Below are 72,089 nucleotides of genomic sequence, written 5' to 3' on the forward strand. Positions count from 1 at the left end.
AGTATCACCGCCTGCTTGATCGCCTGAGAGTTTTTAATTTCATAGCCTTATAGCATTTCATAGCCTTATAGCATTTCAGATGGTTATCTTTAAAATTTCCCCTTCTATTTTCTTAGTTCGGAAAGTTCATGCAAATAAGCTTCAGCTAGGATCTCGCTTGTAAATTTCCTTGTCTTTCCTTTATAGATTACTCTTAGGCGTGCTGGATTCAGCAAAAAAACGGTTGCTCCAATTTTCTCGAATGGGGCAAAAAGTTGTCTCAGCCTCCATCGGCGTTCAACCGTTGCATGTGCAAAATCTGGACGGACAAAAAAGTTATTTCCTTGAAATTCCTTCCTGCTCGTTGGTCTAGCCAGGTCGTAGATTGCTTCTCTTAAAAGAAAGTTTCCGAAGCAAACCAGAATGGCTCTTGGGTACTGTTTTTCTTTAATAGGGCTTTTGGGGAGTGTCAGAGGGAAGCGATGAGCCCGTTGTACTTCTTGTTCTAATTCCCAATTTGATAATTCGGGCATGGAGGACTTCAAAAGATTTACAATATAGCCCTTGACATCCTTTCCTTCTGCCCCTTCTGCGATTCCCAAGAAGCGGAGGTTGTTTCTTCTTCCCCGATTTTCAAGGTCCTCCACCTTTATCATTAAGTCTTCGATAGTAGCTGATTGAGATTTTTCTTTAGCCTGGAGTTTGATGACATCTGCTTCCAGATTTTCGGTGCGGCTCTCCACCGAGGCCATCCTATCAACTATCTCCATACAGGTGCTTTCTACCTGCTGGATAGCGCCTTGGAGTTGTTGAATCGCGTCATGATTCCTTTGACTATCTGTTTTAACGTCCCAGTGAAAATCCTTTATGGTCTTCAGGACCTCACTCAATGATGGTTCTGGAGAGCTACCTTTGTCGATATCATGATATTGTTGCTTTCCCTTACTTTTACTCGATTCAACTGCCCCGATTTTGGGATTTTTAAGTTCTGTGTCTCCTGTCAGTGTAGGAGTCGGACTTTTTCGGAGGGGTCTATGTTTTCTCTTTGCTTGATCCTGGTTGCTCCCCTGGTCTGTTGTTTCATCATCTAGTGTTTTGTGTGGTTTTCTAAATTTGGATTTCTTCTTTTTTTAAAGGCTAAGTCTTGATCTGGTTCGTTATTATTGATCTTTAACTCGGTTATTTCCAGATTAGCGGTTGGTAAGTTTTCATTTTCGCTAGCCGCACTTGTGGCTTCAATATCACTTTCAATTTCGCTAGTAATCGAGACTCCAGTTTCATAGATTTCGGAGTCAGATTCCTCTGACAAATCTTCGCCCACAGCTTCCGTTTCTTTGCCCCCAGCTAGTATTTGTCCATTAGCATCCACATTAGCATCCACGTAGTCCCGTTCTTGATCTTGGTTGTTCGGATCTGTAACCATTTCCGCCTTTTCTTTGCTAGTTGGATTTATTCCATTTATTCCATCGCTGGAACTCTTATTAATCAAAACATTCATTAACTTCCCATTATCATTGAGAGTACTACTATTGAGAGTACTACAGCTGTCATCTCCCTTGCCTCCTTCCTTCCGGGTTTCATTTTCTTTTGAGAGTGGCGTAAATATGTTAGATATCCTTGGTTGAGATTCGTCGCCGTTTTGGTAACTTCTATGTATGCTGCTTAAAGCAGCACACATAGAAGTTGCAAAACTGCATTTTTGTAAAATAATTGTTTTTTCCTGCACATAAACAATCATAGGCAAGTTGCTGTTTCTATGTGTTTTCCCTGGTCTTAATTTTGGTTCTGCCTCCTATTTACGCTGCCCTTGTAAATAGGAGGCGTCGTCAAAATCAATGAGTGTTGTGGTGGAACGCCCGTTGCAAAACCCATTGCCCTCCCCTTTCACTCTAAGTATAGCGTGAAAGAGAGTCTTATTTACAAGGCAGTGTTAAGCCTCGTTAAGTGGCTTAACTCTGCCTTGTAAATAAGGCAAAGCCCCCATCGCTACCACAACGTCCTGAAAGGTGACAGTGCGGTGGCGATAGGGGCTTTTAAATATGCCCTTTAGTCTGGCTTTAGTCTGGCTTGCCCGCAGGGTGCCCGTGTGATACTATGTGACTGATTCAATGAAATGACAAGAAGACCAGGATATGCATTGCATGAAGGGCTGGAAATTGACAATCTGAGATCTGGGTCCCAGTCCTGGACCATTTCAAGGTCAAACGCGGGTTAGGCTATACCTCCACGCCACATGGATGTGCCACGCCTCATCATGACCTCCGCCTGACAATGAACTGTAGCTATGGTGGCAGGTCTTGGCATGCTCCCTACCTCCTGCTAAGATTCTCACTTCTGCTGGCGTCCCTTTCACCTCACTGGTTGTCATGGGGGACAATGGGCAGATTTAAGCTGCTAAGGGGCTCAGCTTTCAGCCATCAGCACACTTTCAACTAGCTATGTTTAGCTTTTTTCCAGGACACCATTGCAATGGTATTATTTACCCGCCTCCCTCTACATATTAGGCAACATTGTCTTCCATTACTTTGATGCCAAAAATGTATTATGTTATGATCAATTTCCCCACATACTCAGGCGCTTGCCTGGGATGTACGTTGTTACAACGCATGCTTTTACTACGCATGCCTTTACAACGCAGGTTTTTCAACGCAAGTCGTTACAACGACTTGCGTTGGGGGGTGCTGAATAGTGAATAGCTTATTTACTATTCCAATTCCAGTCCCCGTGGATAGTAGGGAAGGTGTTGGATAGTAAACTAAACTATTACCTATCCTAGAGCGTCCCCAGCGCAATTCGTTGTAATGACTTGCGTTGAAAAACCTGCGTTGTAAAGGCACTGCGTGGTAAAAGTTGCGTCGTAAAGGATGTTTCCCGCTTGCCTGTCTCTCTGCATGGCATCTTTTTAGGAAGTCACACCTGCTCTTAACTGGACTAAATTAAAACAGGAACGGATTCAAGAAAACATTTGGTTCTAGTTTGGCGAAGCAGCACACCTTACAACTAAGTTGCAAGTCTAAACTAAGTTGTGGTATTGTACTTTTATTTGACTTTACCGCTGTGCAAGCCAAATGGATGTTTCACTCTCGTACACATTACCGATGCACTAGAATGCCTCTGGTGTGTGAGAATACATGCACATTTGAGGAAAGTGAGCAGTATGAGTTAAAAAAAAAACAAAAAAAACCATTTGACATCTGTTTTCTAAAGTCTGATATCTTTCTGAAGAGCCTTAAAGGGAGAGGCGCTTGTATACTATGTGTACTTTCTTATAATAATAATTACTACACTTACATACCGCACTCTACCATTTGTGTAGCTTCTAAGCGCTGGTAACAGGTGTTAATTATATAGTGGTTCAGTGGAATTCATGATACCGACCTCCGAAGGATGAAAGGCTGAGTGGAGACTGGATTTCGACCCTGTGCTCTTTGGTTACACGCAGATCCCTATAATGCGTGCATTGCGTCTCCGAGTAGGATTTTTATTGTTCAAAAATGGTGCTCCGAGCCTCTTCATGATGTGAGTAGAAAATATACCTCCCACTGACACCTGGAGCTGGTATATTTTTGAACACAGCTGTCATGATCAAAATAGAAGAGGCGGATTGCCTTGTGAGATGTCTACATTTTTGTAAATAAAGATACCATCTATTTAATGTGCATTGTTGGTATTCTTTAAAAAGGTGACTTCCTAACGCACTGAGACTACTTTACTCGCCCCCTTGTGTGTGTTAAAATCTTTTCATAGGTAGACAAAGTTGTCATAGCTTTCCATTAACTGGATTTATTCACATAATGTGCCTCATAACTTATTTTCCTTGCCATGCAAGTTATCCAGTCGGCTTGCTGAGCAGAGCAGGGCTCAGTATCACTTTAGAAGTCTAATTTAGTTGCCTTATATATTTGCCAAATCACCAATCTGGGCGTGTGAGAAATTCCGGATTTAGGGACAGACTCACTGACAACCTAGTTGCCAAATCAGTCATACGTTGTGCGTCAACATTTTATGACCGGTATTTTAATTTGCGAACTGATCTACAGCTAATGGAGTCGGTTTGCAAAATAACGAATCACGGGGTTTGCAGACAGGGGCGGCTCAGCCGCTAAGGCGGAGGAGCTTAGCCCCGCTGCTTTGTGAGCAGGTCAAAAAGAAAAAAAGAAAATGATGGTAACGCATTGTTATTATCATTTAATTTTTCCGTCGTTGCTCAGCTGGTTAGGGGTGGGGCTGAAACAGAGGAGCAGGGGGAGGAGGGGTGACACTTTCTTAAGTGCGCATGACAGTATGGCCAGCCGTCTTGGGCCGGCCAAACATTCATGCGCGCTTTGCATGTTCACCACCACACTCTATTGTACAGCCTGGGTGGCGAACATGCGCAGCCTCCGAGTCCTCACTGAGCACTGAACCATGACGCTCAGACCAATCACAACACTGCAGTACGCAGTGTCATGATTGGCTAGGGGAGTCTGTGTGCTTCCTGTCCCTGGAAGTGGGAAAAAAGGACTGGAAGGTAACAGCTGGCATGTAGATAAGTGACTTAAACAAACAAAAAAATTGTTCCCCCACAACCCACCCCCTCACCACTAAGAAGTAGCAGCTGCCACTGGCTGCTGACTGACATGTCTAGTTAGTATTTGTTAAACAGGTCGCAATTTGCAGCCCCCGGTGTTTGGCTACAATCACAGGGACGGTGGCCTGCAGGGACCCCAAACCATGGAAAACAACCATTACAACCCATTCATTACAATGCACTACCTTTACAACCCAGTCATTACAACGCCACTGCATTTACATCGCATGCCATACAAAACATGTCACTACAACGCATGCCATTCCAACGCATACCATTACAACGCATGCCCTTACAACGCATTATATCCAACACTTACCTTACTGTTGCACTCATTGGAGTGGGAATAGTAATTTTTACCCCTACACTATCCAAACCTTACCCCACTGTTACCATAAAAGTATTATACATTGTAATTGTATGCGTTGTAAAGGTAGTTTCTAAAAATGTGTTGTAATGGCATGCGTTGTAAAATCATGCATTGTAAAGGTAGCTGCAATGTAAAAACCGCATTGTAAAGGCATGCGTTGTAATTGTTTGAATTGTAACGTCATATATTTGCAAACCACCATCCTTGTGATTATATTCCAAAACGGGCAACTGAAAGTGGTGTACTGAACCAATGTCTACTGCCCCTTCGCATGTGCAAATCAGTTACAGTACCAACTTGGGTGCCGTCAACTGACCAATGGTTTGTGACTGGAATTATGATTGCAAACCATTCATACATACATACATTACAAATTCTCAGCATGGAAGGAAAGCCTCTAACACACTCTTTCAAAATTGTGACTCAGTGATGACTTCTAAACAAATTTTGCAATTCAGAAAATCTTTTCCGAATCACAAATGCGGTTTGATCGTAAGAAAAAGTGGTTTAGAGGTCACTGATTATGTATTTTACCTCATTAGAGAGAATGTGACTACAAAACTCTTTGAATATCAGGCCCTTTCTGCAGTCTGTGGTTAAATCTTTCCCTCTTCCTCTTCTCCACTGTGTTTTGTTTTAGAATGCTGCAATCGAAGGTGTTTGCTACTGTGATGCTACAGATGGCAGCAGGGGCGGCCTTAGGCATGTGCAAGCTGTGCACCTGCACAGGGCCACCAAACCCCAGGGGCCTCCACGCCAATATATATCCTTAATATAATAATCCTCTGAGGATGGATACATATTTGCGTGGTGGCCCCTGGCAGGGATTTGGCGGCCTCCGGCTCTGTTCTACTTCCAAACACAGTGACCTCTCCCCCCCCCCTCTTCACTGGCCTCCGCGCTCAGCCCCGCCCAGACCCCCTCTTCCAGGGTCCCCTACCTATGCTCCCTGCCCAGGGCCGCCATGAGCCTAGAGCCGCCCCTGATGGCAGAGTGGCTTGGGATGGCTGGCAGGAAGATGCAGGAACTTGCCGACAGACTGGTAAAAATGTGTGGCTTTCTCCTCAGCAAATGACCACGTTCATCAAGCGTACTGCACAAGACCTTCCTTGAAAAAGGGACTGTTTACCTGAAGAATCTGGTCACACAACACTGACACAATACAGTATGAGAACTCTTAATGCTCCAACAATTGCTGGGCCTTTGGCTCTGGAAGGATGAAGAACCTACAATGAGTGTTAACTGAAACTCTCTTTTTTAAAGACACTCTCAGCACCCCACAGCATGCATGGGACTGAACCAAAAGTAGCCCTGGCAAATATGTTCAACCCGGCACACTCCCTTCTGCTCTTTGCTCCATCTCTCTCTTTCCTCCATCTCTCTCTTTCCATCCATCCTTTCTCCCCTCTCCAGTGCTTAATTTGTAAAAGAATAAGTTCTGGGGCCCTCATCAGGAGCCCACTGAAATTTGCACTGCCCATTGCCCCTGCTGTGATGTCAATGCCAGAACGAACATAACTACTAACCATCACACTCCCACAAGTGTGACAATTCAGACTACTTCAGGACCCCAAAGACATAAGAATGGCTTGGGTGGCAGGTATTAGCCATTTTTAATGTATATTGAATTAACAAACAACTGCAGCTGTGCTCATCTATAAATTAGACAGGCAGCGCCACCTCGTGGCAGACTGTCATAAGCACCACTGTTGACAATTAAGTGCTGGTGCTGAGCACCGGAAACCACTGGTTCAAATTAAGCACTGCTACTCTCCCACTCTGATTGCTTTCTCTCTACCTTCTCCTCTTTTTCTCTACCTCTCTGAGCCACCAGTGACATCTGCAATTTACCTCAAGGAGCAGTGAAAAGCGACAGAGGCACCTGGACCCTCCAATTTTGCTTAAATGGCCTCCACGATTCCAGCCCAACGGGGAGATATGGTGGAATAATAGGCATGTCCTGCCCTGGGGACTACTCCCCCGCCTCATAGACCAAACAATATTTTTCATTAACGCCTCTTTTGCTTAAGCTAGTTGAATGCCCTAGGTAGTCTCATTGGCATCTGGACTCTCGTCTTGTTTTATTCCACAAAATCACATTCTGTCTATCAATTCTTAGACCCGCAAAGTGACAATTCAGTGCTGTATAAAACTCCTCAAAGTTCATTAATAATATGTTCCTAACACATCCAATTGTTTTTTAACCTTACCCCATCCCTGTTTTATTAAAATGGTATTTCTTTTGTTATAGGAGGTAATATTAACTCACTCTTGCAGATCCCACCAGATTTCTGTATCCAGACCCTCTTCCTTCTGGTGGAGGTAAGACCCGATGATGAAACGATCCGCTACGAGTACATCAGTGATATCATATACAACTCGGATGGAAAGTAGTGAGTGGGGGTCTCTAAAACATTTTTGAAAGAGAATCTGGTTCACTCCCCATTGATTATTTGCTATATATTTGACCTTCAGTTAATGCAGTAATGGTTTATCCCATGTGTCATGGGGCATGTTGCATGAGCGGCCATCGCAATTGGACCAGCAGGTTGTACGCTACACAAGCAGACCCAGAGAGGTGGAACTAAGGAATAGAAAAGAGGGCAGACCTCCTTCTTCTGCCAGTACGGTATCCTTAGTTCCTCTATTACAGCGGCTGCTGTCACTGGCAGTTCACCCTTGTCTACCACACTCCGTGGCCACGAGATGCAGATTTTTCTTGTTACTAGATGATCACTTATGCTTTGTTGCTCTCATAAAGAGGGGGCGGGGTGCTCTGGTTATGCAGGGATGGACCTAGGAATGGAATCCACTGATGTCATAGGGAATGCTGGGGCTAGGGAGCTACAGGGCTTAATTTGAGCCTGTGGTTTCCGGTGCTCATCACAGGCACTTAACCCCTTCCATGCTGCCGTCGGCCATTGGCCGACGGCTGCACTACCTCGCTGGTGCTGCCGTCGGCCAATGGCCGACGCGGCCCCGCCGGTTTGCGGAAGTGCCGCGCTTCCGCAAAATCGGCGGCGCAGCCAAGGGGTTAATCATCAACACTGGCACTTTTCATGAGAACCAGTTAAGGACATATTCATTTATGGGGAGCTTAAGTGATTTGCCCAGAATCACAGGATGATGAGCCGATACTGAGAATCAAACCTGGTTCCCCAGCTCCGAAGTCAGCAGCTCTGGCCACTTTGTCACATCCTTTCCCCACTTTCGTGGTTAGTAGTTGGTTCTGTTTTAGGCGGCGCTAACAGGAGAAATGGGCTGGTGCAAGCTGTCTCCTGACGAGACCCCACACCACTGTTCCCAATAACCTGCGCGCCCGCGCGCGCGCAGTGAAGGCACCCCAAGCGCTCAGTGCTCATTATTTAGCGCGCACATTCTGAGACTGTTTGCGCCGCCGCTTTTAACATGCGAGCGGCGCGAAAACCCATCATTTTCTGTTCGCGTTCACGTGCAAATGGCCCTTGCACTTGCTCTATTCCTTTCCTGCCAGTGCACCGCTGCGGGGCTGATTGTGGGCCATTGAGTTAGTATTCATATTAATTGCAGTGCACACGGGCTGCAATTAATATGAATACTACCTCAATGGCCCTCAATCAGCCCCGCAGCGGTGCACTGTTAAGAAAAGAAAAACAGAGTTTCAAACACGGCGTGTGCTTTAGCACATGCGGTGTTTCACACTGTGCTCTTCTTAACAGTGCACAGATGCGGGGCTGATTGTGGGCCATTGAGTTAGTATTCATATTAATTGCAGCCCGTGTGCGCTGCAATTAATATGAATACAGACTCTGAAGAGAAAGGGAGGAGACGCCGGTCGGACAGAGGCTCGGAGCGGAAGAGGGCGGAGGATCCGAGCAGGGGAAGAGAGGCCGGAGCGGGAGGGGAGGTGCTGCAGAGGCCAGGATCAATCATAGCGAACTCGAGACTGCAGATTCTGGGCTTCGTGCTGGCGCAGCTGGGCTGGATCGGGCTGATCGTGCCCACCATCCTGCCCCAGTGGCAGATGAGCTCCTACGCTGGGAACAGCATCATCACGACCATCGCCTTCAACCAGGGGCTGTGGATGAGCTGCGCCATCCAGAGCACGGGCCAGATGCAGTGCAAGGTGTAAGACAGCATCCTGGCGCTGTCCGGTTCTCTACAGGCCACGCGAGCGCTGATGGTGGTTTCAGTGTGGTGTCCGCTGTGGGCATGAAATGTACCAAGTGTGATGACAGACGACAAGGTGAAGAAGGCGCGCATTGCCATGACCGGGGGCATCATCTTCCTGCTGGGAGGTCTGGCTGCTCTTGTTGCATGTTCATGGTACGGCAACACGATTGTGCAGGACTTCTACAACCCCTTCACCCCGGTCAACACCAAATATGAGTGTGGATCTGCAATCTTGATTGGCTGGGCAGGGTCGTTGGTGGTGACCCCCGGCGGTGCTCTGCTCGCTTGCTCTTGCCCAAGGAAGTCTGGGTCCACAGGCCGCAAGTACCCCAAATCGAAGGCAGCGAAGGCACAAGTGCTTTTGCAATCCCTTGTGTCTCATAATGCAGATGTTGCAGATAGTCATTGGGGGGCATATTACCAAGCAATGGTTAGAGACAAAAATTTACCGCTGAGCTGCGGAGATTTTTATCGCAGATAAACCTTGCTATTACCAAGGTTTATCGCAAATGCGATAAAAATCGGCCGCAACGCATGGATATCGCTGAAAAGTCAGCGATATTCATGCATTACCGAGCTAATGCTCTTAGCCATGTTATCCACCTCCCATTGGATAATGTGGCTAAGAACTGCTCAGGGCAGGTGTTAGCTTTTGGAGATATTCGCGCTTAGCGCGAATATCTCCAAAAGTTGGTAATAGGAGATAGCGATGTTAGCGACTGTTTCCAGTCGCTAACATCTTGGCACGCCCACTTTGCATGTCATTAGTGATAAATATCACTGACATGCAAAGTGGGGCCCAAGATGGACGATATCTCCTACTAGCTGTCGCTAACTGGTGTTAGCGACAGCTAGGTAATAGGGAGATCATTTTATCTCCGCTTTCTTGGTTTTTAAAGCCAAAAAAGCGGAGATAAACCCCCTTGATAATATGCCCCATGGTTGGATAATGCCTCCAGGATTGGGTTATATAAATGAAAATGCGAGACATCAGCTAAACATGCATTTGTGCTCCATACAGTCCATGAGCATCAGTACATTAATAGATTAATAAAGTGGAAATGCGTGTGACTATGAGGAAAATGTATCTGATTAAAAGCCCTGAAGTTACATTAGAGCTCATGGACTGAGGGATAGCCAAACATTAAGACTGCAAGAGAGAGGAGTGGGGAATAAAGGCTCAAGTGTAAACATGAGAGAGGGATGCATATAGAAACGAGATGTAATGAGAAACGTGTTAAGAAGACAGAGATGAGAAATAGAAAGGCAGAGATTCGAAAATATTAGGAGTAGTATGAAGGCCTGAGGGAGAAATTAGATAAAAAGTGAAGGATCAAGAGACACGAGAGGATAGGAATTGACATGTCCTTCAAAGGAATATAGAGATTCTGAAGAATAGTTGGTGACAGCGAGCGACATCAAGAAATTAACTTTGAGGACAAGACGGAAAACCATGCTCCATTCCATTTGTAGGTTTGCCCCACTCTCTATAGTTCGATCTCTTCTCCCCCCGTACATGCTCCAGGACTAGGCACTTTGTTACAGGGCGAAGGAGGGCTCTGGTGTCTCCTTGCTGACTTCTCCCTACAAATTGTGGTGTGTGAGTCCTTTATTTTGTGTGGGTCAAGCAGATTAATAAAGCATTTGCAATGCAATAGGTCTCGTATATCCGAGAGTTTCAGCTATGAGCATTGTAAAATGACAATGCCTTTTATATACTTTTTAAAGTCAACACATAAATAAAAGGCATTGTCATTTACAATACCAGTAGCTCAAACTCGTCGCAAATTTGTGACCTATTGCATTGCAAATTCTTGTTTTATAATATTTTTCCCATCCTGCTGGAGTCACGAGGGAGTCAATGCGGCCCCTGTACTCCTGTGGGCCTGAAAGTGTTTCAGAATTTGGCCCCAGGGGGGTCTCTCTGATATAAAATACTAAATATAATATCTGTTTTAATATTCAGAAATTTGCACACGTACAAGAAGTAATACTTTTAGAATGTCAGAGTTTTCTTTATGTGAAAGAAAGAGTATGCGGATATCTTGGAATAGCTGTGATGATGGGGCACAGAGGGCCTGGAACAATGTAGCCATGCATCACCCTGAAGTTAATTAAATGCTCACTGCCCACATCCACGTGCATTTGGAGTTTATATGATTGCATAATATTGCTTGCTATTTCCAGTCCTTATAAATGAGGAGTGGTATATGAAGGGCTATACAAAAAGACAATATTGTTCCTGTTATTATTATTAGCACACCAGAAGAGGTTGGGCATCAGAGAGAATTGTGGGACAGGTGACAATGAGACAGAAGCCAGGGCGGAGGCAGGCCAATTAGGCAATAAGTACCAAAAAGAGAACCGAGGGTGGAGGGTGAAGGTGGGACGAAGAGGAACTGCGCCGTTGTCGGAAGCAGCTGAGCTCTGGTGGCATGGTGCCACCCCTCCCACAGTATGCCTCCCAGCAGCTGGCAGGCCTTAGATATCTACCAACACCAGCTCCTTGTGCGCGGGCCAGTGACACTGTACCTCCTCTCTCTCGGCCTTCACTTCATGCGCCACCCACCGCCCTAGCCAACCACAGGCGGGGATTTCTCATCCCTGCTGCGGCGACAGCTGTTGTTTCAAAGGAGCGGTACAAAAGGGGTATGGTGCCAGAATGCCAGAAACCGGTCCTAGGAAGTTTGAATCCGGTCAAGGGAAGGCATGGCTTGGCAGTTCGGGCTGGACTGTTCCCATGAGGCACAGGGTCAGACTGATTTGCGTATGGCCATGTCTGAACTGGGGTGGCAGAGTGGGCTAAAGAACGGTGATGGATTAAACCCAGATCTGTTGACTGGGTGTGAGTGTTTGATTGGTTCAGATGCTCCGTCCATAACCACCCCCTTTTGTACCGCTTTGTTCGCCATAAGTTGGCAGGGTTTGCTCAGATGTGAGTCCCTTGCTCACTTTGCCACTGGATTCAAGAAAACCTGGCTGAAGACGGCTGTAATGCCAGAAACCCGTCCTAGGAAGCTTGAATCCGGTCTAGGGAAGGCATGGCTTGTCAGTTCGGGCTGGACTGTTCCCATGAGGCACAGGGTCAGACTGATTTGCATATGGCCATGTCTGAACTGGGGTGGCAGAGTGGGCTAAAGAACGGTGATGGATTAAACCCAGATCTGTTGACTGGGTGTGAGTGTTTGATTGGTTCAGATGCTCCGTCCAACACCACCCCCTTTTGTACTGCTTTGTTCGCCATAAATTGGCAGGGTATGCTCAGGCGTGAGTCCCTTGCTCACTTTGCCACTGGATTCAAGCAAGCCTGGCTGAAGACCGCTTTAATGCCAGAAACCGGTCCTAGGAAGCTTGAATCCGGTCCAGGGAAGGCATGACTTGGCAGTTCGGGCTGGACTGTTCCCATGAGGCACAGGGTCAGACTGATTTGCATATGGCCATGTCTGAACTGGGGTGGCAGAGTGGGCTAAAGAACGGTGATGGATTAAACCCAGATCTGTTGACTGGGTGTGAGTGTTTGATTGGTTCAGATGCTCCGTCCATCACCACCCCCTTTTGTACCGCTTTGTTCGCCATAAGTTGGCAGGGTATGCTCAGACGTGAGTCCCTTGCTCACTTTGCCACTGTACTCAAGCAAGCCTGGCTGAAGACGGCTGTAATGTCAGAAACCGGTCCTAGGAAGCTTGAATCCGGTCCAGGGAAGGCATGGCTTGGCAGTTCGGGCTGGACTGTTCCCATGAGGCACAGGATCAGACTGATTTGCGTATGGCCATGTCTGAACTGGGGTGGCAGAGTGGGCTAAAGAACGGTGATGGATTAAACCCAGATCTGTTGACTGGGTGTGAGTGTTTGATTGGTTCAGATGCTCCGTCCATAACCACCCCCTTTTGTACCGCTTTGTTCGCCATAAGTTGGCAGGGTTTGCTCAGATGTGAGTCCCTTGCTCACTTTGCCACTGGATTCAAGAAAACCTGGCTGAAGACGGCTGTAATGCCAGAAACCCGTCCTAGGAAGCTTGAATCCGGTCTAGGGAAGGCATGGCTTGTCAGTTCGGGCTGGACTGTTCCCATGAGGCACAGGGTCAGACTGATTTGCATATGGCCATGTCTGAACTGGGGTGGCAGAGTGGGCTAAAGAACGGTGATGGATTAAACCCAGATCTGTTGACTGGGTGTGAGTGTTTGATTGGTTCAGATGCTCCGTCCATCACCACCCCCTTTTGTACTGCTTTGTTCGCCATAAGTTGGCAGGATATGCTCAGGCGTGAGTCCCTTGCTCACTTTGCCACTGGATTCAAGCAAGCCTGGCTGAAGACGGCTTTAATGCCAGAAACCGGTCCTAGGAAGCTTGAATCCGGTCCAGGGAAGGCATGACTTGGCAGTTCGGGCTGGACTGTTCCCATGAGGCACAGGGTCAGACTGATTTGCATATGGCCATGTCTGAACTGGGGTGGCAGAGTGGGCTAAAGAACGGTGATGGATTAAACCCAGATCTGTTGACTGGGTGTGAGTGTTTGATTGGTTCAGATGCTCCGTCCATCACCACCCCCTTTTGTACCACTTTGTTCACCATAAGTTGGCAGGGTATTCTCAGACGTGAGTCCCTTGCTCACTTTGCCACTGGATTCAAGCAAGCCTGGCTGAAGACGGCTGTAATGCCAGAAACCGGTCCTAGGAAGCTTGAATCCGGTCCAGGGAAGGCATGGCTTGGCAGTTCGGACTGGACTGTTCCCATGAGGCACAGGGTCAGACGGATTTGCATATGGCCATGTCTGAACTGGGATGGCAGAGTGGGCTAAAGAACGGTAATGGATTGAACCCAGATCTGTTGACTGGTTGTGAGTGTTTGATTGGTTCAGATGCTCCGTCCATCACCACCCCCTTTTGTACCGCTTTGTTCGCCATAAATTGGCAGGGTATGCTCAGACGTGAGTCCCTTGCTCACTTTGCCACTGGATTCAAGCAAGCCTGGCTGAAGACGGCTGTAATGCCAGAAACCGGTCCTAGGAAGCTTGAATTCGGTCCAGGGAAGGCATGGCTTGGCAGTTCGGTCTGGATTGTTCCCATGAGGCACAGGGTCAGACTGATTTGCATATGGCCATGTATGAACTGGGGTGGCAGAGTGGGCTAAAGAACGGTGATGGATGATACCCAGATCTGTTGACTGGGTGTGAGTGTTTGATTGGTTCAGATGCTCCGTCCATCACCACCCCCTTTTGTACCGCGTTGTTTCAAAGGAGGCGACAAAGGAGAGAAACCGCAGCTATACCGAATGTGCATGAGCAATATTTCAGCGCCGGTGCACGGCCAGAAATCAAGGGACCCAGAAAGACGTAACCACACTGACATAAAAAAGCAGCGAAGCAACAGCTGGACAAAATGATAGCTGCCTCAAAAGAAAACCAAAATATGAACGCACTTCTAGATGACATAGCCTCATTTCATAACCATGGTTAACGTCACTCAGCAAATTTAAACAAGCATAAGCCTCTGTGTATCCAAATTGCAAATCTGACTTAAGACCCTTAACATGGCGCTGTGTGTGTGGAAAAGCACAGTCTTTTCAGTTTTTTAACAAATGTTTGGAGGGATATTTGGCGCCGCACACACGCGCGGTCTGGTTTCTGGCGCACATAGCCATGGCTGCAGCGCACAGAGACCCTAAACTGCCGCACACAGAGGAAAAAAGTTAGAGGGAACATTGCCCCACACACTTATTTTTTTACAAATTAACCACAGGGGAGGTAAACGCTGCATGGTCCTTGGAGGTCTGTCTCTGTATGTCTAATAAGCATCTAATGGATGCCATATAGGTAATCCATTTTTTCATGGTAGCTGGAATGAATCACAACAGGGCCATTTCAGAAATGTATTATCTTTAATGAGGGCTGGAAGGACAAGGATGGTTCCTTTATAAATATTTGAAAAGAACAGCACGTTTCTATGGGTATGCCCAAAGGAAGTTCCTTCTACCTTATTATCAGCACAGTAGGCTTTTCGTGGATTTGGATAAAGGGAAGGGGAAGGAGGATGAAGGAGCTCGGGGCCAGATGTACGAAAGGTTTTTGCTATTGCAAAGGGTCCGATTTGCAGAATCGGGACATTTGCGATCACAAAAAGTCCTTTTAGTATGTATGATATGCAAACTGCTAATCAGTAACATATTACTTAATCACCATTTTGGTTAATGGCTACATATCCAATCTGTATTTGGAAGGAGGCATGTTTATAGCGTCCCTTCTAAATATTGATTTGGAATGGCAAATGTAAATGATTTGTGACAGAAATGTTATAACAAAACATTAATATTTTACTGACACCTCAAAGAAGGTGGTAACTTGTTCACAAACGCAAAGGGCTCCCAAGCAGACCCACTCCCCTCTGTAAAAGGTACACAAAAAGAGTTTAGGTGTAGACAGTGGTTTTACAAACTTTAATTTTTTTGATTTTCTTATAAATGGATTGTGTTACTTTGCGTCAAGCGGGTGTTCCATGGGTGTTGCACGGTAATTCCAACACAATCACCCATGTGTTTCCAGGGAATCTACAAACATTGAAGAAGGGCCATCTGAACAGCATTATAGGCCCCGGGGCAAATCAGTGCACTGGGCCCTGCCGAAACTACCACTCACAGAAAAATATGTGTTAAATTCTGGTCTGCTTGAGGCCCCTATGCTCATGGAGCCCTGGGCAACTGCCAAGTGTTGCCATAGGTTACGATGGCACTGCATTAGGGGTCAAGGATTTGAGCCAAAGTCTTATGCCTCCTCGGGGCAGACATAATAAGGACAAATGTTTTCATTTCTCCTCGTTTTTTACTTTTCATGTGTTCTGCATTGCAGAGCACACATTGGAAGTCGGAAACGCCGTATCGCATAGTTTATGTACTAGAAGGAACTCCTTCCAGTACAAGTCTATGCTTCAGAGCACGCACACGCCTTTGCACTATGGCGCAAGGATGTCATGTCATGTCATGTCAAAAGTTTTTATATAGCGCAACTTATCACCGCAAAGTCTCAAGGCGCTTGCAGCATAAAAGACAATTGATCATATGAGGGGCTAGACCAGAATAAAAAGAACTACTTGGGGAAGAGCCAGGGGGCAGATTTATGGAGGCCTTGCGCCGACGGTGCGTCGTTTTTAACATGGGGAAAAGTGACGCACCGGTGGCGCAAGGCCTTCATAAATAAGGCCCCAGGTTTTTAAGGATTTGCGCTGAGGAGAGAATAAACGCAGGACATTTGAGTAGAGTTGGCACATTTTTTCACTCTCCCCTTGAAGCAAGGCAGCACAGCAGCTTGGTGCAGTGTTGTCTTGAGACAAACAGTACAAAGTCTGGGCTCCAATTAACAGGCAAAGTAGTAAATCTGCTCTTGCAGGTTTCTGACCCAGCATGGATGAAGATTTACGACTGTTACTACTTATTACAACTTTTTGTGAATTCACAAGACTTTTCCATCTTATTCCTGGAAACCTTTTGCAGTCACTGATTTCCAGATGTAATCGGGAAAAGTTTTCACGAACTGCATTTTGTCTCGGAAAATATACAGCCGTATATTTTCGAATGAGAAAAAAAAGTACATCTGTTGGTATTTTTTTTTTTCACCTAGTAAATATTTTTTCTCAAGTTGAGAAACTCTTCACCCAATACCTGTCCCAGTTTTGGGGGAGTTCCCTTTTCCTTTCTATTTTGGAACTAGATTTACTGCTGCCCTACCCCGAAGTAAATCTCTGACTGTTTTTCCAGGGTGGGAAGGGGTTACAGAGGACCATCAAATGTGCAAACTCATGGATCTTTACAAAGTCCTGGGGCATTTCTGCCCTGGAATGCCCTCCTCCAACCAGTGGACTTACTCTCATAGCAACCTCGTTGTCAATATAGCCATTTATGAGTGTGAAAACAATTTTATTGTATTTCAAAAGTTAATCTGTGCTCTTAAAAATAGCTATTTTTGTATACAACTCAAACACACACCCACAAATATCCTCCTGTCGGGAGCCCACCTCATGGTTCTGGGAAATCTTTCCTCTGGACAGTAATGGGACATCATTGAGATTCCAGCTGGAGTATTTCTGGCCACTCAGGCACAGAGAAGAAGAGTGCTCCGAATGTATACATGCCACACACCAGTCCCCTCACAAGCCATTTTAAGAACTGATGTAGGAGCAATAACTCCACAATCCACACAGGTCCACAGCGGATAGCTCGGCAGTTCTGGCAGCATGAGCAGGATTGTTTTGGCAAACTCCATCCAGGTTAGACTGAAAATGCTGACATATAAAGGCCACTAGGCCAATAGGCAGGCTTAGCCAAGAAAACCAGTATAACCAGAGACTAATCAGCCACTTATCATACAGGCGAGCAAAAGAAATGGTAGTCTAGAGTGAGCCCAGATGAAATTCCATTGGTGCAGATTATGTCAAGCATTTCCATCCAAGACTTTTTGCTGAGTGATTGTATTGCCATCAATGGTGTGAGCAGGTGCGCAACGCCCATTGGGCTCAAAAGGACTTCAGCACCCCCGTCGTGTGTGGCAGCCCGGGCTGAGACAGCTTCCCGGGCAGGCGACCAGTTTATTACATCTGCACCTGAGTATTTCACAGCTCTTTAAAAGACCATTTACATGTTAACGAAACTTTGTTTTTTTTTTCACCTCTTCTTAGATCCCCTGCATCTCCACTCTGCCTATTGCTGGAAGAAATACCCCCCCCTCCCGAAATGTTTTCTTAGCCCCACCTCCCTGAAATTTGGCTCTAGTTGCGCCTCTGGGTGTGAGTATGTGCAGACCTAGGTCCCTGGCTTGTTGCGACTTACGGTCTCAAACTGCAACTCACTGATGAGGCTCAACGATGCTGAAAACCATTTTAGGTTGCTTCTTCTCCCACTCTCAGGGTACTGGGCCCAGCTTTTTGTTCTCGATTGTTGATATTGGAACAAGACCAAGGTAGATTTGCAAGAGGTTGATCACCTTCTCCAAAGGAAACTAAAAAGCAATGCTATAGAATGCATCAAAGAAAATACCAGTAGCTCAGGTAAGTCATCCAATAATAGCCTTTTGCTGTCATTCATAACTTATATATCAAAAATATCATGTTACGAATTTGAGCTTGGTGCTGTATTTTGTTCTGGTTCATCTTTCATCTTCCCATTGCCAATTCATTTTATGTAGTCTGTCTGGCTAATTCCTGGATTAACTCACTTTGTCATCACTTAGTTCTGTCATTATCAGTATTGTAATTTCCTGCTGATTCTTCTTGGTAAGAATCAACAACTTGGTGCTGCAGTTTGCAACAAGTTCTTTATAACTCCACCTAGTCACATAATTTGACACACCACCATAGCTCTATATTATTTTGAATTAATACCGGAAAGAACATTATTGCCTTATCCATCTCAATCTAACCTCAATTTTGAACAGGGTTATAACACATCTGTCAGATTACAGTTATAGAACAGGCCTTTCCAAAGTATGTCCAATCTTTCCTTGATGAGTTGATAAATATGCGCAGGAATACATTTCAAGAATTTCATTGTATCAATAAAATTTATTTTAAAAATCGATTCAAGAAAATACGGCATTTGTTTGTTTTCTGCCTGCTAAATTTAAATTTCAGAATTGCTTATCACCACAACCCACATTTTAATGTATCAATCCAAAATACATTTGATATTCTGTTATGACATTGGTGTAATAAGATCTAATAGGTTTTGTTGTATGAGGTGCTTAGGTTTAACTTGTATTTATCAACCAATTTAACACAAACGAGGCATTCATATTTTTGCATGATTGATCTTATTTCACACATTCCCTCTTTATGTAAATGACACACTGTTTCTTTTGGAAATGTTCATCTCATAGGAAATAATTCTCAAATTTAAACATTCACTTAATGTTTATGTTTTATGATGTGTGAAGTTTCATTTGTCTCTTATTTGCCCAACAGCTTTGTAATTTCAATGTACTTACATAGCTCTTTCAGCAAATTGCACTGAATTTATAAAAATAAAAGTACTAGGAATATGGGGGGACATGTATGTTCTGACAGCAGAATGTTAAGATTGAAATTACCAGGAATATCATCGGTTGGGTGACAACAAATACATCCTTGCAGATGACCTCAAAAGAGCCAAATTCCAAATGTACTCAGAGACTTTGCTTTCCAAGCTTTTATTATTATGCAAGATCCTATTGAAGTATTCATTCCAGTTAGACAAGTGTGCCTTTTCATGAAGCAAGTAGCTAATCTCTTAACACTACAGCTCTCCTTACTCATTAACTGCACACAATTGTTTGACAGGTTAACAATAGACTTTAACAGTGCATCAGACAGCAACAATCAAAATTAGGGAGCTCTTAAATTCCACATTTTACTTCTAATTGCAGCATTGTTAGAGTAATAAACAATGGACCTGAATTACAAGTGGGTCGGTGTATTTCAAACCGTGTTTAAACCCCTGTTTGTGCATGGGTTGGAATTACGAGTTGGTAGTTATGTATCATATCCGATCATTACTGGATGCGTTAAACACCGAAACCTTTTTTAAATTTTAAAAGGGAAAACCTGACTGAATATAACGATGGAAATGTGTATGCTATTTACTGAACCATGCAGATTTTGGTGCGCTAAAAAAGAAAATTCGAAGGATATTCCCCCAAAAATTCATAATAGGTGGTATTTATTACACTCAATACATAGGGTATCTGGGGTACCGCTATTTATGAGGTCCTGTAAATCGCGACTTCACTCGGAATCAGGGCCTATGCGTTGCAGTTCTTAGGAAAGGGGTTCAATCAGTTGCCAAAAGCAGGGCATTTGTGAAATTGTTTGATTTTCAATATATGAAATTCCCAAGGAAAAATTACAATTGGATGGTATTTGTGCCCGTTTTCTATAATTAATAACTATAACCACACTGGAAGGGTGCGAACATGCCTAGTGAGGCTATGGCCCTGGTCTGTGATTTATCCAGCTTTAGTGTGGGGCGTTTAAAGGACCAATGCCAAAGCAGCTCTGTCAAAAAAGGAGGTGCTGTCAATTTTTTGAAAATTTGGGATCCTTTGAGTCACCAATTCATACTGAGCGAATTACGCTAATCAAAGATGGTATATTTTGAGAAATACAATTATTTGGTTTATTGACATAGCTGCATGTGAGTTGCATGTGAATGTGTGATTGCGTCATATGAAGTATAGTTCATACCACACTTTTTGGCAACATAAGGGACATTGCAACATACAAGGGATATTCGGATAGGATTTGTTTCCAGTGAAGAAGTGTGACATTTTAAGACTGCTGAATGATACTTTGGACATAAAATAAGTGGATTATTGGTAGCAGATGATGTGTCATTTGGGAGTAAGGTATGACACATTTAACCCTAGAATATTCAATTTTTCATTGGAGAAGTTGGGCCCTAGTTATCATTAGTGCAGAAGCTAAGTGGCAGGATGTGGGTGGATGGGGCCAGTGGGCAAGCAGGTAGTAATCCTTTTCCTCTGCAAAGGTGTGGGGGAAGTGATGCTACCTGTCTGGCAGGGTCTGTATGCACTGTTGTATGGAGGAGCCTGGCCCCACCACAGAGGAGATGCTGATCCAGGCACACAGACAAGATATGCTTTTTCTTCCCTTCAAAGCAAAAGTGTATATATCTTTTGGAAAACAAATACTTATGTTTACTGGAAGGGAAACATTCCCCAGCTCTTTTCCAGGCCTTTTCCATCCTCCCTATTGTAATAACATATACATGGGACTCAACAACAAATCAATATTCGTCGAAGAGTCCAGAACCATTGTGGTTGTCTCCTTCGGACGGATTGAAACAACATGACCACACCATGTATGCGCTGAAGACTCTCCAATGTCTTCCTATAAAGGATGGGTGACATTTCAAATTGAATCGTCTTGTCCACAAAGTACAAGTTTTTTTTCTATTTTTAAAAAAATATATGTATTAAGTTTTTCTTTATGAAAAACATTTACAATTGGCTGAGTCCATCAGGATGACAAAAATAGCAGTGTATAGCATGAACACGGAAATAAGGGCTCGTGAAATAGCAATGTACATGCAAACTCTGCTAACGAGTCAATATAAATGACCGGAGTGTACTGCTGGAGTGATGCAATCTGGGGTAAATCCATGAACTGGGGTGGTGATAGGGTGGATAAACTAGGAGGCAGCGGCAGGTCACGTCTGCAGTGGAGAAATGTATGTGGGCGTGTATTGAAGCTAGCAGGTCTGTGGTGGAGGAGCATGTTGGGGTGCAGACAGCACAGGGGTCCCCATCTCGGAGGCGATAGATCACAGGGTGTGAATCATGGGGGAAGGTCGTTGTTCCCCACCCTTTGTAGGAACTGTGACAGGAGGGTAGCCCATTAGGGGGGAGATAGGCTGTTTGTGCACATTGTGAAAGTCTTCATAGCGGAGGGCTTCCTCCTCAGCTGCACCCCACCTGCATACCACCCATGCCATGCTGCCACCAGTGGGGCAATTGGCGATTCAGAAATACTGGATAGACTCCTGGGTCTGATATAAGAAAGAGTGCTGGAGTGTCCCTTTTACATCAGAAGCTTAGCTTTGATTTCGCCGAAGATGTTGACTTAAGTGCATCAGATTTTTATATGAATTTTGATACCAAGATCATTAGAATCAGGTAAATAATTTCAAGATATAAATTTTTACAAGTTTCAAAAGTTCACACAGTGCAATTTTAGAAGCGGTAATGTTATCATATGGGGGAAAATATACTGCATTTGGGCAGGTGTGTTTCAGCGTCGGGTGCCCCATTCACTTCAATAGGGAACGGTCAGGTTGAAAAGTGGCTGCAAGCTGGTACTGGGGGCTAGTCCTGGTGAGCTCACAGGGAGGGTCAGTCCTTGAGATGCTCGGGCACGCATGTACACTGTTAGTCAACTTCTCCTCTGGCTGTGGGGCTCGGTGCAGTGGTGATTTTAAGGCATCGGGTTTGTGCTGCAGGAGACACTCACAGTTGAGGGGGCCTGCACAAAGAGGCTACAGGCGGTGACTGGTAGTCCAGTCTGGGCAAACCAGAGGATGGGCTCGGCCTTTGAGGGTCTCAGGACCCCGTAGGCACTGTCACCTCCCTCATACTCGACTCTGGGGCGCGGGTGAAGAGGTACTTTGAGGTGTCTAGTGGCGTGGTCAGAGGCTCACACTTTGTCTTGATGCTGCAGAAAAGGGGCAGACAGGACAGCTGGCCTACTATCGATGTGGGTCTCACTAACCTGAAGTCTTTCAACGTGCAATTACTGACGTTTCCCAGGCATGCCTACAGTTAAGATCAGAAGATGCTAAGGGACGATCGAGATGCAATAACGTCCACCTTGTGGGAATCTCGGAGTGAGCAGATGGGCAGAATGTGTAGCTGTTCCTGGAGCAATGGTTACTGACCAGGGTGATTTCTACGAAGGTCCCAAAATTATTTTCCATGGAGAGGGATCATCGCATTCTGGGTAAGCCCTGGCCTCCAGGGTTGGCCCCACGCCCAGTGATTGCATGCCTCCTAAACTAGAGACAGAGACTATATATATATACTACAGTTCTTCAGGGCAAAGGGCCCATGGCAGTATGAAGTTTCCACTATCACAGCTACATGGCTGAGGTGCAGCGGCGGAGTAGCTCCTATACAGCGGTTAAACACTTACTCCATTGTAGGGGCCTCAAGTACGCCCTCTAGTTCCTGGCCAATCTGAGAGTGGTGGACGGAGAGGCGACACACTTCTTTCAATCCCTTGAGGAGGTCTGGTCCTGGCTACAAGGGAACGACGGGTTACTGCCTCCTCTCATTGCCCATCACAGTGAGGGTTGGGAGACTCAGAGGTCGGGCAGGAGACTCAGCCAGAAACGGAAGAGCAGACCGATATCGGAACAAGTGGCCAGTGAAAGAGCACAATGTGTTGCAAATGTTCTACTCCATGGCAAGAACCCCTTCACAGTCCTGCCATTGGATCATGGCTCTGACACTGAGTCTGGCATTGCTGGACCTTGTGCCTCTGGGGATGGGGAGGTCTGTGGTCCTCCTCTCAACCCTCACCTGGCAGGCAACATAGCATGAGGCAGACAGGACACTCTACAACATGGTTGCTCTGGTATGATAGTGGCTATTAATAATGGCCTGGTGTTGTGCAAGTGAGATGTGAGGGGATGGGGGATTAACTCAAAGGCCAAGGGCTAGCTTGTTCGGAGCACCAAATGTGTACCCTGCCTTCAGGAAACACATTTGGTAGCCACAAAATTACAAAAAGTGCAGAATAAGAGATGGAGAGGGACAGTATATTACACAGCTTTCTCCACCTTTGCATCAGAGTGATGGTTTGGATTTCCTCGGGGTACCAAATGTTGCAGAGTCGCATACATTTGATCTAGATGGTAGATACGTAATATTGGAAGGGCATGTAGATGGAAACCCCTCTTGTGATAGCGCTTTCGGACTCAACACACAACACTAAGATTTCCTGAATCACTTGACACAGCCATCCTGTGGATTCATCAGGTGCCAAATGTATATGGAGGTGATTTTAACTGTGTCCCGGACATTGATCTGGATCGGTCCACCCCACTGATGGCTGGAGCCTTGTGCCCTCAGCTTACACAACACTTTGGTTACTGGATGGAGCACAGGTGGGTATACGACATATGGCTGTTGTTGCATCCGACTGGGATACAGTACTCCTTTTACTCCCCAGTGCATGATGTTCAGACACAACTGGATTTAGTACTCTGTAGTGTTGAGATCTGTTTGTGCTCCTTATGAGTGAAGTACCTGGCCGGCACCACATTTGCTCATTGCCCGTTGGTGTTGTCCCTACAGTGGGGCAGGGCACAGGCCAAGATACTGACCTGGCGGCTCAGAGCAGCAGTATGGCAGGATACACCCTATGGCGACACTATAGCGTCCTATTTCACTTCATACATTGACACTAATGAGGGTTTGACTATGACAAAAGCCACAGAATGGGAGGCTCCTAAATGGTCCACTGCATTAGGTGGGGCGTTAGACAGACACTACTGACATTGAGAAGGGCCTGCACGATTTGGAAATGTTATCTCAACTTAGTCCTGAGGAAACTTCATGACCTTAGGGTGGGGGGTAATGGGTCCGAGGCCTCAGCGAACCTGTGGTAATAGAGCTGATCTGGTGGGGTTTACTCATTCATGATAATGGGAAACCCTTTCCCCATTACTGTTATAGAACTTGTCGATGTGTCGGAACGAGTAAGGCAAATCACTTGTTCACTGGAATCAATTCCAGTTTATTTTGTGGTGCTTCGTAACAAAGTAAGAGCATTGCCAACTCCATGAACTTAGACGGATGCACCAGGAACTGACAGGCTAATGAAACTGGATATTGGGAATATTTGGCCCGTCAGTATGAAGAAGGTGAATGTGCAAGTAAACTACTTGCGCTGCTGTCACAGGAGGAAACATCACACTGGCCTTGGAGGGCTGTACATGATCCAGACAGCATGATATTCAATGCTAAAAAGGATATAAATACAACTTGTGTCACTTGTTATCGCACTCTATATGCGGCTAATGATGGAACCACTAAGGACCAAATTCAGGGCTTTTTGCATGCGCTCCCTCTCCCCCGGTTGGATCCCTTGGGTCGGGCTGAGCTGGAGGAGATATTGCAGGTACAAGAGATACACAGGGCTATAGCTCAGGTGGCACAAAATAAAGTCCTGGTATGGACGGCTTCCCCATAGAGTATTATGTAACCTACAGTACACACCTTACCCCAAAGCTACTAGCAATGTATAGGCAGGCGAAAGACAAGGGCATACTACTTGAATCGCTCAGTGAAGCCATAATTGAAGTACTCCCTAAAACTGGTCATGTTGACCCATTGGATGTCCGATCCTATTGACTTCTCACTTCTAAACTTAGATTATAAAATTTCGGTGAATCTCTTAGACAAAGGTTGATGCCGATAATAGGTGGCTTACTGCATGCTGACCGAAATGGATTTACGCTAGGCTGCATTACATTTCTCAATATTTGTAGACTGTGGGATGTGCCAGGGCCGCTGGACATGAAAATTACGCTTGGCACCCTAGGCTGGACGTACCGCCTAGTGGTCTTTGGACACATTGGGAATTCCTGAAATGGGTGATGATGCCCTATTGCAGGCTGACAGCAAGGGTAAGGATGGGGAGGACAATCTCGGACAAATCTGAGATACACAGAGGCACCAGGCATGGGTGCCAGCTATCTCTGAATATTTTTGCACTAGTCATAGAGCCACAGGCATGCATATTGCGCATGCATGATCACCAGTGGGGCATGCTGGCCTTAGAAGGTGGCACATAGTCTTAATGTATGTGAACAACACACTCAGTTACTGTAATAAGCAGAGTTCCTTGCAAACAGATGACACAGCAAACGTAGCTGAGAGATGTCTTTAGTGTATTTATTCAGTTCTTAACATCTATAGTAATAGGGATAGCAGCCCTACCAGGAGCAGCCTGCTAGCTGCTCAGCCCATTTTCCCAACTGTCTCTCTCACACCAAGCAACCAAGCATTCCACTCATGTCAACATTCCACCCAGAACACTCACACTGGTGGATCAGTTAGTAACAAGGTAAAGGGGAACACTATGCACATAACATGAATATACTACAGTAACCTGTGGAACACCCACACTTCCCTTTTGTATCTTATGGAAATGCTAGACAAGTTTGGGGAGATATCTGGCTTCAAAATCAACTGGGCCAAATCCTTCTTGTTCCTTTTGTAGTGGACGGCTGAATGCCGCAGAGATTTGATGTGGCTGTCCAGACTCAAATATCTAGGAGTGCACAGTTATCATTCTACAACTGACTTAATTGATGGTAATCTCACTCAAGCAGTTGCCTCGATCCGGCGTTGCCTCCCAATTTGGGTGCAGTTGCCATTATCACATCTGAGCCACGCAGCGATAACCAATATGCAAATATTGCCACGGTTGCTTTACCTTTTTGCTGTTGTGCCAGAATTCCTCCCCAGTCGTGTTCTTTAGCGAACTTCATGGCATACTTCTGGCAGTTATTACTGAAATGGAGACTGGTAGACCCAAATGTTATGCTATTTTGTGCTATATTATGCCGTGGCATAACTGCAATGGCTAATGTGCTGGTTGAGGACAGCTCTGAATGTTGAGAGAGTGGAAATTCAAAGTATCCCACTTTCTTACACCACTCATTTGGATTCTCATGATTCCATGAATTGTGTAGATCTGTTCAAATCATGGGTGTAAGTAAACAATGCATAGATTTATGCTTTCCGGTGACTATGGCCCTACATAGATAGTAACTGTTGGACTCGGCCTCGTGGCGTGGTCCTACCCCTCCCGCATGGCGGGCCTGGGACGACATCGGCCCTCCGTCGACCCGCTGTCGACCCCCCTGAACACGAACCCTCGACGAGAGCAGCCCCCCTGGCAACCCACGGCTCTCCCCCCTGGGACCCCGGCGGACCCTGCTCGCCAACCCCGCCGGTCTGGCGACCATGCCAGGCCACCATTTCCGGCCGACTCCATCTTGGGCCCATCACGTCCCGAGCACGTGGCCGCAGCCAGCCCTGGCCCCGGCCTCAGCTAAGCCCCGACATCGAGGCACCAAGATCCTCCCGGGTGGTAGAGTGGCCACTTGGCGGAGCCCGGAAGAGGGGAGTTTCGAGGGGCCTCCAGCCGTCCCCGGACGCCTGGTATCGATCGCCCTTCAGCCTCCCTGGGCGCTGGCTCCACCCCCCTGCTGGGTGTCTGGACACCTTCATCCCGGCCCCTCTGAACCCCAGGCGCGAGGGTACGGACATCAAAGGACTCCAGTCCTATATCTGGGCCAGCCCTGGATTAGGACTTCAGTTGTATCTTGGAGTCGAAGCCCTGCTGACCTCGTCGCGGCTGATCCTGATCCGAACTCTTGCACCTGGAACCTTCGAGGCCCTGCTGACGCTGTCGCGGCCTGACCAAGCTGAACCACCTTCGAGGCCCTGCTGACGCTGTCGCGGCCTGACCAAGCTGAACCACCTTCGAGGCCCTGCTGACGCTGTCGCGGCCTGCCCAAGCTGAACCACCTTCGAGGCCCTGCTGATGCTGTCGCGGCCTGACCGAACTGAACCATCTTCGAGGCCCTCGATCCTTGCCTGCTAACCTGCAAAGGACTTGCCTTAATTGCTTATATAAAGATTCTTGTGAATATTCCTCCTGTGTGGTGTCCATCTGTAAGTAGTGTGATTGCTCCGCTGTCACGATTGTAGGAGAGGAGCCTCGCCAAGGAGGCCTCCCTACGGCGCTCGGCCTATTCCATACAGAGAGGTGGGTCTCGGGGCGGACAGTCAGACACCTTCTGTCTCCCCTGGGGTCGCCTTTCCAACATTAACTGATTCATTCAGCTTCCTGTTGAAGTGTGAGACCTATTGTAAGATTAAATATGTACCAATATGTCATCAAGGTGGAGAGTTGTCCGTATAGTGGTGGGTGTGCTGCTTAGTTGGCCCTTAACCTCTAGGTTGCCCATAACGAGCTGAGCGCGTCATGCAGCACGGTGGCGATCTGCTGCCATTACGGAATGCCCACCCGGGGATAATTCCCCTGCTGTGCTGGGCGTTCCATGGGAAAGGGCGTGGTCATGAAGAGCCAAAATCGTCATGAGCACCGCGGCACCGCCACTGGAGTCAAGCTATCCTGGCTGATGAAGGCTGATAGCCAGAAACCGGTCCTAGGATTCTTGATTCCGGTCCAGGGAAGACATGGCTTGGCAGTTTGGTCTGGACTGTTCCAATGAGGCACAGGGTCAAGACTGATTTGGATATGGCCATGTCTGAACTGGGGTGGCTTGGTGAGCAAAAGAACGATGGATTAAACCCAGATCTGTGACTGGGGGTGAATGTTTTGCCATTGTGCAACATTCCGTCCATCATCTTGTGTGTTTTGCTGTTCATCCTATGTGGGAAGGGTATGCCCAGACGTGAGTCCCGTGCTCACTACGCCACTGGAGTCAAGCTATCCTGGCTGATGAAGGCTGATAGCCAGAAACCGGTCCTAGGATGCTTGATTCCGGTCCAGGGAAGACATGGCTTGGCAGTTCGGTCTGGACTGTTCCCATGAGGCACAGGGTCAAGACTGATTTGCATATGGCCATGTCTAAACTGGAGTGGCTTGGTGAGCAAAATAACGATGGATTAAACCCAGATCTGAGACTGGGGGTGAATGTTTTGCCATTGTGCAACATTCCATCCATTATCTTGTGTGCTTTGCTGTACACCCTATGTGGGAAGGGTATGCCCAGGCGTGGGTCCCGTGCTCACTACGCCACTGGAGTCAAGCTATCCTGGCTGATGAAGGCTGATAGCCAGAAACCGGTCCTAGGATGCTTGATTCCGGTCCAGGGAAGACATGGCTTGGCAGTTCGGTCTGGACTGTTCCCATGACCTACAGGGTCAAGACTGATTTGCATATGGCCATGTCTGAACTGCGGTGACTTGGTGAGCAAAATTCCGATGGATTAAACCCAGATCTGTGACTGGGGGTGGATGTTATACCATTGTGCAACATTCCGTCCATCATCTTGTGTGTTTTATTAGCCAAGACCTTGCCAGGTTCCTAAAAGTATATGTACTATCTATTATAAAGTAATGTATTATTTATTGGGGCTTCCTGACAGTCCTCTTTATTCAATGGCCAATTATTGTGTCAGTCATGTTTTTCTTCCACTGCCAACTACAGCATACGGAATGGGATAGTAGGGCAGCCGACTTCAGTCATTGGCAAACTCCACAGTGAGGTGTGGCGTTCTGCCCTTTCACAAGGAACACATTCACACACTAAGTAGTACCCTTAAGAGCGATGTACTACTAAAAAGCTGTGTATTTTGAGAGACAACAATATTTTCATGTTTAGCCAATATTTGTATTTTCTTGAGTGATGATGGCATGGCAGATTTCCCATCAACAAAGTTTTGCAAAAACCATTGACAATGGCAAAAGTTTGGTGACCAGATCTGGAACTAATGCCATTTCCCATTCTTGTTTACCTCATAATCGTCCAGTCCTGAACTTTTTGTGTGCTCCCCTGGTGCATTCTGGGTGTTGCAGTCTTGCTTTGCTTCTCCTAAACTAATGAGGCAAACACACTTGAAAACAAGGATTTGAGGGTGAAAAGAAACAGGGTCGGCAACAACCTGGTGTGAGGGGGTCACTCTGGCTGGGGGGCCTCTGAAAAGCAAGTGGGGCTGGAGTAAGGTCAGTCACGTTAGGGGGTGAGTCGACCTGGCCCGGTCCATTCTCCCTGTTTCCCCTCCCACCCCAAGGAGGTGAACTGGAGGGAATATGAGAGCAGTCTAAGACAGCATGGCTCATTTGTAGGCAGAGAGCACTCCAGCCCTCAGTGCCCTGTATTCATTCCCCCTCCCACTCTCTGGTACAGTACCCAGCTCCCCCTCGAGGGCTGGTATTCACCCCCCCCCCCCGTCATACAGTAGCCTTATCTCAGATCACTTCCCTCCTTTCAAGTTCCCATTGGACTCTGTTTTTCTCCTCTCCCTGTAACTTGACCTCCCCTATGAATAAGGGATTTATTTACACCTCATTAACTTTCCACTAAAACTTTCACTCCCCCTCCCACCCACCTGCCAGCGGCCCCTCCCCTCTCTCTCCCTTTCACTGACCAGCTCCTCTTTTCTCCTACATTGTCCCCTACCCTCCCTCCCCCCTGCTCGCCACCAATCACAAAGTCGCCCTTCTCCGCCTGCTTGTGATCGGATAGGGTCCAGAGAGCTGCCGGCCGCTGCCTGCTCGCTCCTCCTCCCGGAGGGGGAAAAAAATCCTTTCATTCAACTGAACTTGAGCAAAGTTTTGTAAGCAACTCACACAAAAAAAAACACAGCTCGACAACAAAAAATAGGAGGTTGTGGCATCACAACAGACAGTGGCAGGCCCCCCAGGCCTGGGGGCACTCTCTGGTCCTGGACGGAACATTAAAAGACACAGAGACACCCCCTCCCTCCGCACTTCTCTGGGACCTGCCGCCAGCATGTGCAAGGCTCCCTGTCGCCCTACAGCGCATTAAAGACCGAGGGACACGAATTAGCGCTACTTTTGGTGAAGCATCTGCTGTGCGCTCAAGGTAGGAATGCACTTATGCTTATGTATGTATTATATATAATTATGTATACACACATATGTGTATCATGTATTGGTTATCATTTTAGGACGTGCACAAGTGCTTGACGTACTAATAAATCACTAGTCCACACCGCTCGTCTCGGTTGGTGTTTCGCGGATAGATGTTATTTTAAGATGTTTTTTTCTGCGCAGTTATGCACGTGCGTCCCTGAGGAGCCGGACAAGCCTGACATTCATCTTGAACAAGAGGCTTGCCAGTGCATCCCACGTCCGGCGGCCGCACGCGCCAGTGTGCGTAGTGCCGAGCCGCGCGACACCCATTGTTTCACGCGCCTGGGGGGTGTGGGGGCAGTTTAAGAGATGATGGTGAACTGAGCCTATTTCACCCTTAATAATGACCGTAGAATGAATAATGTGTGTTATATGACGCTTGCTGTCACAGTCAAGGCGCTTTCTAGAGATGTTAGCGGCAGGTGAATGTGTTCGTCAGCTCAGAGGGGTTCATTTCTTCTTCCTCACAATTACAGAAGGCTGAGTGGTCCGAGCTCACTCACAGAGTTCTGCAGCAGCCGCATGAACCCACTGAGCAGGTTACCTCATTCCCTGTATGACGCAGTATCATTTGTGTAGGAGAGCCACAAAAGTGCCTCAGTTAACAGCGTCGCTGGTTTCATGTCACACAAAATGTATAATTCGGTGTTTTAGTGAACACCGACAAGTGCCACCGGATAACTGTCATTTATGGAAAATTGCACCAACCTGTATTTGGAGATTCATCTAATTTGGAATTGGAGGTATGCAATGACGGATTGTACATCTTGGGCATGGCAGGTTTGTTTGTTTTTTTGTTTTGGCCTGGTTGGGCTTTGCTCTCATCTAAAGACGCGTCCGTCGCGATGTGAAGTGTTTTTGGTTAAGGGAAGGTCTATTTTTTTTGCTGTTCGTGGATTGAGAATTTGTTTCAATTTTTTCCAGTTTTCCCATCACCTGGCAGTAACTTGCACGTTGGAGAATTTCCCAAGTTAAATGGTGCTTTCAATGGTTTTGCTCCATCATATTGGCTCAGATGTAATTGGGGGGTGGTTTGATCCTCGCTGTGAGTACCACATGCTGCCATTTTCTTCCCTTGAAGTATTTATGTCACAGCAGTATGGTGAATAATTAATTCCTTTTCTCCATTCACACTTCTTTGTCAGTAGAGCAGTGGAACCCTTTTGAGTCAGTAACTGATTGGAGAAGGTTGTGTCCCACCAGTTGCTCCTCTTCAAACTATCGTTACCAATACTTTCCCAAAGGATTGCAATGTATCATTCAGGTCTAATTGAATGCAGTAAACCAAGACTATAAATCCCAGAATGCACTCGTTTGTTGGCACAACGCTCATGACTCAAAGGGTCCATCCGGTGAGCCTACCTTAAGTTCTGGGATTCGGAAGTTTGGTTTAAGGAATCTTTATTATTTTCTGGGTGCATTCTGTTGTTGAATTAATGCTTGATTTGGTTTGGTTTTTGCATATTTTATTGTGATTGCCCTTCTAGTATCGAGGTCGCTTTTAGATCTGATTTGTGTTCTAAACATTTTTTCCCTTTGCGTTATCTCCTAGGTTAGGTAGACATTACTGCAATGGTGTTGTACCACTTCCAAAGTGCCAGTGGTTTGTGAGATTTCCTCTTTTTTGTTTTTTTGGTCTAGACATTTAGACCTCTTTGTAGCAGAATGAGAGGGGATGCCCCAGCTTCATACTGGCTGTCTACATATTTTATGCTTTACGTACGAAATTTTATCAGTGGAGTTGTATGACTCACAAAACTTCTGGTCACTGTCAGAGGTAGAAGGGGACATTTTGGCGCACAGGTAACATGTTGTGCGAGATTCAACTCTTTAGGAATTAAAAAAAATATTTCCATGATCACCATTTCCCAAAAGAAATATATGGTATTCAGCTAGAATATAGAATGCAAAAGATAGTGGGACCAAAATATTGAGGCCATATATATTTAGGCCTGATTTTTGAGAAGCACAATTTTGTGAAGTTAAGTATGCATTGGTTAAAATAGATTTACTATAATTAATTCACAAACAAATATATATATATATATAAGCGCTTCAACGCCTCGTCAGAGGTAGTAAGCGCCATATAAATGCAATTACAATACAATATATATATATATATATATATATATATGCATATATATATATATATATATATATATATATATATATATAATATGATATATATATGTTCAAAGTACATAGATATGGAGTTAGGAACAGTACATCTATACCTGCCTATACATACTTACCTTCACAATATTTTGTTTTTCAATATTTTGTATGCAATAATTGGGCACTATGACATATTTTGCTCAATATTCTGGCTTACAACCTATAGACATGGCCACAACTCGGGCTCATTTGCTGAATCAAGGCCCAGGTTTAGTGCTTTTTCCCCTGTTCACACACAGGTAGGCAGAATGGGGACACTGCACTCCGTGTGAGATCTTACTGACAAGTGTACTCAGAAGATTTTCCACCTCTAGTTCATTCTCTTCCTGCATTAACAGCCAGAGGCCACAGATACTGCCTTAGGACGAATTGAGAGCCACATCTAGAGGCTGAGATGCCAAAAAACACCCTAACTGCAAAGCATGCTTTTTCCTGCCTTGCCCCCAGGCTGTGGGACTGGTTCTCAGAATCCATAAGAGCGTTCTCAGGCCTGCTTTCTCATAATTCCTAATGCGTCTTTCCCGACTTGTTCTACCCTGGGACTCTACTGTCTAGAAGCTTGGTACCAGTGATGCTGATACCCACCCAGTATGCAGGTGGTAGTTGTAGTGATAACGGTGTTCTAGTCTCTGTGAACTGTTAGACATAAAGCAACTTCTACCTCTGTGGCTAGGCTGCGCTCAATAAATAAATGAATAAGTAAGTAAATAAATAAATGCATTAATAAATAAATAAGATGCATCGGAGACATGCAGCTATTTTTATGCGTTTAAAGCTAAGCCCATTTACCCTTCTCTCTTGCCCCCAGGATTTTGCAGTCTTTTACTATATTTTTAGAGCGAAGATGTCAGTCTAGATACATAAGACAATATGTGTCAAGAGATGGATGTCACCAAACCTCTCATGCTGCTGGTTCTTGCCTGCTGCTCCCAGAGGTGCAACCTCAGGATATATTTCCTGATTACACTTTCTTTCAGCCAGTCCTGCTCTGACGAAGTCCTTCCATCAATGAGACAACACCACATGGTTTGGCGTGTGCCGTGTGCAGAGTGGTTGGTCTTTGGTTAAATCACCGCCTTGCCTGTCTGGGATTGGAGAGGAGATAGAGTCTCTGTCCCTAGAACCTATAGATCTGCGAAACTATGCAGTCTTCCTCGCTTCACCACACTGTGAACCCAAGCAAATCACTATATCTCCCTGTGCATCAGTTCCCATATCTGTGACAATTTGAGGATATTCGGGATGCTCTAATCCCATATTAGGCACTGTATTAGACAGCAATATCTATATTGATGTATTATTAGCTGCAATTGTAGTTTTACTTGAAATTTGAAACAGTGGGTCAAAACTACTGTTATACAGTTATCTTGTATTTACAACACCATAAAACAATGTAATATTTGAATAATTTTGCAATATCATGGATGAGTATCACCTTTTTCCATCAATTAATTGTCTCTTTGAATATAACTTATTTGAAACTGTGCCCAGCCTGACACTGTGACCTACATTACAAGTATAGAGAAATTCAATGAGAGAATTCCAGGAAGCTGGATTTATGATTGCTCGCTAGAATTTCTTTATGAAATTCCTGCAATTACGAGTTAATTCCCAGGGAATGGGGAATTACCATGCAGACCCTTTGTTACAAGGTGGCATTCCACACCAAAATCCCAGCTGTGAGTTGTGTCATTCACACATTTCCCATCTGGAGTTGGTAAATCTGTGTCGGGTGGGCTGAGCCTGGAACACCCTCCCACATTGCCTAAGTTCAGGAAGGACCTCAAGACCTGGCTTTTCGGGTGACCCCAACGATCAACGGAGCCTCCCCCCCCAATGCCTCGAGTCCCTCATGGGTGAGTAGTTGCGCTTTACCTACCCTGATTGATTGATTGATTGATTGAGTTGTAGGTGGGAGAAAAGAGGGTCTAGTAGGTTGCGGACGGCAAGGGACGTCCAGCCAGGGGGGAACATTGCATGTTCAATCATGATCATAGAAAAAGGACAACAGGGACTGAAGGATGAGGCTTGGCTGCTATTACTGTCAAAGTATCATGAAATATTACCAACCAATAAAATCAAGTCCAGTGTTCCCGTACCCATGAATACCAGGTGTAGGAACACTGGGCCGGTGCTGATCAGGCGTAGCAGCATTCCACTTGGGGATACCTCTCCCCCTGACTTGTTTTGGGGCCCACTGTGCTGGTACCTTAACTACTTTCTAATTTACACCACATTGTATTGCTTTGTTTCCGGCCAAAATGGAGGCAGTCCAATGTTAACAAATATAACAATGATGAACAAGAAGTGACTGAGCCGACTGGAAAATTTAATGTATTGAAAAATCTAAAAAAATTGGATGCTCGACACATTCTTAAGACTCCTGACAATTTTGAATCTCACTTCTGGTTCATCATTGTTATATTTGTTAACATTGGATTGCCCAAATTTGGGCCGGAAACAAAACAATATAGTGGACGTGCCTTTTCTAATTGTTGTGGCGTAAATTGAATAGTTGTGGCTTCTAGGCAGTGGGGCCGTGAAAAGTTGAGCGTGGGGTCACTGATGACATTTAGTATGATACTTGTGCAATGGTAGGGCCCACACTGCTTTTGCCTATCTTTTGTGTACTTATTAATTTAATACACATTTCAGTCTTAAATTAATGATAAAATACCGTTGACTTTCAAAGTTCAAAGTAAAAGAAAAATTTGTGAAGGTTTTTTTTATATGAAATTTTGATATGCGTTCTAAAGTAGCACTTTTCTAATTATTATGCTTTACTGATTGAACACCTAAAAACCTTAACAAACTGGAAATAAACTTGGGAGAGAAGGCGAAAATACACTCCTCAGGAACAGTAGAATGATTTCTACTGAAATACTCTATAAATAAATAAAAACAAACTCCCGCTCTCATTGGAACAAGCTGAGCCCCAGAGTCACGTTTGTCAGTTTAGAGTGCATTTTACACAAAGGGTTGTAATTTGTAGGATTAGAGTTAATCTCCTTTCTGAGCAGGGAGAGTGAGCACAAGTCTAATAGGCTTTATCCGGTAATACAACTCCAGCGTGAGCAACAGGTGGCACTTAAAAACACCCCCTTCTGCAGACATGACTGTATGTCTGCAGGTCATAATTACATGCCTTTACTTCCAGCCAACTTAATCCTTTACTCTTTCTCCAATGTTCTGTGTTGTTTAGGACTGGCAAAGCTGTTACCATAGTTATTCGATCAAACTGACTTCCTTTCCTTTCCTTTCCTTTCCTTTCCTTTCCTTTCCTTTCCTTTCCTTTCCTTTCCTTCCCTTTCTCTTTCCTTTCTCTTTGCTTTCTCTTTCCTTTCTCTTTCCTTTCCCTTTTTTTCCTTTTCCCTTTTTTCCTTTTCCTTTTTTTTCCCTTTTCCCTTCTTCCCTTTTTTCCCCTTTTTCCTTTTTTTCACTTTTCCCTTTTTTTCCCTTTTCCCTTTTTTTCCCTTTTCCCTTTTTTTTCCCTTTTCCCTTTTCCCTTTTCCCTTTTCCTTCCCTTCCCCCCTTCCGGGAGTGGTGAGAAACGGGTAGGAAAGAAAGAGCAGGCGGTGCGAAAAACATGCCATGGAAGATGGGTGACACTGCTTATATTGTGCCAGTGCTTGTTACCTGCACTTATGCTTTAAACACCAGCACGTTTATGAGAGTACATCACCTGGCAGTGCTCTCAGCCCATTTTATTAAGCGCAAGTATTTAGCAACTCAGTGTAATAAAACTAAGGATAAACTTGAGCTTCCAGGCAATCCCCACAGCTTGGGGTGACATGTGTTAGTCTCAAATGTAACACTTGTTTAATGGTGAAGGCCTGAGGGTAATGCGGGCACTGCCACTCGGCCAGCAGGGGCAGGAGCTGTGGCCCTTGCAGCTGCAGTGGAATACCTTGGGCCCTGGCACTTTTATTTTTGCACTGGCGCCACTAGAAAAGGCTGAGCTGCTAAGCAGGTAGGGCTCCAGCAGAGGTACTAGTGTTATATGACTGCCTTTTCTACCAGCCTATCAGGAGCTCCAGCCTCTCCAGCATGCACATATCCACCAATGGAGCAGCCTATCACTGCCCACCTGCACCCATCCTGTCCCCCCCCCGACCCGTCACATTGAGACAATAATGTTGCTGGCTCACAGGGCCAGACTGGGAATCCAAAGCAGCCCTGGCAATTTTGTCGGACCGACCCACACCTGGGGAGGTGGGGGGGCTGGCCTGAAGCACTGCTGCTTAACTCTTTCCGTGCTGATGACGGAACCGCTCTGCCATCAGCCGCGGTGGCGCTGTGCTGATGACGGAGCGGTTCCGTCATGGCCCGCCCGAAGCGCCTGCGCGGCGCTGATTTCGCACCTGCGCGGCGCGTTCTATTAAGCGGGCGGGGCCATGACGGAACTGCTCCGTCATGAGCACAGCTCAACCACGGCTGGTGGAGGAGCGGTAATGTCACCAGCATGGGCCCGCCGCGCAGGCCCCCTGCCCCCTTAGCGCTGCGGCAGAATAGCCGCCGCAGCGATGTGGTTAAGAAAAACAGCCCCCAGCACTGCTGCTTTTGTTACAGGGGGCCGATATTGCTGCATCGCTGAAAAACTGGCCCCTGGCCTTCCAGGATCCCGGGCCAACGCCCGATGCCCGCTATGGCCAGTCCAGCCCTGCTGGGGCTCCACTCTTATTTTGACTCTTAGAAGCACGCCAGACCCCTGGCTCGGCTCTGGCTCGCTCTCCCGTTATATTCTCTTACCGACCCGTACGCTGCTCCCAAGCCTTCCACTGTCACACAACCCCCAACCTCAACGTTCTCAGTCCAAGCCGTTGTACTCATTTGCACCCTTGGCACCACATCACTGGATTACCCCACTACCCTAACCTTTGACCTAAAAACCGCTACCTGTCTTAAAACAAAGTAGACATCAAAGTGAAGTGTCTATCCAGACTCCAGCCCAGGGGTCCTGGACCTTATGACTCTAGTGAGGTCCCCCAACAATTGATGCACTGTATTAGTAACCCCTTGTCCCAGGCTTTCTGCTTCTAATTCTTGTCAATGTTTTGTTCTTTTGAACTGCCTTCAAGAACCCATCTATAGGATGTTTGTCAAGTAAGTGAGTAAAAAAGAAAGCACAGAATGTACTAGTATATAGGAGCAACAATAGGCTCTAGCGGTCTATGTACAAAGAGCATGCATCCTAGATGCCGCCAAGGCATGTGCCAGGAAGTTTGGGCTGGGCTCTTCCTCTTGGAGCAGGACCAGGACTGATTTGCATATGGTTGTTCCCTTTTTGAAGTGGTGCAGTGGGCAATACATGATGAGCTGGAATGCTTTTCAGTGGCTGAGACAATTGCAAGCATTCCACTAGCACCTTTTTGATGTTTAAAAATGGGTCAATACCATATAATTCAAGTGAGGGACATTGTAGTGTGTAGATAGAGGTTGTGGTGATAATCTGTATTAAACATTTTTAGGATGTGTCGCAGGCAGCAAAGACAATTCTAATCATCATATATACTTCTCCACTGGAGGGAGGGAGCCATTTCTAGCATTTCTAGCCATTCCTAGCTGCAAGCATAGGGCAGCTTGAGTACTTAAGTTTGCAAGAGTACTGATGCATATACCTTCATCGAGGCATATTCATTCCCAATAGTGCTAGAACATAGGCATGACTACACTTCATCCAATAAATAAGACTTGTCACTGATGACCCACACAAACATATATTTAGGGCCAGATTTACAAAGAGTATGTGCTTAGGCAAAGTCACTAAAGTGAAGCAAAGCAGCACAATCCTTTTCAAGGGAGTATACTTTCGGGTCAATGTAGTTTGAGCTGGAAAAGAGCCATTTTTTCATCACAGATATCACTTTGTCTTGCTTTCCGCCACTTTGTATCAAGGATTCATTACTTGGGTGTAACTTGCACAGATCAGCACAGCAGTTTTAAACACTAAGACCTATCTACTGGGATAGATAGACTGCTTTTGCATAAAAAAAGACTCATTCTTGGTGTAGCAGCGTAAGCCTGAGAACTATTTTGATTTTACTGAACATTTAGCATACTGCATGTGTGCTACACTGAACAGCGCATGTACTATGTGTGGAATGTTTAAGAATTTGTCTAGGCATAGTATTTTATACTGGAATGCTATACTCCTGGTACAAATACACAAATACTATGCTAGAAGTCTCACCTACACAAGGACACACACACACACCCACCTCTGCACCATGGTCAAGAGACTGTGTGTGATGCTAGGCAGGTATAAACCAGGGGGAGAAGGAGGATTAAGAGACTAGGTCGCCCTCCAAAGTCTTGACGCACAAGTAGGATTCCAGATTACTGGGTTCCGAGACCTAGCTCATGTTGTGGCAACTGACCTCAATGATCAGTGAAAACTTGCAAGAAAGAACATTTTCTTTCTAGTGTCCCCTCACTCACCGGGGTTACCCCATGGTGACATGCTTCATCATTGGGGCCATCCCAGTTCTCTACGAAAAGGGGCGTGCTACGACTCACGAACTACGCAGGAGCACTTTTTTGTGAAAAACTATGTGTTGTGCAGACAAGTGGTGGAGTGGGTGTAGGTGAGTTAAAAATACACTGCTTAGTGGGCCTCAACAGACTTTTTATGCTCCTAGACAGGTATATTAAAAGTGGGGTGTGTATCACTGTTATCCAACCTATAATGAGGATTGGTTCAGTGAACGGTCGACATGTTTCATGCTTCCCCTAGCATTTCTTCATGACCATACAGGGACCAGCCCTGTATTTGCCACTCCTATGTCCCCAAATAGGGAGTGATTAAGTAAAAAACACTCTTATTACGAAAAGCATGCGTTCGTACTAGAAATACATACGTTTGTACTGATTTCAGGTTCTGTAAAGAAAAAACACACAAAATTAGTGGCCTTCATACCCTTCCAAAAGGAAGGGTCACATAGTATACCTTCACGCCGCCCTCATCCGATAATATAGTGGATGGTTGCACCATATTGGTGCGTGCAGACTTACATGCCCAGTGTTGGACGTTCAATATGCTAAGTGATTGTGAATTCACACATAGAAACAACCCAGGACTTAATGTGACCGAGACGATAGACACAGAAAACATATAATAGATACAGAAGGTAAGTAAAACTCTCAATATTTACTTGGTATCATGCTTAATAGCACTTCATGGTCTCTCAGGGGGTGCGATTTCACCTTGTGGACACACTGCTGTTGGTCCGTGAAAGAGTAAATGGGAAGATCGATAAATGTCAGTTCCCAAAATAACTATCAGTGTGGATAACCTTTTCACACATTACTCGCCCTTCAACTCTATTGAGATTGTCACCACTTTTCAATATCCTTTATTATACCACGGGATTACATACTCCAAAAATGGCCGCCGTGACCATTCGGTCTAGCGGTTCGGGAGGAAACCCGGAAGCCTACTTTCACATAACCGTACCGGAGCTGCACACGAGCGAGATGCGGTCCCGGGGAGGCAGTGAATAGGTATAGCCGAGCGTTTTCACCTATAAGGAAGTAAGTGCTTTTTCTAACAGAAATATGTTGCACTGGACGAACGATGAATCGCGTCTGTGCAAAACTGATAGTTATTTTGGGAACTGACATTTATCGATCTTCCCATTTACTCTTTCACGGACCAACAGCAGTGTGTCCACAAGGTGAAATCTAGAAACAAACAGAGTACCTCTTCCTGGGTTCACTATGGGTCAAGTCCTATACTTATACTTTACCCGGGGGCATTAAATGACGGCGCAAGGGGTGGCAGTGTTACATCAGTTACCAAATTTACAACTTCATGCATATGGTGCCTAAAAGTATCAACGATGACATGAAACAGTCGTGGTTTGTATAAAATTATTGATCATTTATTTATTTCGAAGCAGATTTAAAATAGATTAAAAATAATTGGTGACATGTAAAGAATAAATGTCCAATTTTACATTGAAAGTTTTTTCACAAATACAAGCAACAAATTAAAAAATTGCTACTGTAGCATTATCTCAACAATTTTACTATAAAAAACATATTTTGAAAAAAACATTTGTCATAGGAACGAAAAGGTGTCGACGCTGCGTTTCGGTGCTTCTTAATTCTGCACCTTCTTCAAGGACTCGTTCACAGTTCTATTAATAATCTAAAAACATATATTGATACATAATGTTAGGCCCATGTAGTCGTACATTTTGCACATTGATAGTCATAACATTTTTACATCTATCCCTATATTTGGTAACTATGAACACCAAGACCACTGCCTTACAATTCCTGAGCATTCCAATTGTTGGGGAATAGCAGGGGTGGGGCAATGGACAAGTTCTATAGGGGGTCTAGTTCTTGTTTCATAAACACCTCCTGTTCTACTACTTGGTGCTTACTTAGTAGAAAGAATGACACTAGGTTATCCTTTTACTCTTAACCTCATCTATATCTTATTTAACTTACCCAGGTTCAGTTTTCCTGGTTATATTTCTTAAATTGTCGATGAGCACGTTTTTCTTATGCTCACTTTGTTCATCCTTTTTTTCTTCTAAAAGGAATTATGCCACATTTCAGATCAACAGGTATATATCTAGATTTTGCTTATCAGTTATGGGGTTTAATATACATTTTTACCTTATGCAAGCACCCTTGATGGGGCGTCGTTTGGTTTAAGAGAAAGTATGGGCCACGCTTCAGTCCTGTTAGAGGGATGGATTTAAGTTACAACATTAGTTCTAACATTTCTAGATTGTTGACCCAATCCTTTTCCTGACAGAAAGGGTAGCTCCCACAATAACTTTTTTCTGTCCACAAGGTGAAATCGCACCCCCTGAGAGACCATGAAGTGCTATTAAGCACGATACCAAGTAAATATTGAGAGTTTTACTTACCTTCTGTATCTATTATATGTTTTCTGTGTCTATCGTCTCGGTCACATTAAGTCCTGGGTTGTTTCTATGTGTGAATTCACAATCAATTAGCATATTGAACATGCAACACTGGGCATGTAAGTCTGCCCGCACCAATATGGTGCAACCATCCACTATATTATCGGATGAGTGCGGCGTGAAGGTATACTATGTGACCCTTCCTTTTGGAAGGGTATGAAGGCCACTAATTTTGTGTGTTTTTTCTTTACAGAACCTGAAATCAGTACAAACGTATGTATTTCTAGTACGAACGCATGCTTTTGGTAATAAGAGTGTTTTTTACTTAATCACTCCCTATTTGGGGACATAGGAGTGGCAAATACAGGGCTGGTCCCTGTATGGTCCTGAAGAAATGCTAGGGGAAGCTTGAAACATGTCGACCGTTCACTGAACCAATCCTCATTATAGGTTGGATAACAGTGATACACACCCCACTTTTAATATACCTGTCTAGGAGCATAAAAAGTCTGTTGAGGCCCACTAAGCAGTGTATTTTTAACTCACCTACACCCACTCCACCACTTGTCTGCACAACACATAGTTTTTCACAAAAAAGTGCTCCTGCGTAGTTCATGAGTCGTAGCACGCCCCTTTTCGTAGAGAACTGGGATGGCCCCAATGATGAAGCATGTCACCGTGGGGTAACCCCGGTGAGTGAGGGGACACTAGAAAGAAAATTTTCTTTCTTGCAAGGTTTCACTGATCATTGAGGTCAGTTGCCACAACATGAGCTAGGTCTCGGAACCCAGTAATCTGGAATCCTACTTGTGTGTAATGCTAGGCAGCCTGCTTGTGCGCTTGCATAGCATTAGTGAGCAGTAGGAGGCCAAATGTAAGAAGTATGGCTCTACGTTGCTGTCTCCACCTTGCACAATGCAGCGCAGCATCTTTGGTTATTGTGATGTGCAAAACAAAATCTGACCCCTGGAGTGGATATTGTTAGGCCTGTCAGCCATAGGGTGGTCTTCTCCCCAAATCTTTTGCCTTACTCCTGTTTTTGCTGAGTTTTTTTGTGTTGTCCTTAGGACTCTGTGCACTTTACCACAGCTAACTGGTGCTAAGGTGCTTGTGTTCTCTCCTTTAAACACAGTGAAAGTGGCTTTCCTCTATTTGGCATCTTTAAATGACTTTTTTGTCCTTAGTTAAGTGGTACTACATGTACCCAGGGCCTGTATATTAAATGCTAATAGGGGGCCTGCAGCACATATTGTGCCACCCACTTAAGTAGCCCTTTAAACGTGCTATGCCTGCCATTGCAGACCCTGTGTGTGCAGTTTTAAACTGCTATTTTGACCTGGCAAAATAAACCCTTTGCCAGGCGTAAAACTTCCTTTGTAATACACACGTCACCCCTAGAGACGACTATAACCACATCGTGCTCATGATGAGCTCAGCTTGTCATGAGGCACAGTGGCGCTGTGCTCATGACGAGCTGAGCTCATCATAACCGCCGTGGAACGCCCACATGGGGATAATTCTCCTGCTGTGCTGGGCGTTCCATTAAGCGGGCGTGGTCATGACGAGCTCAGCTCGTTATGAGCACAGCGCCACCATGCAGCGTGATGAGCCGAGCTCGTCAAAGGCACTGCGGCTCTGAGCGCGGCCCCCCTCCCCCCGCGCCGTGGGGGTATTAGCCCCGCAGCGAAGGGGATAAACAGCCCATAGGGCAGGATGCAGTGTATTTAAAAAGTTTGACACGTAGTTTTATGTTTTGCATGTCCTGGTCGTCAAAACCTCTTAAATTCTTTTTTCACTATTGCAAGGCCTACCTCTCCCATATGATAACATTGGGTTACTTTATTAAAATAATAAATTATAACTTTCTTGGTCTTGAAAGAATTGTAATTTGAAACACTCTTTAATGGTAAAGTTGGATTTTAAGTCACAAATCTAAAAATGCAGCTTTTAGAATGTTGGCATTTTCTTGTCCTAACCATTTGGTGCCTGCGGCCTGTATCCTTTGGCAAATGACTAGGTGTAGATGGCAGGTGGTCTTTGTGTATTGCTCCCAGACAGTGAGACAAAGGGCAAATAATTGTTGGCGGGATGGGCCATCTCTGACTTGATGACGGTAAGGAGCTGAAACCTTCCACACTTGCACATCACAAAGGCACTGCCACAGCACACTCAATCACATCAATCTATTGTGCCCCAAAGACAAGCTTGGGCCAGGGCAGTGAGGCAAGAGATTCCAAACACCTCTGGGAGTGGAACCCTCTAGAATCTTCCCCTACTTCAAAGCTGGCATGAAGGATAAATAGAGGACCTTCAGACCCAACTCTTCAGTGCACCTTTGGACATGTGGAAGTCTCAGAAGGACTGCGGTGCTGTTCTGCTGCTCACTTACTGACCTGTTGCCTGAGGGAGAAGGAGCAAGACCCACACCTTGAGCTCAGGACCACCAGTGTGACCCCAGCGGCTAATTGGCCTGCCTCCTGATCAAAGGCTCAGGGACAGGAAAGGCTCCAACCACCTTGAGCTCTGCAGGGCACCTCTACCTGCTCTTAGTCTTGCTCCCCAAGTGGTGCCACCTGAGTCCTGGACCCTTGGAAGTGGATCGAACTGTGTTCTACCAGCCCAGCTGTGGTCTTTTGGGCAGAACCAATGCAGAGCTATACATCTCCTCGCAGCTCCACATCGGAGCCACCACTGTGCAATGCATCCCTGATACAGGTCCCCGCAGCTCTTCGGAACTGTCACTGCATGACATATCTTCGACAACGAACCTCACATCGCTGCCCTGCAGGTCATCGGAACCACCCCTGCATTATGCCTCCTCGACGTAGGACCTCCCATTGCAGCCAGAGCTCATTAGAACCCTATTGCACAATGCATCCTTGATGTGCAACCTTGCAATGCTCCACAACCAGATTTAAGGTACCTTGTTCAGTGGGCTTAACATGGTTTTTATATTCTACCCATGCTCCACAGCGGTTGGCCTGAACTTGTGACTTTCTCCTGGTCGGCGAAACGAGATAACCATAGGTGGTGCTTTGTGCTTTTAAGCACAACTTTTACCTACATCTTTAAAAGGGCATATCTCTGGTTCTACTGATTGGATTTTTGTGTACCAGAGGGTTAAGCAAAGGTTAATTTGGGGTTTGCTTGTGTTTCACCCTGACAAGAATTGTGGTTGTTGCTTGAGTAGGGTGTCACCCCTCTTAACCAGTAAACCAATTTCCTACAGATGCCATTTAGGTGTGTCCTGGGTTAGCATATGCTATGCCAGAGTTGAGCATTGTTGCCCTGGCATTTCTCTCATACCACTGGGCACTGTGGTCCTGAACACAAAATCTGGAATAGAATGTAAACAGGGTTCTCACATCTCTTTGTGTTTTCTTTGGCATCACCCTTTGCTCTTCTACTAGATCATTAGGAACACACTGAAGGTTGTTGAGTGATTAAGGTTAAGACAATAGATCAACTCTGTGATGTATTTTGGCATCAAAAGGTGAATTATGTCACTTCCAGTAACACAGGCATTTTGGTGAATCAATGTCCATTTTGGTGCTAGGATTTAACTCCTATGCCTAAAGTCTTTATGAAGGAAATGTTTTTGATTTCAGTTTAAAAAGCCGGTCTTTCACCAATTTTTTCTTGAAAGCACTATTACTTGGAGGCCTGCAACTGAGTATTCAGGGCTAACTACACTAGACATTTCTTCCAATTGTATGGCTCACTATTGTAGCCTTGTAAGTGTTGCATTTCTGTATAAAGCGTATAAGAGAGAGTGTAATGAAGTAAATCACCAGGAAACTGGGTAACCTCAGGAAGTAGGTTTATTGAACACAGCTGTTGCAGGACCCAAGAAACTGTGAAACATAGAATGTCCAAACTGATGACACATACACATTCCAGATCCAGATGACATGGAAGGTTATGTCATCAACCCAGATGTCATCAACCCAGATCACCACAGCCTATTTGGAAGGCCATACATTTATGTAAGATAGGGCAACAGCGTCATAAGGATAGTAAGAGCCTGATTCACATTTCTTTGCACGCTGCATCCTAGGGTGCTGTGCCTAAATAGTACCTTTGCAAGTGATGGGCACCGGCAGTTCATCATTGTCAAATTACATTGCTCATTTAATGAACATAACCATAAAAGCACACACAGATAGGCTCAATAAATACATCAATGGTACATCAATGGTACACAAAAATAAAAACACCATAACATTTCATATATATCATAATACAAAAAGCCACATTGAAAGGTCGCCATCCTTAGAGGTGTAATCTGAGCCAGAACATGATTCACCCAAGTAAAAGAATCAAAATGATATAATAATATTAACAGTCAAGAGACTTCCAAACCTGTTTAACTTCTGCAATTAAAAAGCAAGCAATTGAAGGACCCATAAATACATCATTCAACAATTGTAAAAACATGAATAAAGGCCATACTTGAGTAAAATTCTTTCCATTCATAAGGGGATGGATGAAATCCTTTCCAAACTTCCCAGAGTGCCTCCAAAGCATCATGAAATGAGGGGTATCTTGTAAAGACAAAGAGTTGCAGCCACAAGGACCACAACTTTCAATAGGAGGACATCAGCTACCAGTGCACTAGATTTAACCTGAACCTGATTAACAAGAAGCAATGATTGGGGGGGGGGGGGGGGGATAGTGTGGCTGGACGCTGATGTATATGGTGATATCAAGTTAGAGCTACAGTGATATGAGCAGGCCGGAAGTCGCAAAGAGACACGCTGCGTGCAAACCTTGTGGAGATCTATGTGGTGACAGATGACAGGACACATCGTGATCAAACTGTGCTGAGTGGGCTCCTCACCAGAAACAATTGACCTGGAGGACAGGAGACGTTGGGACAATTTAAACATGCTGATAGTTCCTGTGAACTTAGAAAAAGATGATATGCTGAAGTTCCCTGTGACTTAATTCCTACTTTTTTAACATTACCTTTGATCCAGTGCTTAATTTGTAAACAAATAAGTGCCAGGGCTCTCGTCAGGAGGCCACAACAGATTCCACCACACATTGCCCCGCTATGTTGCCAATGATAGTAACAACACAACCACTAACCATCCCACTCTTACAAGTGTGACAGTTCAGAATATTTCAGGGCCCTCAAAGCTATAAGAATGGCTTGGACGGCCGGTAATAGTAATTTTTAATGAATATAGCATTATTAATTAACTGTTATTGTGGTCCTCTATAAATTAGCTAGACACCACCACCTTGTGGCAGGCTGTCATAAGCACTGTACTGACAATTAAGTGCAGGTGCCCAGCACCGGAAACCACCGGCTCAAATTAAGCCCTGCTTTGATCATCCTCTGGAGTTCTAGAAAGCACATAGGGCCAGGTCACGGTATCAACCTAATAAAGACAAAACAACGGCAAATACTAGCATTTTGTTTAAGACATCAACAAGCACATCAAATAATAATTACAGCAAACAAGCATAGGTCATATAGTATGAGCCAATAGTTTTTCTTACATTGCTTCTCTAATGAAATTAATTAAAAAAGGAAAAGTTTCTTGTCACTCAGACCCACATTGCAGAAAAAGGATATAAAGGAACCAGCAACAATGATAATCATGCTAGATGGCCAAATGATTGAACATGAGGAATCGGAGAAGCTGAAGAAATTCATGGAAGAACTTGAACGCAAGGGTGTCACTCCGATGGACACTATGGCCAAAGTGACAACACAGAAACCTCCCAATGAATGGTGGAGCAACGTGTGAGAAGGGAATTCTGAAGAGCGTCATCATTTGGAGGATGTGACACCGAAATGGATGCACGAGACTGAGCAAAGACAAAGGGATGCAACAGCAGGTAGAGACACCCATTAAACCATAACTGACAACTAAAGACTTTACATTGTTGACTGAGTGGATTAGGGTGACTTGAACCTTGGTTTTACGGAGACGAGGGGCCAGGCTTGACTAGGATCCTTATGGGTTGTGTAATATAAACATGGAACGGGTGAGACTGTTTGTCTTGTCTTGTCTTCCTTATTTCATACATACTCGGTTACCTATGTTAATGTGGTGGGGAACATCCATTGCGACGCGGTGTTTACACCGCACTACCATTACAACGCTGGTTTTACAACGCAAGTCGTTACCACGACTTGCGCTGGAGGGCGCTCTAGGCTAAGGAATAGTAGATTTACTATTCCAACAACTTCCCTACTGTACGTAGGCTGGTGTTGGAATACTAAATCTTACTATTCCTAAGTCCAGCACCCTACAGCGCAAGTCGTGGTAACGACTTGCTTTGTAAAGCCAGCGTTGTAATGGTAGTGTGGTGTAAACGCCGCGTTGTATTGACATACAACCTAATGGGGTTCAGGGATGGACTTGAGTCTGCCCGAGGGGTTTCAGTGGGGGACCGCTCTATTATTGGTAAGACAATGCCACCACTACAGACATGGTAGGTGGAACTCAGCTGAATTTTAAGGCTAGGATTCCCTGAGTATAGAATAGGGATCTGTCAAGAAACACTCAAATGCTGTTATTTTGGGATTGTGTATGTTTATCTGAACATGGGTTCACTGTTCTATACCATGCCTTAAATTTGCAGCTCAGAGCCTGCAGCATCAGTGGTGTGGTTGTCACCTGTGTTGCAAGATTACCATTGTTTCGGAAGTTTCTTTTAGGGACGTCCTTAAATATACTTGTAGTTGTGCCCATGTTATACGGTTACACACCTTCGGCACGCACAGTAATTAGAAAGGAAGGACCCATTTCAGAGATATAGAGCAAGGAACTGAGGTTGACCTTCTGTTTGGGTTTAGTGCCCTCTAACTCTTTGGCTTCCTCCCCATAAGATTCTGTGGTCTACTCTCCCACAAACTACACTCCTATGCACACTGGATTTGGACCTAGCCCCCATACAGTACAACTCCACCCAGCACTGAGAGCTGCCTGTACAGGATCAGCCTTATTTTTATTTAACTGACGTCCATCGGAGTCAGAAGGGGAAAATACATCCACTTACCTAGGGCACAATATTTTAGAAGCCTAACACACCCCATACAATAGAGTGGTTTTGTTTGTAGTTACTGGGGCCAAGATGTGAAAAACCAGGAGACCTTCAACATTGTTATCTCTAAATACGAATTGCTTGACACGATGGGTGAACAGGAAAAAAGCGCTCTCCTTTCTCTGCCATGGTCCAAGAGACACATCTTATAAAAATAGAAAGTGAAAGGTTATGCAGAGAGTGGGTGGAATGAGGCTTTTCATGCATGTTACCCGGGCCAGGTGGACTTGCTGCAAACTAGCACACATATTCATGGGAAAGGGGGTGTGCCGATACTCCTGCACAAAAATGTACCCTGCTGGCGGCTACACCACACTCATCTGTCGGGAAGGCAGGTACATATTTGTTAAATTGTAAATAAGGGACACTTATCTCATTACTCTTTCTCCAGGCAAGACAAGGTTATATAAACAAAGAAGGGGGAGAAGGAGGTTAAACCAGACCAGGTCGGCCTCCAGTCTGTGTACGAAATACAGGGACCTTATGTCAAAGGTCCAGAGACCTGGTAGGTGATTTTATGGTTACTGCTTACTGAGTCAGTGTGTACCAAAAAAAAATTATATATATAAGAAAGAAAAATTTCTTTCTAGAGTCCCCTCACTCACCGGGGTTGCCCCACGGTGACATGCTTCATCATTGGGGCCATCCCAGTTCTCTACGAAAAGGGGCGTGCTGCGACAAGGCGACTACGCTGGAGCACTGGTTTTGTGAGATGACTATGTGTGGTGCAAGTGTGATAATGGTGGAGTGGGTGTGGGATTAAAAATACCGTGCTAGTGGGCCTCAACAATTTATTTCGCTCCTAGTGTGGTATAAAAATTAAAAAGGGGTAACACTGTATTCTAACTTTTACTGAGCTAGATCAGTGTTAAGGTCAACATGTTTCAAGCTCCCCCAAGCTTTTCTTCAGGACCATACAGGGTCCAGCCCTGTATTGCCACTCCTGTTTCCAAATGAAAAAAATGTTGCTAAAAATTACTTATTTACAATGAACGCTGTTGTTAATAAAACATGCGTGTTGTACATACGCTTTGTATTTCACTTCGTTTTCTGCAAAATAGAACAACAATTGTTAAATGATGGACACCCCCTTCCAAGAAGGGGAACAACTCACAAGCATCTCACTCCAACTAGGGCGTGAGTGTGCCCATGGCATCATATTGACGCGTGCTGGTTTTTCAAGACGGTGTTGGAAAATAAATCACTGTGAATAAAGTGGTTTAGTGGTTTCACACACAAAAACATATAGACTTAATGTGACTATTGACAAAACACACAACACATATACACGAAATAATATGGCAGATGGTCATATTTACATAAAAGAGTGTATGGTTACACCCCATGGTCTTAGGCAAGGGCAGGAACGCCTCGTGGAAACATTGCTGAAAAAAGGATTATCAAAGTTCAGAGTTAGGAGGTTTCTTTCTTGTTTGCCCATTCGGAATTGCCGACTTTCTTGCAAACTGACATAGTCCCTACACTTACTTCCTATCGGCAGACCTGACAAGGTTATATTCAGGGGATTGGAAATTGGAATGTCATTCCTGACCAAATAATTGATAGACCGGGTAAGCCTGATCTACAACATGACAAATATTGCTGCTTCCTGAAGGATTTGATTTATGACTTAGCCTTGGTGAACCCCTGGAGTCTACTCCGCACCAGAGAAAGGGACTATACCTTTACTTCTTGTGTACCTGGAACACGTACTAGATCTGATTATTTTTTTAACTACATCGACTGTTCTTCGAGACATGGTAGACGCCATGATAGTGCCAGAGAAGTATCTGATCATGATATGGTGGGAATTAGACTACACCTAAATATGGTTTCCCCATCCCACAGCATTTTTCGCATGAATATATCTAAATATAGGGATCCCCAGGACAAAAAAAAATATTTTATTCCTATGTACAAAGAGTTTTAGATGAAAATGAGGTGTCTCTTCAATCTTCTTCTGTACTGTGGAGTCATATTTAGATTTTGTGAGCTCCCTAAGTGTTTCTGGGTTAGGGAGGGTGGCATAAGTAAACTTGAAGTGTCTCAGCTTAAGTTTCATATATAGTCTCCTATTCCCTGCCAGTTCTTGGCCATAGCTGAATCTCTCATGGACTCCCCCTCATATAAGCCATTCCCACGCATATATGAGGTGAGTATTCACCAGTGCTATGGCATGGTGTAAGCTGTAAAATACTGGAGAACTTTATTTTACGCACAGAATTTGGCAACGAGCCCACAAGGGTGACTCTGAACTTCCTTTCCCAGAATGCATTGCATTGGTGAATACTCACCTGAGTGTAATTAGTAGTTGAACAGGGTTTAAATGGAGGAAGTGCTCGTTGCTTGTGGTGTTTTGCTGCTTTTGAGAAAGCGATTTCATGCCGAAACGCGTCAGACTCTAGAGGCACTGGACTGTTTTTATTCAGCTCACCGAGGCTGCACACTGAGTATCAGGTTCCTGTGAAGGAGTGCACATTGCCTGGGAGACCATGAGAAGGGGCTGAGAAAAGCTCTTTTTCAGTATTGCTACTTTGAGATCTTCCATCATTGACTCTGGTCCCCGATGAGTCTCCACACAGCCAAGCTATGCCTCCATTCCCGCTGCAGGCGCTGTGGTAGGGACGGCGGGGATATAGTACATCTGCTGTGGACATGTGAGAAAGTGAATGACTACTGGAAACAGATTTGGCACACTTCGTGGGCGGCGTTAGACACAATGCATATATTCACTGTTAGAAAGGCAATTTTGCATTATACCTCCTACTTTCCAGAGCTGACCTCAAATGTGGACTGCTGCCTATCGACGGCCAAGATGATGGCAAAAGTATGGATACTGAGATTTTAAAAGACTTCCATGGTCCCAAATCTATAGACAATGGTTGGAAGATATGTATGAAATAGATAGCACAGTTTGAAAAATTGAAATATGAAGTCAGTTATGGATTACCACAGTTTGAAGAGGGTGTGTGCCGATTTGGGATTTTTTTCTTCTTTTGTGGGTGGAGAGAAAAAAAGGAGGGGTCTTGGAGGGCGGCGGAACATGTAGATGCGTAGAAACAAAGACATGATGTTGCACTGTGGGAGGGAAAAATGAGCCTCTTCCTTCCTTTCAATATTAGGTCTTGCCATTTTGCATGACTGTGCAGTGGAGTACAGTTGGATCAGCAATGCTAGAATGTATTTGGTCTATATTAGAGAAGTAGGGAAAGTGTAAGTTGGTGAATTTATCATGGGACTAATGATATCAGAGAATTCTTACATATGTTTCTAAGGAGGTTATATTATATATTCATGTATACCTGCAGTTTGAAAATCCATAAAGAATTGATATCAAACACCAAATAAAGTTCACCAAAAGGGAAAGTTTTAAATAAAAAGTGTGCGGACAGAGGATTTAATTAATTCCATTTCCTCTCTTTGAAGCGAATCTGCACAATAAAAAAAATCCTGATGCAGGCTAGATCGAGTTTGGCAATCGTGTTAGGGATTTCAAATAATTCACACCTACCAAAGAGGGACAAATAATCCCTAACATATTCCAACTATAGGATTGACTGCCAATAATCGAGGGCATGACAGTCACTTATAATTGATCTATTTAGTTTACATTAAATCCTCGCCAACATCGTTACCCATTGTTGAGGAAATTTTAAGTGGAGCTCTTGACGGACTATGTAAATTTTGCCAGGCCTAATAGTCTCCTACAAAATGTAATGTTCAAAATTTGTAAAGGAGTAGTATTAACATATCCCCAGATGTCACCACTATACACTACACTATACACACATTTTGCCTGGCATGTTTTCAACATTGTGCTTATCTTTTTTTTACCCAGCCTAGAGGCAAAATCAAAAACTGCAGCACCAGCACTCCTAAAAAAAACTTTTCCCTTTTAAAAGGTGAGGCAAGGAGCCAGCACTATCAAATACCACACCAAGGTAGGGGAAGAAGCTTACCCTAGACTGATCATGACCTTGTACTCAAAAAGATCTATTCTTTGACCAGGGCCTATATCGAGGTGTAATCACCCAGGGCTCCAACGCAGTCGGCCTGAAACTTTGACTTCGTCCCAGTCTAGCGAGATCAGATGTCCCAATAGGCCCTGTAGGTTATCTGCTATTTAGTGCAAGCTCTTAAAAAATTCATATCTCCACTTCCCTAAATTGGATTTTTTGTTTGGGTGTCACTTTAAAGATAAAAATATTTCCTATCATTATCAATTGCTGTTGGATTTTTATTGTGTGCTTTGTCGTAATTATTTACTGAATTGGTGTTTTTAAATGATTACATATGTCTCTGAAGTTAAGCCTGTTTGCTCGCAGCAAATCTACCAAGGGTTAAACATGAGACTAATTTTCTGAGACCTATTCTGAGCCCTAGAATGTGGCAGTGACCTTATTGTCAGTAGTATATGCATATTCCAGTTAACAATATCAGTATGGCCATTAACCCTAGTATCTTGCACAGAAACCACATCTTCAGAACAATAAGTAGAAGAGTGAATAGCCAAGCTCAAATAATGCGATACATGCAGCTGGTCTCAAATGAATAGGAGGCTGAGAAACCAAGCTTGAATTGCAAAAAAGATCAGAAACAGAGCTTGATGGACACAGTCAATCAGCGCTTCCTAAATAATTCAGTGGTTCAAGCCAGTTGAATGTGTGTTTATTAAATGTGTGAGAATTTAGTGGGACACGGTTCAACAGGGCCGGATCTGAGACACAGGCCTGAATGGATGTATGACGTTACAACGCATACTTTTACTCCGCATACCATTACAACGCGGTTTTTACAACGAATACCGTTACAACGCATAGCGCTTAGAGGTGCTGGATAGTGGTAAGTATAATTTTCTATTCCAACTCCAGTCCCCGTGGACACTAGGGAAGGTGTTGGATAGAAAATTAAACTTATTCCCTATCCTAGAGCGCCCCCCAGCGCAATGCGTTGTAATAGTATGCGGAGTAATGGTCGCGTTGTAGTGGTAGTGCGGAGTAAAAATTGCGTTGTAACAGGTGTATACCGGCCTGAATTGATGATGAAGCATAGTACAAGGGATACTGGGGCCTATAAAAAGAACCCCACTGGAAAGGCAGCACAGGAAAAACAGAGGCTCTAGGAAGCCTAGGAGCCCACACCAAGACACAGCCACCGCCAATCTATTGAAATTAACCACTACACTATTGCCCTCAAGGTACTTTCGGTCAACCCCAATCCATATCACCCTCCTCTCCACATTGATGCACTGAAGGTGAAAGCTGTTCCCCCAACATGCCTCCTAAACCAGTACGCAATCTTGTTTTTCAATTGGGAATACCCTTCCCATGATCCTTCTGATAAATATGGCGTGTTACCCAAGACAACACCAGATGGAGTAGCTTCAGGTAGCATCAGGTGGCAAATGTATCACAATTCTATCGTGACCGCGTCACTGAGTGCAGCAGGCAGTGCAGCCGGCGCAACCCTCCCCCATGGAATAGGTGGTGCTTGAGACAAAGGCTGCTATTGGAGCAGGCTCATAAGTGGATGGAAAGGGCCAAGGATTGGGGCACACACGACACCAGAAGGATTACACCCGTAGATCACCTGGACCCGAATCTGAACATTGAACTGTATCCCCATCAGAATTTCCCACCTCAGTGGCCCATGGCGCATCATCCATTCCAACCCCCAAAAAAGCCAACTGACTGGAGGGGCTTCATCTCTGGGGCATTCAAAGTGGAAAGGAACTTTTCAATCTCAGCCTTTGAAAACACTGGTCAAAAAGCTCCTCACTAGACATTTGAGTTTGAATGCCAAGTTTGTCCAATAAAAGTTCAAATATTGAGTCCTCTAACTTTTTAATGCCTCCATTGGCCGCTTTCTGGGATGGGCAAGAGATCTTGCTCTCAGTAACCAACATCCCATGTGATTTCTCTTTTTTCAATGAGTTATTTTTTATTCACTTTATTGCAATCCCATGCACGCTACATTTCGATCACTATGTATTAAGTTTGTTTTCTTCTTATGCTTTGGATTGCATATGTATGTAAAACCTAAAATAAAAACACTGCGCCCAATAAAGCAGTTGAGATAAAGGCTTAAAGAGACATTTGCAGTCAATTTCAGACAGCCAAAAAGAGCAATTTCTTATAGACAGGTAGAAAGTCATGACAGAAGTGATCTACTAAGCTATCTAGTGCGACGATAATCTTATCAGTCAAAATACCCTCAGATGCTTTAATTTTAGCAAAGGGTTGACGCAATCAGAGACTTCTGTTTTCACACAGAATGTTTAAACTATTAAAGTTGCTGTAGGTGCAGCAATATAAAATTACCCATTGCAAGGCAACATTCCGAAATTGGAAAATCAACTGTGTACTGTTTAAAAGCTAAGAAGATGCTCATTTTTTCATTTTTTCGAAAGGCTACTTCCCCAATTGAATTCAGTTTCCTTTTGAATTTTTGGGGCACATGCAACAAGCTAATTACCGGTTGCAAACGGGCAGATTCGTAGAATCGGCCCCTTTGCGACCGGTAATTAGCCTTTGGGATACATCAAGCCCAACGCCATTCGCAAAATAGGTAATCGCAAAATTTGCTAATATCTATTTTGCCAAATGCAGTTAGGGAATCGCAATTTGTGATTCCCTAAATGCAATGCAAAAAGCATTCTCAGAATGTGACTTTGCATTAAGGAATCGCCGATTACTGTGAACTACAAGTTGATGGTAATTTGCAATTCCTTGGAAAAATGCGCAAAATTGCCTTTTTCTAAGTGCCATGTGGTGCACACACATGCCCTTAGGGCATGTGTGTGCGCCACATGTGCACACATGCCAATTTTGGAGGTGCATCAGGGTGGCCTTTTGGCCCCCTGGCAAATTGAAATTGCATTCGCAATTTGCGATTACCTATTTGGTAATCGTAAATTGCAAAGGCTTTCCCAATCATTCATGGGCCTCTAGGCCCATAGGAATGAATGGGTAAGCATTCTCTGATAGCGAATCGCAATTTTGCGATTTGCTATTAGGAAATGTGTCAGAATCGCTATTTTTTTTGCTAAACCTACATGCATAGGCAATTGCGATTCCTTAATAGCGATTCCTTAATAATCACTATTAAGGAATCGCAGTTGCTTAGTTTGATGCATGTGGCAGATTGTTCCTGCCTTTTTCCCCAAATACATTGTCTGTAGATAGATAGCGTATGTTTTTTCTGAAAATAATTAGTAGAGGAAGGTTTTAAAGGTTTATCAGACGTGTTTAAGTTGTCTCACCACTGGGAATATTAACCACAAATATTCCCAAACAGGAAGATGACACGTTGTAAAAGTTGCGAAAAATCCCTTTTATTTAAAAAAAAAAGAAACCATTTGCTTGTCCAGTGAAGTGAATATGTCCGTTTTAACCGTGGGATATTTACAAGGGAGAAAAAATACCTCACTGTCAAGAAATATACATGGACACATCAAAACTGAAAGCAAATCCGCATGCTGAATTCGTCCTGCTGCCTTATTCCCTTCTAAATCGGTACGCTGTTTATTTCGTCTTTTCCATTAAGTAATGTCCTTTTATATTTCTTTGTACACTTTTACACAAACACACACAAACTATATATATATGTGTATATATATATATATATATATATATATATTATATATATATATATATATATATATATATATATATATATATATATATATATATATATATATATATATATATATATATATATATATTCCTACAAAACACAATATATTTTTCTAATATCCATCTTCCCTACAGGAGTGTTCATTTAATGCAACATCTTTTTACTAAAAATAACATTTGAACGAATTGCTCCTGAGTCTGCCTCCTGTCCATCTTTCTATCTTTGGTTCAGACTCTGTTTTGCACTGAAATATGTTTTCCGCTTGCCTCTTGAATATCAGAGACCCCCCTCAGCTGTTGAAGAGCCCCTATCCTGTTCCTTCTCGCCACTCTACTCCGGGTGTACTGCAGGTGTTAAGGCTCTTTCTCCCCTTACATAGTTCCATGTGCTGGCCTAGGACATGTGATTTCCCATCTTTGGGTCTCGGCTGAGCTATTTTCATCCAAGAATGCGACCTGTTAAAATGGACACAGTACTCCCGGCTGGTGACCCGTGCCTTGTGAAAATTCTTTCTGAGACGTGTCTTGCGACAGACTAGGTGAAGAAGCTATAGGCTAAGAGTTATTTGATGAAGGAAAGACCTAGCGTAGATCAGGGCCGGACTGGCCGTAGCAGGCACCGGGCAATCCCCCGGTGGGCCGCATGGGTGGGGGGCGAGTTTGGGCTCCTGGGGGGTGCGTTTTTGTTACAGGGCCCCGGGGCGAGGTGGGGGGGGGGGTTTGGGGGGGGGGGTCGGCCGAGCACTTTTCCATGGCCGGTTTTACCCAGCCCGGCCCTGGCGTAGCTGCACAGTTACTTTTTACTGAAGAAGGACAAATATCCTGAAACACGTGTCTAGAGATTCACAGTACTTGGCGTGCCATCAACGGAGACTGCTAAAGACTTTCAGCTAAAGTGAGTGTTATCATTCACTGATTTTACCACAATGCACCTGGGTGAATTGTGTGCTGCTATGCCAGACAGCGTGCTCCTCCCCGTCACAGACACACAGAGCCTCATGCCTCATGGGTTATACTTTACAAAGATGTCACGCCTTACTGTGGAAATGGAAGGTAAATCCGGTAGGGCTTGGTCCATGCAAATGTAATGGATAACCAAGGCGTGGGCGTTCCATATGTGTGTGTCATTAAAATCTAGTATGGATCTGGCTCTCCTGGGTTTAAGGGGGTTCCCTTGTATACCTGCTGGTGCAATCAGAATCTGTTCTTGAGCAGGAGGGTCTCCACATCGTGGGAAGTCACAAGCCAATAAGGCAGCAAAATGTAAGCTTAGGAGTTTTATATACAGTCTGCAATGGCATGGTCAAACCCAGACTTCCTTCGCCCTTTCGAGTACCATCCACTTGGGATATATTAATAATAGCAGCTATTTACAGCCCTTCAACCGGTAAACGCATAATCGTAAGTGGCATATATTTATATTACATCAAGACTGTTAAGTGGAAATACTTCTTTAGCAGCTGAGAGAGTGTATTGGAATTTCCAATGCTATCTCAGTTTGGAGCCATTGATCCCTCTAAATCCAAGACAATTTGCAGGGGAACATGGCAGAGATGTCCACTGTCCCCCTGCTCTTTGCACTATATATGGAGCCTATGGCACAAAGAGTCCGGGATGAAACTAAGATTACTGGGCTGCAGTTTGGGGGGGGGAGGCAATGCACACTCTGAGACTTTATGCAGACGATGTCCTGGCAGCACGCGACAACCCTTGCAATCCCTACCACCATTTCTTGATGAGCTGGAAAGCTTTAGTAAGGCTTCAGGCTTCCGCATCGATCTCCGGAAAGCACAGGCGCTCAATCTTACGGCCATGCCACACACTCAGGAACAGTTTGCTGCCCATCAGCCCCTGGTGAGGGCCGGCACCGCAATCTCTTATCTCAGAACACAAATTGCTCAGACGATCCTAGATATGACAGCCATTAAGTATTGCAAGTTATTGCACCAGACCAAGGCAGTGGGGACACTATCACCTCTGCTGGCTTGGGAGGATAGCTGCTCTAAACATGACTGTGATCCCGCGAGCTCTCTTCCTGTTTCTGGCCTTGCTGCTACCTCCCCCATGGGGGTGCAACAGGTGGAACTGGACCATTGTGTCTGGGGAGGGAAACACCTGTGTATGCACCACAATCTGATGTACCAACCTGTATCCAAAGAGGGCCTGGGAGTTCCCAACCTCACTCTATATTACCACGCTGCACCGCGCCTCTTCTTGAATCAAATCATCCTGCAACTGAATAGCGCGGGTGCAATTTTTGGATCTACCGTTCACCAGAGATCACCAGTGGAAGGTGCCCTGGCTTCACCGGAAACAGCAGGCATGGGGCCTATACTCCGCACCAGTCACCAGAGCTGCCTGGTGTTCTGGTATGAAGTTACAGTCCCGCTAGGGTTGACCTCTCTCCTTTCGCCACTGACACCCATTCTGGGTAATCTAGACTTTACGCCTGGCCGGGTACTTCTACGCCTGGCAGCGTGATGCCTGCAGGTCCATGGGCCACCTTTTTGACACCACAGGGCCTGTGTCATCCAAGCGACTGAAAGTGGACTTTAGACTTGCCGAGATGGGGAACCTTCACTACTTTCGGATTCAGCCTTGGGTGATACACCCTGCAAGAGTTGTGATCAGAGGCCAGTTATACCCTAGGATCAATGGCTCCTCACCTGGAAGAGTGATAAGAGTATTATATCCGAGCTATGGACCTTCCTGGCACATTCTGATGCCAGAGAGAAAATACCAGATCAGAGAAAAGGGGAAGAAGAATTTGGTCGCACACTTATGCAATAAAAAATGGGGAAGATGTGTATTACAGCATGTAACATGACCAGTGTAGAAACGGCTACCAAGAGGGAGACATATTGGTAACTTCCCCCCACCAAATTTGCACTGGGGCATCTCTGCTTGTTCAGGACGCTGCTGGCGGGGGTGCGCAGCAACAGGCACACTCTTACACTTATTGTGGAATTGCCTGTAGCTGGCCAGATACAGGGATGCAGTTTTGAAGGACATTGACACTCACCCCGACACTCAACTCTCGCGCTTCCCAGCCTATGTTTTACTCTGGTTTCCCCGTCCATTGACCTGTCCCCTGAATCTAGACAGGGCACCTTATCAGTTTGGCGCTAGGGGCAGCATTACAGACGATACTCCCTCACTGTGGGTTAGAGGAAGCTCCTACGCATACGATGTGGCTACGTAGGATTTGGCATATTTTGGGCATGGAGAAACTAACCCTGGCAGCCCATCATAACCTAGAAACTTACCACGATAAATGGGCCCCATGTATCGCGTTACTCTCCACAGAGTTTAACAAGCTGACATATTCTAAACATATAGGAGTGTGGCACCTGACTGCCCTGGAGGACACCGCTCGCGAGGCGGGAGGGACTACCTAGACCACAGATGGAGGTGTGCTGGAAGAGACCCAACTTAGTAAATGTTGCCGCTTGTTGAGTAGTATTGGGGAGGGAGATTTATTGGGTTGGACCCTACCATTGTGTTCTTGACAGAAATATCTGCATGGGCACCTCTCTGGGAGAGAGACTGTAATGGCTTTGATTTGTTTATTTCATTTCCTGTTGGATAAACAGATTTAAATCCTAAATTCAAAGAAAACAAATCAGAAAAAAATCAATCAAATCTGTTAAAAAAATGTTGTGTGACATGCGTCAACGGTCATCCTTTACCACTCTTGCTGTCCAACACTTACATGCAGCGCTTCACATTGACCTGCATTGCCCAGGTGAATGGTGATGACTCTCAGATCTTTGTCCAGGCAATGATTTTGGGTGCCAGGCTCAAGACACAAATTCTTGCACACACCCAAAATCAAAGAAGCTGGGTGTGTGCAATCCCTGAACTAGACATATTCCTCACCCCTCAAATGCACCACCAAGGCAAAGGCCACCTTCTTTCAACTACATATGCTTTTACACATCCATAATCATAACTTGGAGTTCACCAGAGCCATAATTGTAACATGGCTAGTCTCCAATAAAACAACATATTTTACATGTCCCCAAATCCCATCTACAGACTACAAATCATACTAGCAAGCTAAACACAATTAGGCAACTAGAAACATGAGGCCATGACACCTCATCACCTTTGCATACCTAGGAAAGGAAGGAAAAGCTAGCCACAGAAGCATTCTTAAACATAAAAAAGATACTGCTTCACTTCCTCAGGATTTGTTTTCTAATCTTAAACAAGTATTGCAAAGTCAAAAGGTCTCTCTTATGAGAACTATTGGCTTTGTCAATGTTGTTTAGCCATGTTGTACAGCGGTGTCTCTGAAGCTAAGGGAAACAAGTCATATGCCGTTGCCAGTGCTGGCTATGTCATAGCTTTTTTTTCCTTTACTATAAGCCATCCTGCATAGGAGATGCGCTGCTAGTCAACTTTGCTAAAAGCCAATAGTTCTGGTAGGTAAGAACGTTTGGCTTTGCCTCTTCTTGTTTTCTAACCAATCGCAGGGCTTGTGGGAGGGCAGTACAGCCAACGAGGTCCAACCAATATCTGCCCCTAGCCAGGATGTTAGTTTCCTATAGGTTTCCGTCAGTCAACAAGAACAGGCAGAGACAATCGGATTGCATTTGGGATTTGTGTATGGCACTGACTGATAATGCGCCTCAGTATAAATATGGAGTTTGGTGTGTCGGCTAGAGACAGGGTGCAGTAGAAGATGGTATTGGTCATGAGGGCACAGAACTGAGGCCAAATTCATAGCTAGAAAGTAAATTACTTAAAGTAGCCATATCTCCCACTCAGAGAGTAATAATCCACATGGCGAATCAGAATGGAGGGTAGGTGGGGGCAAGCTACAATGCGGGATGGGATTGCAGGCAACTTACAACGCGGTATGGGAGCAAGCAACAACACGGAGCACAACAGATGGTGGGTGCGGGGCAAGCAACAACACGGAGCATGATAGAAAGGTGGAAGGATGCTAGCAACATCAGGGAGAAAAAGCACTTGGGTAACAGTGTTGCAGCAGGAAAGAAGCACATGAGGGAGACAGCCAGCAAACAACATGCACTCTAATGGAGTGCTTCATCTTAAAGAATAAAGTACATACAAAAGCATAAGCAGTGGAAGGACACAAGCACTTGGGCCATGCTCCAGGGGACAAACACAAGAAGAGGAAGGTAAGCCAGCACACTCCGACCCAATAGAAGCAAGGAAATGAGGGTGACATTGAAACCAACCATTGGTAAGCAATGGGTGGGCTCCAAGTCAAAGCCCACTGTAAGTTAATAAAATGTCTTACAAGAGACAGTGCATGTGCTGTCTCTGCCTACAACTAAAAAAGCATTTATTTTCATTGGCTATTCACTAGTGACCCAATGATCAGAGCTAAGGCATCAGATAAACAGTTAGTTAACTTACTAGGGCACTGGAAGAATCAATAGTTGTTCTTCTTCATACTTAGAGCGCCTCTGCATCACGATTTCTATTGCTTGAATGTCTTCGCAATTGCTTGACTGCGTGGTGACCGGTGGGATGAGAGTTTCTTACCTCATACCTCTTATAAAAGAAAAACACTGCAGGGAGGGACTATGAGTGAGTGGAACAGGAGTGGCTCCTTCGCTAAGGCGGAGTAGCATCACCCCATAGAGCAGGTCAAAAAGGAAAAAACAAAATGATAATAACTCGTTGCTATTATCATTTTATTTTTCCGCTGTTGCTCAGCTGGGTAGGGGCGGGCGGGGCTGGGCTTTCACAGAGGAGTGGAGTGGTTTGTACTCTATTAAATGAGCATGAAAGTTTGTCTGGCTGTCTCGGGCTGGCCAAACCGTCATGCGCACTTTGCATGTTCTACACCCAGGCTACATTTCAGCCTGGGTAGCGAACATGCTCAGGCTACATGTCCCTGGCTGAGCGCCAGACCATTTTGTGGCTCAATGTGGCCATCACTAACTAATCCTATGCTTAAAGACTTAACTAAATAAATGGCAAAAGGCTTTTATCACTTTCCTAGCTGTGCATGGATGGCATGGCATTGGGTTTATCCTATGCTTAAATATTATGTTAGAAAAAGAGCCATTTGATGTGAGCAAATTTAGAGCATTGATGGTGTTGTAGATATATATATATACTAGCAGCCCGTCCCGACGTTGTCCGGGTACAAAAAATAATGTCTTAAATGGTTAGAATAGGCAAGGCAAAGTTTTTTTTAAAGTTCATGGCATAGTACATTTATTGCTTCATGCGACTTGCCTGTGCGGCTGCTCAGAATTCTCTTTCTGTTGCGCGGAAGGTGAGCGTGTGCTCTGCGGTTTGTTGTCCTTTCCGCAGAATGCGAACGTGTGTGTCCGCTCCTGCCGACGCCCCTGATCATTCCTGGCATGCACACTGAGGGCGTGTGCCTTAGTAGATTCACGCCCTCCCCAAAGACTTGCTTGGTGCACTTAGACGCCCCACATAGCGTCACTGCCAAACGCCACAACTCCAAGGGCGCTATTCCCCCTCTCCGCAATGCTTCCGGCATCTCAGAAGGCACACGCCCACAACAATGCTAAACGACACGCCCACTTCAAGACGTGTCAGAACGCTATTCTCACACAGAACGCTTTTCTCACACAGAACGCTTTTCGCAAGCATTGCTTTACAGCAGAACGCCCACGCCCACAACGGACTACTTTGTCCCAAAACGGTCTTTTTCCCTTGTAATGTATATCTTGGGCTGGTGTATAGCCTATGTCCATCTGCTTATACTCACCTTTCCAATGCTGTATTGGGTGTTCTGATTGGCGCTCTAGTTCCGGAGCTTACCCGCCTCAAAGGTTTGGTCTCTCTCTTAATGATATTAAGTATAGATATGTGTGTGTGTGTGAAAAAAAATATATATACTGAAAAAAACAAAGGTTACAGGGACATTATAGTTAGTTTCAGAAGTGACTCGTATAAAACCATTGAAATTCAGTAGTTATAGTTACCTGAACTAACTATAACGTACACCTCCGCAATGCACTGCTTACGACCTCACATATTACATCACTTATGACATGGTCAGTGATATCACTGATGACATCTCAAATGACATCACTGGTGACATCATTCAAAGAACCACTCATTCACTCACACACACACACACACACACAGCCACTCCCATACAACTACTCACACACCCATGCAATCAGTTACACACCCACTAACTCATCTATTGAGCCACTCACGCACCGACTCACTCACCTATACAGTGGTGATCAAAATCCCTATGGCAATTAACATGGGAAATGCACCTTTTTTGACCCCCCCTTTTTCTCGCCCCACTTCACGACATACACTGGATATTTTCATGTACAATAAGATCCAGCTACGCACTTTTTTGGAAATTCGTCAAACAGCGCCAAAGTTATAGGCAAGTCAAAATACGCTTTTCCTATGGAAACCATGTTCTAACTATAACTGCCCAATTATTGCTGCCAGTAGGTAGCATACACGTGTATTTTAAGAAAATTCTGCTGAGAATCCACGACAAAAATACCAAAAAAGAAAAAGTCCTGGTCTGGGTGGGCAAGGTCCAGGAGGGGAAAATAGCTATCTTTTTTTTAGGGGGGGGGTGGTATTGGTGGTGAGCGAGGATGGCCCTCTCTCCAGGTCGATTTTGGCTCTCAGGATCCCATCTAGCAGGGCCTGGCATATTGAAAAATTAGGAGGCCTCCCTCCCCTGGATGATTTTGGTTCCAGGAACCTTATCCCCTGGGGCATAGCTGCAATTAAAGGGGAGGGAGGCATGTGTCCCCCCTCCCTGGGCCTACCCGCATGGAAAGGGACAGGGAAACAGAGCAAAATATTGTTCCTGTCCACAGGGAGTAGCATTAGCAGCTGCTGAGTTGCCATTTCTTGATATTCAAGTCCCATTTGTGGCATTTCTGCTAGGGCAACCTTTTCTGTGATACAATATGTGGCCAGTCCAGCCACGGGAAAGCCCCGCAGCTGCTTCAGGCGGATCTCTACTGTTCAAGGATCTCGAGCAGTGAGGAGAACGATGGGGACCTGAGCCACTGGGAGATTTTGGCAACTCAGCAGCGCTGTTTACTTTTCTTTACTTTTTTTCACCGACTTTGGATTATATTTTAACGGAGTTACAGAGGCACCCACTGGGGTTATGCACGTAGTTCGGCAACAAGAACAGCAAGTACCACAATGCTTTACCTCGGCCCATAGGGGTGGGACTTGAATATCAAATAAAGCACGTGCATGCAATCAAGAAGACTGTTTTCCCATTTGTGCAGCCAGTGACCAAGGGTGCAGAGACGCTCTAAACGCCTATGGCACCACAGGAGATGAGTGTGACATGTTGTGAAGCTGCTGCCGGTGGCACATGTGCGTGAACCCCTTTGTGTGTGGCATTCCTGCTAGGGCAACCTTTTCTGTGATATATATATATATACACACACATTTCGATGGAGTCCTTCACTCCGCCTCGATGGCAGAACAAAACAGGATGCGGCACACCAGAAGACAGCACAATTAATTAATTGTGCACCAAAGTTAAGGACGATGCGTTTCGGCATTTCGCCTTTGTCAAGTAACTTCCTGTACAGCTAATTCCTATAGAAATAGGTTTCAGAGTTCATGAACATAGACAACATACTTCGTGTGTTTCATATGTCCCACAATTAGCAGTGCATAAAAACATTTGGACTGAAAGTTAAATACACCATAAAGCAATATAAATAGCGTACAATTCATTGTTGTAAATGTCATGATACATGCTATTAATTACCGCTAGATACATCCAAATCATCGGAAGTGTTTGTTCCTAGCATTTGGGTACAATAAAGTTTTCATACCGGGTCATGAATATATCATCATAATATCATCATAATGTGAATACTGCAAAACAATTTTTTATTGAAACTATGTAATCTCGGCACAATGGATCAATCTGGCATTCCAACAATTATTCCTAACTGGACTCCTCTACAATTTTTTGACAAGTGCCATATAATGAGTTGATATCACCTAATTGATATATGACCTTCTATTGCTCCCCAGTACAATTATTTCAGTACGTGCGATGCTTGGCACGGTTTCTATACTCAGAATAAATCAGATTATTAACCACATCTAGCACTCCTCAATAATTTTGTGAAAAATGCATTTTGTGAATCCATATTTTACAATTAACATCACCTATTTAATATCTCAGCCACTGCTACTGTAACAAAGTACCCAAATAGTTCTTCCCCAGTACTGCCTTTGGATATCTTTCAGTCAATATATGCCTTACTTCAAAGCAATCAAAACTGCAAAATAGCTCTTTTTTCTATAAGCGATATACTCCTAAAACTATAAGATTTGCAATATCCTTCTGAAACGATAACAATTTAGCGTATTTAGCCAGAAATAGACCTCTGCGTGGTGCAAAGTGAATGGGACTGGGGTGACTGATTGTCCCCTAACACAGGTGAAAAGTGATTCAAATATGACCGGGGCGTCATTATGTCTCAAGATTACCTAAACATCCTAGGAAGCCATGTGGTAAGCCACAAGTGTGTGCTTGTCTACCACATTTTGATGCCACAGAATGGCTCAATATAGACAATAGACTTTCCAAATCTTCTTCCTCCTTCAAAATTGTGAAAGAGTGACATAAATGAAAATATAATATACTAAAATATAAATTAATTAAAAGATCGGAAAAGCAGTGACTGTTATTTTCTCTACATCTTGCGTCCAATATGAGTTGCAAGCTCCTCTCCACTGTTAAGACCTTTAGGAGTTTTGCAATTTAAGTCAATGATATATCTTGACTCTAGAATTAGCAATAGTTTCTCTCTGTCTCCCCCTCAGATGTGTGATGGAATTCTATCAATACCCAAAAAATTGGAGACAACTGTTTCTACTATTATGTTTGTTGGCAAAATGCTGAGCAACCGGGTAGTTAAAGTCTCTGTTAGTTATTGCGCAGAGATGTTGTAGAATTCTTATTTTCAGTGGGAGTTTGGTACTACCTACATACTGGAGGCCACAAGGCCATTCCAGTACGTAGATGGTAAAGTCACTATTGCAATTAACAAATTGTATTATGTTTTTCTCAATCCCTGCTCCTGACAGATATTTCTTGCAGTTTTTCCCATTTCTACAGGCTTTCCAGCCTCCACATGTAGTAAAGCCTTCTACTGTTTCTAGCCAATTGGAAGTTGGGGTACCTTGAGAATAACTGTGTACAAGGTGGTCCTTCAGCATATTTAGCCAGGAATAGACCTCTGCATGGTGCAAAGTGAATGGGACTGGGTGAGTGATTGTACCCTAACACAGGTGAAAAGTGATTCAAATCTGACCGGGGCGTCATTATGTCTCAAGGTTACCTAATCAACCTAGGAAGACATGTGGTAAGCCACAAGTGTGTGCTTGTCTACCACATTTTGATGCCACAGAATGGCTCAATATAGACAATAGACTTTCCAAATCTTCTTCCTCCTTTAAAATTGTGAAAGAGTGACATAAATGAAAATATAATAAACTAAAATACAAATTAATTAAAAGATCGGAAAAGCAGTGACTGTTATATTCTCTACTTCTAGCGTCCAATATGAGTTTCAAGCTCCTCTCCACTGTGCAGACCTTTGGGAGTTTTGCAATTGAAGTCAATGATATATCTTGACTCTTGAAATTGCAGTTGTTTCTCTCTGTCTCCCCCTCAGATGTGTGATGGAATTCTATCAATTCCTAAAAATTGGAGATAACTGTTTCTACTCTTATGTTTGTCTTCAAAATGCTGAGCAACCGTGTAGTTAAAGTCTCTGTTAGTTAGTGCGTGGAGATGTTGTAGAATTCTTATTTTCAGTGAGAGTTTGGCACTACCTACATACATGCCACAAGGGCACTCCAGTACATAGATGGTAAAGTCTCTATTGGAATTAATGAATTGTATTATGTTTTTCTCAATCCCTGCTCCTTGCAGTTTTTTCCAATTCTACAGGCTTTGCATCCTCCACATGTTGTGAAACCTTTTACTGTTTCTAGCCAATTGGCGGTTGGGGTACCTTGGGATTAGCTGTGTACAAGGCGGTCCTTCCACGACCTCGGTCATTTGTAGGTTATTTGTGGGGTTCCACCTATGCATTTTTCCTATTATGGGATCAGCTACTAAAAGATTCCAATAGGCCTTCATGGCTATGCTAAGTACTCTGGCTCCCCTGCTGAAAGTTGTTATCATGCTTGGGACTTCATTCGATTCCTGACTTTGATTACTTGTTTGTCTGGCAGATGTGTTAAACAACAGATCTCTTTCTGTTTTGCTTTGCTCTTTATCTTTAGCTGAAGCTAGGACACTATCATTGTAGCCCCTATTTTATTTTTTTTGAAATAATTTTTATTGGCATTTTGAAACAACGCGATACAATATCACATATAAACACAAAATAAGGTAGGCACCGTAGTTTTGGAACAGAAACATGCGAGAGTACATCTTTAACACAGGAGCATTCTGTTTTACAAATCAAAGCATGGGTTGTTAACCTAAATCGAAGTTTTAAGGTTCTATTCCGTATCAGAGCTAGTGCTGTCCGTATCAGAAGGTGGTTCGCAAATATTCCCCCTGTATTTATTCCACGCCCCCAGACCCTACTCCATTTCTTGGGACAACCTCTATTTCGAAACACTGCCCGTTCTGCAATCATCGCAGCGTCCATATCTTGTCTCCAGGCTGATATTGAAGGCGACATCCCCCCTCCTCACCTCTGCGCTATATTTCTTTTCGCTACCATCATACCTAGTGTCATCCAGTTTTGCCCATATCGTGTGAGGTCGTTGGGTTCCCATATGTTTAAAAGGCATCGCTTGTTGTCAGGCAGTATGGAAAGTTTCTCAGATTAAGACATTGTGCGCATCACTTGAACCCAGTAGTGGGCAATTTGGGGGCATTCCCATATCGTGTGGTAGAAGCTACCTATTTCCCCACATCCCCTCAGGCAGTATGGGTGTGCAATCCTTTTCATCTTGTGTAGTGCATCCCTCGTGTAGTATGATCTATGAAGTATACGGAGTTGTACCAGGCGAAGGCGCGACGGGACACCTATTTCTTTCGGGGACGAAGTCGCCTCCTGCCACTCTGAGTCATCAATGTCACCACAGTCGTGCGTCCAATTCTCCCGCAGGGCCTCTAGAGGGTCAGGTAAGTTGTTTACAAGTTTCCTGTAGGTTAGAGACGTCGCCTTTGAAGGCATAAAGTCAGTCAGAAGCCTGTCTTCGAGCGGACACCTCTGGGATATCCGTTCCGGACTCGAACGCTGTTGTCAACGCATGTCGCACCTGTGTGTACCTGAAACGTTCTGTCAGCGCCAAATCATATTGCTGTTGCAGCGTCTCGAAAGGTAGCACCTGCCCCTTCTGCCAGAGGTCTCCAATGGTCGAGATGCCGATAGCATCCCAGCGGTCGAAGCCCTTGGAGTGCCTCAGTCGTCCCAGTTGTTTTATGTCCCACAACGGGGTCAGCTGTGTCAGCACACCTTGCCATTTCAACCTGCTCAGCGCCGCATGCCACACTGTGAGTGTGTGACGTAGTGGGCCGATCTTTGTGGTGACAAAAGATTTATCGTACAGGGGGGCCAGCATTCCAGAGAATCCCAACTGTGCCCTGTCTGCCTTTAGAGCTGGTTCAGACTGGGGGAGATGAAGCCATTGGTTGATAATCTTCAACTGCGATGCCTAATAGTAAAGGTTGACGTCTGGGAGCGCTTTGCCTCCGTCGTACCATCCGCGCATGAGCTTGGCTTGCGCTATACGGGCAGGTTTAGTGCCCCATAGCAGCACCGAGACGTGTGCTGCGATAGTTTTGAAGTACGCGTGAGGGACAGGGTAGGGTGTGTTTTCTAGAACGTAGAGGAAGAGGGGCAGGGCCATCATTTTGAACAGGGCCGCCTTACCTAGCAGCGTCAGCGGCAGTGATTCCCAGTGTCGGATGTCACGCTTGAGGCGGTCAAGAGGGGGCTGTAGGTTGTGTGTATGGAAAGCAGCAGGGTTAGCTGTAACGTGTATTCCCAAGTATTTAAACCCAGCATCTGTGATCCGCAGCGGGCAGGCGTCCGGCAAGCGCGGTGCGGGACCGCGCAGTATGTACATGGTGGACTTGGACCAGTTGATCGAATAGCCGGAAGCTCGTCCGTATGCTGTGCAAACATCTAGTAGTGTGTTAATCGAGCGCTTGGGAGAGGTGAGATAAATTAGAACATCGTCGGCGTAGAGGGATATTTTATCTTCCCAGTCATCCGTCCAGCAGATACCACTGATCGTGGGCTCCCACCTTATCCATTCGGCTAGAGGTTCAAGGACCATGGCAAACAGTAATGGGGATAGTGGGCAGCCCTGGCGCGTGCCTCTGAACAACGGAAAGTCTGCCGAGATGTGGCCATTAGCGGCTACATGCGCCATCGGTCTGGCATAGAGCAGACGGATCCAGGAGCAGAACTTTGGGCCAAAACCAAAGTGACGTAGCACTGCAAATAAAAAGGGCCAGTGGACGGTGTCAAACGCCATATGGGCGTCGGGGGATAGTATCACCGCGGGTTCTAATAGATACTTCGCGCGCGCCAGTGCACTGTGTACTCTGCGTAAGTTGAGCGCCGTGCTCCTGCCCGGCATAAAGCAGGACTGATCTTTATGTATAAGTTTGGGCAGATGGGACGTGAGGCGTTGCGCCAACAGTTTCGCGAGTATTTTAGCCTCTGCGTTAATAAGGGAAATTGGGCGGTATGACATACAATGGTCAGCTGTTTTCCCTGGTTTTAAGATTGCCACAATTGTGGCCGTGCGTTGATCTAACGGGAGTTCTCCCGCCTCTAAGCTTTCGGCGAACATACGCAGCAAGTGCGGTGCAAGCGTGGCCGCCTGTTGCTTGTATAAGTCAACTGGTATTCCATTGGGTCCCAGTGCCTTACCCGTCTGCAGGGCTTTAATCGCCAGTTGTATCTCATCGGTCGTTAAGTCTGCATCTAAGGCCTGAGTCTCCTCCTCTGTCAGTGTTGGCATTTTGAGATCTTTGATGTAGGTGTATGCCTCGTCCTCTGAGATCGTGGACGCCGGCGCGTACACCGTTTCGTAGTGACGAGCAAGCGCGTGTACTATCGTACTGGGATCTCTAATGGGGTCACCACCCTCTATCGTCAGTTGTGCTATCCACCTGTCTCGTCTGTCGCGTCTGTCCAGCCAAGCCAGCAACTTGCCTGCTTTGTCGCCCATCTCGTAAATTCTGTGTCGTGTGGCAGACAGTTGCAGCTTGACTTCTTCTGTCAGGAGTGTTTTATGACGATGCTGTGCTATTTGTAAAGTTTGCGCTGTAGTGGGGTTTGGGTCCGACGCATGCCTCGCCTCTGCCCCAGCCACAGCTGTTTCCAGAGCTAACAGTTCCGTTCGCCCCTCCCGCCTAAGCGCTGTAATGGAGACTATTGCACGCCCCCGAATCACTGTTTTGTAGGCCTCCCACAGAGTGGCAGCAGAGGACACCGAGCCCGCGTTGTCTCGGAAGTTCTGTTTGGTTCCCACCCTCAGTTCCTTCTTGATTTTAGGATTGTGGAGGTATGCAGCGCGGACTGGGTAAATTCGACGCCGTGTGGGTTGGTGATGTGTGTAGGTAAGAAGTAGTGGAGAGTGATCTGAAATGCCGCGCGGCCTTATTTCTACCTTGGACACAGTACCAGGACCACCCAGTGAGCTAAGGAAATAGTCAAGCCTAGTGAGAGTATTATGGACGCTGGAGTGATATGTGTACTGTTGGTCCTGGGGGTTGTATTTCCTCCAAAGGTCTTCCAGTCCCATAGCAGTCAGGAAGCCCTCCAGTCGTGTTGTGCCAGCTGGAGCCAATTTCGGGGGGACCCTATCCATTAGGCTATCAGCTACCAAATTAAAATCACCCCGGAGAAGCAGATGAATGTGCTAAGGTCTGATAGGGCTATCGCCTGTAATGCAGGCAGAATGTAGACGGAGACGATGTTAATGGGTTTTCCCTCCCACTGTGCGTGTATAGCGGCAAACCTACCCGCCGTATCTGACCTAGTAGACTGTATGAGTAGGGGGAATTGTTTCTTCACTAGAACGCCGACTCCCCTGGACCCAGAGGTGAACTCGGAGTGGGCCATCATCTTAAAACCCCACCTGTCCATGGCTTTTGTAGCCGCGCCAGTGAGGTGCGTCTCCTGTAGGAGGATTACTGCAGCTCCTTCCCTTTTAATGCTTTTCAGGACCAGACCCCGCTTGATTTTGTCCCCCAGGCCCCGGACATTCCAGGAGAGTATCGACAGAGATGGCGTCATACTAGCCTCACCGCCCCTCGGCTCTGTGTGCGTGTCAACCCCCATCATCTTGGATCAGTGTGCCAATGAGGCAAATAATCGTTCCTGTAGTTCCAAACATTATGCCGCTCAATGTGATTCGGTGTATCGCAGTAACAGAAAATATAGTGAACATCATCAAACATACCCCCCTTCCCTCCCCCCTCCCTGCCTCCCTGCTTCGCGGACTCCAAACTGCCCGCCACCCCAACTCAGCAGAGTGCTTACGATCCCCGTCAGAAAACAACGTTGCTTACAAGAGCATGGGGGGGGTGAAAATCCAAGGAGGACCAGGTAGCCCCTAACAGTTCCAGAGTCCCAGCTCATTTGTAAAGTCTCAGTAGCATAGCAAGGAAGGTGAACAACATTAATACAAAGTTCGGTTCATCGGCTATAGTTCATAACAAAGAATCAGACTTACTTCCCTTAAGGCAGCATGAGTCACTCCCCAGAGTCTGCAGTCGGGCTGGACTCGGCCTTCTCCTCTTGTCCGGTCAGGTCAGGCTCGTCGGTTTGTCCCTGCCTTCTGTGCCTGCTGTTCTGTCTGCCAGAGCCTTCCGCCGGTCTCCATCCCTCGAGCCAGTCGTGTGCCTCCTCCGGCGTATCAAAGAACCAAGTTTTTTTATCAGCCACCACCCTGAGGCGTGCCGGGAAGAGCATGGAATATGGCAACTCACGAGATCTCAAAGTTTTCTTCACCTCGATGAAACTTCTCCGTTTCGCCGCCACCGCCGTCGTGTAGTCTGGGAAAATTAACACGTCTGAGTTCTGTATCCGTATGGGCGGCGCGATTCTCGCCCTTTGTA

General features: G+C 45.2%; 1 pseudogene; it reads left to right on the forward strand.

Moving 5' to 3' along the window:
* The first annotated feature begins 8,694 nt into the window (after window positions 1-8,694).
* On the forward strand, window positions 8,695-47,062 carry LOC144798130 (claudin-7 pseudogene; annotated as a pseudogene).
* Window positions 47,063-72,089: the final 25,027 nt, after the last annotated feature.

The sequence above is a fragment of the Lissotriton helveticus genome, chromosome 12, assembly GCF_964261635.1.
Source record: "Lissotriton helveticus chromosome 12, aLisHel1.1, whole genome shotgun sequence".
NCBI lineage: Eukaryota > Metazoa > Chordata > Amphibia > Caudata > Salamandridae > Lissotriton > Lissotriton helveticus.